This window comes from Myxocyprinus asiaticus, chromosome 39, assembly GCF_019703515.2.
Source record: "Myxocyprinus asiaticus isolate MX2 ecotype Aquarium Trade chromosome 39, UBuf_Myxa_2, whole genome shotgun sequence".
NCBI classification, from domain to species: Eukaryota; Metazoa; Chordata; class Actinopteri; order Cypriniformes; family Catostomidae; genus Myxocyprinus; species Myxocyprinus asiaticus.
In genome coordinates, this window is record NC_059382.1 from 31,532,266 (window position 1) to 31,604,354 (window position 72,089).

Sequence of the window (72,089 nt, forward strand, 5' to 3'; positions counted from 1 at the left end):
GGTGCCACACCATGTCATGGCCGTGCTGAGTCTAGGGACATCGAAGCACTTACCTGGGTCCTTGTGACCACCCCCGGAACAGCCTGGGACGGGGGAGGAAGAGGCCTGTTCTCATGACCCGTGGAGACTGTCACATCGGGGGTGGATTTGTGCCACAGCTGGGCGCTCAGCCAATCAAATGCAAAAGGTAACAAAAAGATTCTCCTCCCGGCCTTCAACCGGGGGATGGAGAGATCTGCTTACCAGTTCCAGAGCAGCGGGTTCATCGTCCCTGGGTCGCTCGTCTCAAGGGCGCTTTGAAGCCTTTCACAGGTTCTTGGTGGCTGCGAGATGGGTGGCGTCTGCTTCCTGTGGTGGGCTCCACCCTGGGGTCGGGCCGAAGGGGTGGGCTGTGGTGGAGCCAGTGCAGTCACCGCAGGGGGACACCCTTGGCGACGAGCAGACGGGGTGCGGAATCTTGAGCTGCAGCAGGGCAGGATATACCAGATAGCCTCCGTCTGCTGCTCCACTGTTGAGAACTGCTGGACAAAGTCCTTGATGGTGTCGCCGAATAGGCCAGCCTAGGAGATGGGGGCAGCAAGGAACCATGTCCTGTCGGCCTCACCCATCTCGACCAGGTTGAGCCAATGTGGACATTGTCCACCCGAGAGACCGTGTCGTGACCTCCATCGCTTGGAGAGCGCAGTTCCTGCATCAATCCCGGGGCGGAACTACCCTCGTGCAGTTTCTTTAGCGCCTTGGCAGACTTGCAGGAGAGCCATGGCGTGCAGGGCGGAGGTGGCTTGTCCAGCTGCATCGTAGGCCTTGGCCGTCAGAGATGACGTAAACCTACAGGCCTTGGATGGGGGCTTCGGGCACCCATGCCAGGTGGCAGCGCTCTGCAGGCATAGGTGCACCACGAGCGCCTTTATCCACTGGGGGATTGCCGAATAGCCCTTGGCCGCCCCACCATCGAGGGTAATAAGGGCGGAGAAGCTGAAAAGATCGGGACCGGGTAGTAAAAAAGTGCCTCCCACGACCTTGTCAGCTGTTCATGCACTTCCGGGAAGAAAGGAACGGGGGCGGGGCGTAGCTTTGAGCGGCGCCGCGAGCCCAGGAGCCAATCATCGAGCCGCGAGGGTTCAGGGAAGAGCGGAAGGTTCCACTCTATCCGACGCTCGCGACTGCCTGGGAAAGCATGTCGTCATCTCTGTGTCAGCCTGTGACTGGGCAATCGTCCCTGAAGGGAGGAGCCCAGCTGAGGCTTCCGCGTCCGACTGGATGAGCCCGCTCTCCGATGCTGCGCTCGAGAGCTCATCACTTTCGCGGGCTCCGAATAAGAGGTCGAACTCACCATGAGACGAGCCGGCGGACTCATCCGGAAGCCCGATCTGGGCAGACGAGCATGCTGGGAAATGGGAGGTCCGCGGGGGGATACCCGGCAGAGGCAGACCCATTGGGGTCCCCAAATCGCCCCCAGTGCTAGCCGTGCTGGCCTCATACCTGTGGGTAAAAGGACTTTTGAAAATATGACTGATCATGCAAAAAAACGGTCTTTTATTTAAGGATAGTAATCATATGAAGCCATTTATTATCACATAGTTGTTTGGCTCTTTTTTAAATCATAATGATAACAGAAATCACCCAAATGCCCTGATCAAAAGTTTACATACCCTTGAATGTTTGGCCTTGTTACAGACACACAAGGTGACACACACAGTTTCAAATTGTAATTAAAGGTTAATTTCCCACACCTGTGGCTTTTTAAATTGCAATTAGTGTCTGTGTATAAATAGTCAATGAGTTTGTTAGCTCTCACGTGGATGCACTGAGCAGGCTAGATACTGAGCCATGGGGAGCAGAAAAGAACTGTCAAAAGACCTGCGTAACAAGGTAATGGAACTTTATAAAGATGGAAAAGGATATAAAAAGATATCCAAAGCCTTGAAAATGCCAGTCAGTACTGTTCAATCACTTATTTAGAAGTGGAAAATTCTGGGATATCAAGCCAAGGTCAGGTAGACCAAGAAAGATTTCAGCCCCAACTGCCAGAAGAATTGTTCAGGATACAAAGAAAAACAGGTAACCTCAGGAGAAATACAGGCTGCTCTGGAAAAAGACGGTGTGGTTGTTTCAAGGAGCACAATACGACGATACTTGAACAAAAATGAGCTGCATGGTCAAGTTGCCAGAAAGAAGCCAATGCCACAAAAAAGCCCGGTTACAATATGCCCGGCAACACCTTGACACGCCTCACAGCTTCTGGCACACTGTAATTTGGAGTGACGAGACCAAAATAGAGCTTTATGGTCACAAACATAAGCACAATGTTTGGAGAGGGGTCAACAAGGCCTATAATGAAAAGAATACCATCCCCACTGTGAAGCATGGTGGTGGCTCACTGATGTTTTGGGGGTGTGTGAGCTCTAAAGGCACGGGGAATCTTGTGAAAATTGATGGCAAGATGAATGCAGCATGTTATTAGAAAATACTGGCAGACAATTTGCATTCTTCTGCACAAAAGCTGCGCATGGGACGCTCTTCGACTTTCCAGCACGACAATGATCCTAAGCACAAGGCCAAGTTGTCCCTTCAGTGGTTACAGCAGAAAAAGGTGAAGGTTCTGGAGTGGCCATCACAGTCTCCTGACCTTATTATCATCAAGCCACTCTGGGGAGATCTCAAATGTGCTGTTCATGCAAGACGACCAAAGACTTTGCATGACCTGGAGGCATTTTGCCAAGACGAATGGGCAGCTATACCACCTGCAAGAATTTGGGGCCTCATAGACAACTATTACAAAAGACTGCACGCTGTCATTGATGCTAAAGGGGGCAAAACACAGTATTAAGAACTAAGGGTATGCAGACTTTTGAACAGGGGTCATTTCATTTTTTTCTTTGTTGCCATGTTTTGTTTTATGATTGTGCCATTCTGTTATAACCTACAGTTGAATATGAATCCCATAAGAAATATATATATATCGTCTTATTGTGTATTCTATATATACTTTATTTTCTATTCATTTTTTTTTTTTTTTTTAATTTGTAATTATTTTTTATTATTATCTATGTCTTGTTGCTGTTTTGTTTTGTTGTGCACTGGAAGCTGCTGTCACCAAGACAAATTCCTTGTATGTGTAAACATATATGGAAATAAAGCTGATAAAGCTGATTCTGATTTTCTCTGTAAAAATATATATTTTTACACTGGAAGAAATCTTTTTTTTTTTTTTTTACAGACATGTTTTTAAAGACATCTCAGGTTAAAATTACATTTTCACATATGAAAAACATGACGTTTACCTTCATATAAGGAGAATGCCTGTTTGTTTTTTTTCAGTAACACATATAATCAGTTAAGTAACAGGGAAAATGTCAATTTGGTGTGAATAAATGTATTTTAGGGGAATTTCACACTTTTATTGAAAAATGGGGAATGAATGTTAAATTAAACTGTATTTTCTCTGTAAAAATACATGTATTTTTTTACAGTGTACTTATTCATGCGATTATCGAATCAGTCAATTCGTGTGGCAGCAGTGCAATGCATAAAATCAGGCAGATACGGGTCAGGGGCTACAGTTAATATTCACATCAACCATCAGAATGAGAAAAAAAAAATTATCTCCGGGATTTCGAAGGTGGCATGATTTTTGGTGCCAGACGGGCTGGTTTGAGTATTTCTGTAACTGCTGATCTCCTGGGACAACAGTCTCTAGAGTTTACTCAGAAATGTGCCAAAAACATAAAGTGAGCGGCCAATCTGCGGATGGAAACGCCTTGTTGATGACAGAGGTCAACGGAGAATGGCCAGACTGGTTCGAGCTGTCAGAAAGGCCATGGTACCTCAGATAATCCCTCTGTATAATTGTAGCATCTCAGAATGCACAACACATCAAACCTTGAGGCGGATGGGCTACAACAGCAGACCACGTCGGGTTCAACTTCTGTCAGCCAAGAACAGAAAGCTGAGGCTTTTATGCAATGATAATTTTATGCACTGCACTGCTGCCACACGATTGTCTGATTAGATAATCGCATGAATAAGTAGGTGTACAGGTGTTCCTAATAAAGTGATCACTGAGTGTGTATAGATAGATAGATAGATAGATGTGTGTGAACCCTTTGGAATAAGCTGGTTTTCTGCATAAATTGGTCATAAAATGTGATATCATCTTCATCAAAGTCACAAGACAAACACGATGGTGCCTGAAGGGATTGTTCACCCAAAAATGAAAATTCTCTCATCATTTATTCACCCTCATGCCATCCCAGATGTGTATGACTTTCTTCTGCTGAACACAAACAAACATTTTTATAAGATTATTTCAGCTCTGTAGGTCCATACAATGCAAGTGGATGGGTTCCAAAATGTTGAAACTCCAAAATGCACATAACCACAGAATAAAAGTAATCCATAAGATTTTAGTGGTTAAATCCATATCTTCTGAAGTGATATGATAGGTGTGGGTGAGGAAAAAGTTCAATATTTAAGTCCTCTAGTGGGTTGCCCTTTTCACACCATACGTACAGTAGTGCTGCGTGTTCTTCCCAAACAATTCAACTGTGTTTCATCAGTCCACAAAACATTTTCCCAGTAGTGTTGTGGAGTGTCTTTGGTAAACTTCAGGTACACAGCAAAGTGTTAGAAAGCAGCGGCTTCCTTCGCGGTGTCTTGCCATGGACACCACGCCTTTTAATGTGTTTCAATAACTACGTTTCCATCCAATGATTTTTTGCTAAATATGTTTTAGCGCATCAAAATAAAGCTGATGGAAATGCAAATTATCGCTAGAATTTCACAAGTGTTGACATAATATTTTTACGTTTAACTCTAGCGCATAGAGCTTCTGTCGATACTTCAAATGTTGCGAAAAACTGGTTTGGAAACACTTTTTGTCGAGAAAATGGTCATTAACGCAAAAATATAGTGTCACATGACAGAATTTACCCCAATTTTTAGCCTGTGTTAATCATGATGGCAGTATACATCCTTGAAAGCCAATTTACTGTACGTGATTATTGATTGATCTTAATGCCATATAAATCCGATCACTGCAAACATGACACTTCCAGGACAGTGGCGATTTTAGGGGGTGGCCTGTGGTGGCCTGGGCCACCCCTGAAATCTCATTGGCCACCCTGTGGCCACCCCAGAACTGATTGGTAGTTCATCATGTTCATCAACACAAGAACGAAGAACCAATAGAAACACCTGTCAATCAAAGATGACATCTCAGGTCATTTGTTGATTTAGAGCCACACTGACCCAGGGTCAGTTTTATATTTCTGACCATTATAGTAGTGGTGAAACTGAAGCTGTGTGAGCTGATCTTTGATCTGTGGGGGGAGGGGCAGGCCGCGGATAGCCAGCCAGGTGCCGCAGGTCGCGGGTGCAGCGGGCGCCAGGTCTGGAGTATAATAGTCGGTCAGAAGCACGAAGCTGACACGAGCTAACGTCTACCTCCAACTTCCAATGAGTTGATAACGTCGATTGGCGGTCAAAAAGAAAGCTGTTATTTGAGAGGCATGTTCATCTAATCTAACGTTTAATTTATCCCGAATTTCCATGTGAATGTGAAAATATTTTTTCATTGTTACAGTAGCTAGGTTAAAGAGTAAGCTAGACCCTACACCACATTCAGCATGTTATCTTTATATTGACATGAAATATGAAATGCCATGTTTTCTGATTTAATGATGGAGGTGTGTAAAGCGTTTTACAGATGTATATGTTCAATAGCTAAAGTTATATATATGCTAACCTGTGTGTGAAATGGAAGGGGTTTCCAGACAGACACCTATAAGCCCTCGTAGCCAATTTCACACACTGATTTGTACCCAATTTAACAATATTTCTGCTGGACAGTGCAGTTATAGCTAATAAATGAATGAATAATTGATTGAATGATTGATTGAATTGCGTCTCAATCAGTTATCACCTGTACTTGTATCTTTTTATGATTATACACTATACCTGATGTTGTACGCAGATTAATTCTCTACAATGAGAATAGCTCTTAAAAATGTGTAACTGACTTTTCCTAAACAATTACTGATTTAATAATGGATGTTATGTTAAAATAACCAGAGATTCCCAGAAACTGTAATAGGTTGAAATAGAACAGGAATAGAAAACTGTCAAATGTCAAAACAACAGTCTGATATTGAATACAAACAATTCAGTGAATGCTAACATGAGTTTAAGAATTCATTTATTCTACATGTGTAGATGTTGAAGCAAAGCAATGCGATATTTACACATTTTGATCATGTGCCATTCATAAAGGTTCTCCCGGTAGCCACCCCACACTAGGTCTGTGCCCCATCTTGGCCACCCCAGTAAAAATGTCCTGGATACGCCACTGTTCCAGGAGTGCCATCACAAATATCTCGTATCATGCACATCGACAAGTGCATAGAGAACAAATTAATGGCTACTGTTTGCGATTAATCACGGTAGCCATCCATTTATTTATTGTAATTGCTTTTCCACATCATTCAACATAATAGACGGCAGTCAAGGAATTAGCCCATAATACAAATAAATATCGAATTTCTATGCACAAAGATGTTTTAAATTAAAAATAAATACACAATACTAGGAGAAAAGCTTCAGTGTGCTTTTTTGGAACACTAATATACAGCCCAATTCTATAAAATTATTGTTTAGCTTATTTTTGAAAAAATGCCGGCAAAATTCCCTGTATTAAATTAATTAGCCTACCAAATGAAAAAAATAATATTGTTAAGCCTATATAATTGCCTTTTCTTTACACAAACTTAAATTAGCCTTACCCTGTTCTGTAGACGAAAAAAGTCGGCTGAATGACATTTTCAAAATGTTCTGCTTTTTTCAAGACTATAAACTATCAGAACTATTTGTCCAATGCTGAGATCACTTTCAGAAAATGAGCTTTTGAACATCTTAAAACTTTTCAATATTTTAAATCTGACCCTCTTTAGGCTACCTCTGATCGCATTTGCTGAGCTTCTTCAGAAAATGTCAATTGCATTATGACGCTAAAATAATTTTTAGATGACAATCAAGTTCAGTTGGTCATTAAAAGTTGCTGGACAAATATGCAGGACATAATGCAGTTGTGATGGCAATGCTTTAGATTATATGATTGTTCAAAATAGCCTATTGAATATCAGGAATGTATAATATGTAAACACTGATTTTTCTTTAATAGCTGTGCACACAGCATATTCACATCGATGGATGGGCCTTATACGAAGACCAAAAGTTTCCCCCACTACTTGGTGCAGGTTGCCAGCTTGAAATGGGCCATGACGATTCGCTTTCGGGATGGAACCGGTGGCAACCTGAAATAGGCGCAACATCAGGACCAATATTACAGTCCTTTCAGAAGGGCAACTGCTCCCTTTTGATTGCATTTATGTGTGAATTTAAAATGACAGTAAGCTGTCTAATTTCAACAAATTGTCTCAGTACTCTCCCCATTTTACCAATACATCAGTGGAAAAAAAATGAGGGACATCTGGGAGGTGAAAGGTACACAATTAGCAATAAACACATATTTCTGTATGGAAACGGCTTAAGGGCAGATTTCTTTTGCGATAAACCAAAACGTATGCGACAAAGTGTTTTTTTTTAGGCATGACGTCATCACGCACAACATTTTATATCAATAAAAGGTCATTTGAATGGAAACATGCGGAAGACGGCAAATTTCGCCGAAAAAGATTTTATTTTATTTTATGCATTTTCACTTTGTCGATAATAAAATAGCGTGAAAAGTGGATGGAAACTAGGCTAATGTTTCCTTGAAGTCTTTAGCTTTCACTCTAGGGTTCCGTTTTACCTCATTGAGCATTCTGCGGTGTGCCTTTCGAGTCATCTTGGCTAGACGGCCACTTTTAGGGAGAGTAGCCACAGTTCTAAATCATCTCAATTTATAGACAGTTTGTCTAACTGTGGACAGGTGAATATCTAAGCTCTTCGAGAACTTTGTAACCCTTTCCTTTTACGTTATTAGCCTAAGGGTTCACAAACATTTTCCAACCTATACTGTGAATGTTTAAATTATGTATTCAATATGTACAAGAACAATACAATAATTTGTGTGTTATTAGTTAAACAGATTGTGTTTGCTCATTATTGTAACTTAGCTGAACATCAAACCAGATTTTAAGACAAATTTATACATAAATGCAGGTAACTCCAAAGGGTTCTCATACTTTTACTTGCCACTGTAGCTCACAGGTTACTTGGCTTAGAATACTGCCCAAAATTGAAAGTTCATACAAGTCTTTCCCCCAAAAAGTAATTGCAACATGCTACAAATACAACATTTCATTTGTATAAGGGTTGACATACAATATACATCATATACAGTATAAGGAATATCACAGCTGCACTGCAAATAAATATTTGCCTTGAAACTTGAAACACTTACACAGAAAAGAAAAAAATATGGTTCTTCATTCACTCTCTCTCTATATATATATCTGTTTTTTTTTTCTTTTTCTTTTTTTCCACCTCAAAAATTATATCAGTTACACTCTTTTTGACCATCTTGACCAGTGTGGAAAACCAAAATATTAATTTAGCTGCATTTACTTAAACTGATTTCATAAAGAACCTACTAAATAAGTTTACATTACATTTTTTTTGGAAAGCAAATCATTGAATAATCAGAGTAACACACAAAATCAAGAATATGCCTTGTCTTCAATCAAACAACACACTAAGGATATTTGTAATACACACTCAGTGTTACAGTACAACAACAGCAGTCTGGGTATTTAATGGCACAAATAAATGTTATGAGAGTAAAGAATAAATTCAATTCATAAATATAGTATAAATACAATGGTAAAAACAAAATGTCAGAAATTGCTTTTTGACTGACTGCATAGCCATAGGGCAACATAAATATATAGGGCAGTTATTAAATTGCACTTTAAAAAGAACCTTTACTTCAGAAAAGACAGCGCTAACTAACATTTAGTCTTTTTACAAGGATAAGTGCAAGAGAACTTAGAACGAAACAAATGTTTTTTTTTTTTTTTTTTTTTTCTTGTTTTCCAGTATAAGTATCTAAACATCCAAAGCAATTTACCTTGAATTTACCTAAGTTAATTTGGTAAGACTCATTTCAGATAATCTTTTAAATAAGTGTTTTTTTTTGTTGTGTGGCACTGGCAGATTTTTCACTTGACAGTGCACCAAGGCAAAATACACGTATATTCAAGATACAGTCTTGTGCAGTCTTATCAGATTAATTTATCTTGTTTTAAGGACTTTTAAATGTGTTTTTTAAGAACAAAGTTACTTTGTCAAAGAATATGATTTGTTTGACAAAATATGACAAAATTGTGAAACACTAGCATTACAGACCACTGTTTTTCTTATTTGAACTTGAACATAATTTTGTGTGGGTGTTCGAATAACCAAACTGTTAAAGAGTAAAACATCTTGCCTGATCATTATGTATAAGTATAGTACAATTAAGGGTCTCTCTCTCTCTCTCATAACTCATTATTGACATTTCTACTTTTAATCAGGCTTAACTTAACTTCTATTAAAGTGGGCAATAAAGGGCAATGTGAATAGGACAATAACAGACACACTTAGATTACATCTAGCATTCAACCCACAAGAGTCAAATCTGCTTAGTAAGCTCAAGACAGCAGCATCCTCTTTCTCAGCGTGATTTCAGTGGAGCTGTTCTGCTTTGCTTCCTATCATTGCATATAACTACAAAAAAAGAGTTGAACATCAACACTATACAGTATCTAATATGGACATGTTTATGAGTCCACACAAATAGGCTACACATGCTCTTAATGTAACGGTAGCAGCAGCTGCAGCTCTATGAGTAAATCTTCTTTAAGAATAACGAACAAACCAGAGGTTATGAAAACAGGTCTAGGTGGAGTAAATGTTTATCAAATGAGAAAGATGAACAGTTTAAATCCTGACCCCATATCAAGTGCCCTGAAGCAACAGAACTATAAAGGTGATAATGTAGAAAACTCAAAGACGAAGGCAAAACTGAGATGGTTTCTTGAAACAAGTAATAGAAATAAAACGAAAGCCTTGCGATTAATTCTCTCTCATCGAGATACATTCGGTTGTGTTCTAAAAGAAAATTATCATGTCAAAATGTGCCATTTATAAACTACTAAAATGAAAAACAAGCGGTCATGTTTACTTGAATATTTCTTTCTTGGTTTGAAAGCCATAAAGTGATTATGCTTTAAATTATTTCACAGTGATAAAACAACATTCACAGGACAGTTTACTGACCGGCCTTTGGGGCTGATTTTAAATGAGATGCCCATGAGGACAACAAACTTCCCACTAGAACTAAAATAAAGCTATTCTGATCTGCAAATCAGGTTGTTCTTGTCAGGTTCTAGAAACTCTTCGACTAGAGCAGTGGTCACTTTTCTTAACTCTTCCTCCAGACTAGAGATATCTCTGCAAAAATACAAAAAAATTAAGAAATAAAATAAAATGAATTAAAAGAAAAGTCAAGTCAAGAGCCAAAAGCCAATCATAAAAGTGGGCGTATACTGTCAGGTCTTAAAGGAGAAGCAGCACCCATTTCTGACAAAGGGTCAGTATGAGTGTGGAAAATTATAATGGTTTACAAATATAAAACTGTTTTTTGTGCAAATACTGTAAGTGAACCTCAAAAAGGCATATTACAAAAAGGTATATCATGACCCCTTTAAGTCATAAAATTGTATTATTGCATTGCAAAAAAATATCAAACATAGACGCTAAAACATTTTCTCAGAACTTTAGTGGATGGATGAATTCAGTTCCCCTTTAGTTCACACACTACACAGTATCCAAAGGTGTAATTCAGCACACTAACTATGGACATGTTCCGCTAATGTTTGCCAACCAGAAGGTGTGCTTGTGCTAACCTTTAAAATAAATGCAACTTTTTTTATTTGTTGGTAAATAATGCAAATAAATTCATACATTTTAAAGCGTGGCTTAAATAACTGTTGGGGGACTATATTTTAGGCTTATTTATATCCAGTATATATAAGATATATCTAGCGCATATATACCGATCAGCCACAAAAACCACCTGCCTAATATTGTGTAGGTCCCCCTCATGCTGACAAAACAGCGCCAATCCGCATCTGAGAATGGCATTCTGAGATGATATTCTTCTCACCACAATTGTACAGAGTGGTTATCTGAGTTACAGTAGACTTTGTCAGTTCGAACCAGTCTGGCCATTCTCTGTTGACCTCTTTCATCCACAAGGCATTTTCATCCACAGAACTGCCGCTCAGTGGATGTTTTTTGTTTTTGGCACCATTCTGAGTAAATTCTAGAGACTTGTGTGTGAAAATCCCAGGAGATCAGCAGTTACAGAAATACTCAAACCAGCCCATCTCACACCAACAATCATGCCACGGTCCAAATCACCGAGATCATATTTTTTCCCCATTCTGATGGTTGATGTGAACATTAACTGAAGCTCCTGACCCATATCTGCATGGTTTTATGCACTGCACTGTTGCCACATGATTGGCAGATTAGTTAATCGCATGGAAGATTGTTGGTGCCAGACGTGCTGGTTCGAGTATTTCTGCAACTGCTGATCTCCTGGAATTTTCACGCACAACAGTCCCTTGAATTTACTCCGAATGGTGCCAAAAACAAAAAACATCCAGTGAGCGGCAGTTCTGTGGTAGGAAACGCCTTGTTGATGAGAGATGTCAACCAAGAATGGCCAGACTAATATATATATATATATATATATATATATACACATACATACACACACACACACACAGTTGAAGTCAGAAGTTTGCATACACTTAGGTTGAAGTAATTAAAACACATTTTTTAACTACTTCACAGATTTCATATAAGCAAACTATAGTTTTAGAAGTCGTTTAGGACATCTACTTTGTGCATGACACAAGCGATTTTCCAACAATCGTTTACAGACAGATTGTTTCACTTTTAATTGACTATAATCACAATTCCAGTGGGTCAGAAGTTTACATACACTAAGTTAACTGTGCCTTTAAGCAGCTGGAAAATTCCAGAAAATTATGCCAAGGCTTTAGGCAACTAGCCAATCAGATTCTGATAGGCTAATTGGAGTCAGTTGGAGGTGTACCTCTGGATGTATTTTAAGGCCTACCTTGAAACTCAGTGCCTCTTTGCTTGACATCATGGAAAAATCCAAAGAAATCAGCCAAGACCTCAGAAAAAAACGTGTGGACCTCCACAAGTCTGGTTCATCACTGGGAGCAATGTGCAAACGCTTGAAGGTACCACGTTCATCTGTACAAACAATAGTATGCAAGTATAAACACCATGGGACCACGCAGCCATCATACTGCTCAGGAAGGAGATGCATTCTGTCTCCTAGATATGAACACAGTTTTGTGAAAAAAGTGCAAATCAATCCCAGAACAACAGCAAAGGACCTTGGAGGATGCTGGAGGAAACAGGTAGACAAGTATCTATATCCACAGTAAAACGAGTCCTATATCGACATAACCTGAAAGGCTGCTCAGCAAGGAAGAAGCCACTGCTCCAAAACCACCATAAAAAAGCCAGACTACAGTTTGCAAGTGCACATGGGGACAAAGATCTTACTTTCTGGAGAAATGTCCTCTGGTCTGATGAAACAAAAATTGAACGGTTTGGCCATAATGACCATCATTTTGTTTGGAGGAAAAAAGGGTGAGGCTTGCAAGCCAAAGAACACCATCCCAACTGTGAAGCATGGGGGTGGCAGCATCATGTTGTGGAGGTGCTTTGGTGCTGGAGGGACTGGTGCACTTCACAAAATTGATGGCATCTTGAGGAAGGAAAATTATGTGGACATATTGAAGCAACATTTCAAGACATAAGCCAGGAAATTAAAGCTCGGTCGCAAATGGGTCTTCCAAATGGACAATGACCCCAAGCATACCTCCAAAGTTGTGGCAAAATGGCTTAAGGACAACAAAGTCAAGGTACTGGAGTGGTCATCACAAAGCCCTGACCTCAATCTGACAGAAAATTTGTGGGCAAAACTGAAAAAGCTTTTGCGAGCAAGGAGGCCTACAAACCTGACTCAGCTGCACCAGTTCTGTCTAGAGGAATGGGCCAAAATTCCAGCAACTTATTGTGAGAATCTTGTGGAAGGCTACCCAAAATGTTTGACCCAAGTTACACAATTTAAAGGCAATGCTACCGAATACTAACAAAGTGTATGTAAACTTCTGACCCACTGGGAATGTGACAAAAGAAATAAAAGCTGAAATAAATAATTCTCTCTATTATTATGACATTTCAGATTCTTAAAATAGTGATCTAATTGACCTAAAACAGGGAATGTTTTCTAAGATTAAATGTCAGGAATTGTGAAAAACTGAGTTTAAATGTATTTGGCCAAGGTGTATGTAAACTTCTGACTTCAACTGTATATTATTGTTGTTTAGTCCCAACAATATCATCCATATCAATTACTTTTAATATAATACAAGATACAAACCGTTCTCCTGGTGATGCACAGAATTCGGTGTAATACTTGATCTTTGGCTCAGTCCCGCTGGTCCTCAGAGTAGCAACAATGCCATTCTGAAATGTGAATGTGACCATTTGGCTGTTTTTGGACAGGGGAAGGACCTGTAGAATATATTGAAGATCTAATTTATTGTAGGTCAAACTTTGTTTTTCATTAACCTAAATAAAAAAATAATAAAAAAAATTTAAAATTAAAAACGGATTTCACATACACATTTTTTGTCAGGCTGACTGCTGTCATAACCAGTGGTCACATCTCTGATGTGTGTGATGCAGTAACCACCACATAACCCTGGGTATACACCCTGACCTCCGAAGTTGCGCAGATGGCTAAATATTCTATTGATAGTGGGAGGGTCATGGCAAATGACATAGGAGGTTCTGGAAATGTGATAGCCATATCTGGGGTGAAACAATGGGGTGAAAAAAGATGCATATCAAGATAATATAAAAAAGGTAAAACAATGGTACAGTTTAGCACTTTAAGACTTCATTTTGATTTAAACCTTTGACATTTTTAACATCGATTCTCATTAGTTTAACTAAAAATACAAAAGAAAACAAAACAATAATGGGTACACAAGTAGTAAAGGCTTATTCACACCAAGCCTGAATTTTTGGTGCGAATATTCATTGTGAATGAGCTTTTCAATAGAAACAATGGATTCCTATGGAACTACTGTGAAGAAAACAGACTGACCAATGAGATAAGAGCTTTTTGTCATGTTTCCAGAGTCGCTGCTGTTGCACAATTCAGTGCGTTGTACAAATCACCAGCCAAAGATCTAGAAACGCCTATACTGGACATGTAGCTGCTTATGAGTTTTCACACCCAATTCAATTTAGAGTCACACAAACACCCTACACAAACATCTACCACTAAACTTAACCTGCCAAAAAATTAACCATGGTTTTACAACAGTAACCATAGTATCACCATGTGTGATGACCATGTGTGATGAGTGAAGACAAACAAATTGCCGAACCACACTACTTTTTTAAATGCCAGTATAATATAACACAAGTATTCCTGTAACGGTGCTCTTTTGCTCGTCATGCAAAGAAACCCTGGATTCAATACAAATATGCAATAATTAAATAAAGAAAATACACTGAACCGTGTATTATTTTATATAATGTATATTTTTAATGTTCTGATGCATCATAATTTATACTATACCTGTTTTACTTAATGGACATTATTCCATGTGCATGTATATCGCTGTACCTTGTGTTATATTATCCAGGCTTTAAAAATAAAAGAGCTGGGTTCAGGAGTTCATTTAGAATATACTCATAGCAAAATACATATGCACATATAAAGACATGAGACGTGGACTAATGCAACAGTGCTCTTTACTTATCTCACTCAAAATGCATCAAAAACAAGGAAAGAATATAATGAACCTAATGCCAAAACAGCATTAAATATATTAATCTTGTGCACTGAAAGCTGAATGCTAAAACATCCATGCGGTAAATCAGAATAGCACCACATACTGTACAGGTTTGAAATTGCTTTTCTTTGTATTAGTTTCGGCCTTGATGTGAATAGAGCTTTTGTCGGCAGCCCGTCTCGCAAATTTGTCACAGATTTGGTGTGAACTGGCCTTAAAACAAAAAAAAAATAGCAGAGGGAGGAAATATTACATTAGATTGGTGCTCACATTTCATAGATGTTACATAGTTGTTGGGTCAAGGAAAGGTTTTTGGTGTGTAGATAAGCAGCCATCTCAGCCACAACCACTGCTGTACTGACTCCATCCTTATCAAGAACCATGTTTCCACACAGAAAGCCTGAATAAAAGAGAAAGCCAAAATAAAGGAGTAGGTAATACTTAACTGACCCTTGACGGAGATATATGCTTTTTATTAGGCATAGTTCACACAAAAATTTCAATTTTGTCATTGTTTACTCACGGTGTTCAAAATGTGCATAACTTGCATTCTTCTGTGGAACACAAATAGAGTTGTGAAATGTTTGCTTCAGTCACCATTCACTTTCATTGCATCTTCATACAATAAAAGTGAATGATGACTGAGGCTAACATTATGCTTTACATCTCCTTTTGTCTTCCACAGAAGAAAGCCTTAAGGGTTTAGAACAAGAAGGTGGTCAGTAAATATTGACACAAATTTTCACTGTAGGTGTACTTTCCCTTTAATATAGTTTTACAAAATAAATATTACAACCTGCTGCCATGTCAAAAGAATGAAATGGACTTTGTGTGTCTGGAAGGGACGTGCAAAACAAAAAGAATTCTAAATTAAATAGTCAGTGGGTTATCTGAACGACATGTCTACCACACTCCAATCGGGCACATTATTTAGGGGGTGTTCATGTAGGTTGCATTCAAAACAGCAGGACAGATTGCAACAATGTAACAAAATGCAGGGCACTCCAGATGCATTTTTATAAGCTTTTTTTTAATAAGTTATAACTATTTTTAACATGACTTATCTTCAAAATGCAACATTCATAGAATAAAAAAAATAAATAAAAAAAACAGCAGGAAAAGTCTTAAAATCCAACCTCTTAAAAGCATTGCCACTAAAAATATTAAAGATAAATAATAGTGATAATCTAGATAAATGTACTATTAAACCACACTAATCAACTTGTCAGTTGTTGCACGACTATACAATGATAGTGACCCATCCCTAATGTCTGGATTTATAACTATACCTACCAATGGATTCTTCAAAGGAAAAAATGACCTCCTTTCCTGTTTTTGTTAACTCATGGATTCTATTTCCAATCCACTTGAAGCCTGGCAATGTTTCCTGAGATAAAGGAAAGAAACAAAAATACAAAAGTCAGCGAGTAAAATTAATAAACAAAATAGAAAACCAATGCTCATCATGTAAAATCTATGCATTGATCTATTTAGACACAGTCTATTTTTAAAGCTACACTATGTAACTTTTGGCCTTCTAGAGGTTGAAGCATAAAACTGCAAGTTACTTGCGGAGGAACACTTTACGTCAGTTGTGATTCGGCAATGCTCTTGTGGCAGATGAATCTCAGGGTTTGAGCGAGGACTCGGAGTCATGACAAGCTATTTTCATATTGATATGTTATTCGCTTAAACATTTATAACCGATATATTACTTTGAGGAAGATAAACAACACTCTTAATTATATTTTTAATATGACTATTAGTGTTTTATCCACTACACAATGCACATTAGGGTTTTTATTGTACTACACATATCAATTTAAGAGGTGAAACTTGTGAAATGGCTGATATGAGTTCAATTGAAGACACTGTATTTTTATATTACAATCTAGTCTCAGTGAAAAATGTGAGTGAACCGTAATACTACAATAGTAGGTCTATGCACTGCAAACAATAACACTAATATAAAACACAAAACGAGGATTTAATAATGATGATATGCTCTACTGAACATAAAAATAATTCACAGAAATATGTAATATCACAATTACAATAAAAAACATGTTTAATCGCTTATCTGGAAGTAAAGTTACAACAGAGAGATGGTTACACGCTAAACAAATGAATATACAGTCCATTACTGTGCTATGAAATCCGTACTTTATAAACAACTTGAGATAAGCATACATTCATGGGGATCTGTTTAAAGGAAAACACTAGCAAGTGTCTGTACACTGATTTATTGCTCCAAAAATACTTTATTGGCTTACACTTGCTTGCAACGTTTAGAACATTAGATCTTCGTCAGGCAATAAATAAATAAATAATCTTTCAACTTGTGCAATTCTGTGACAAGGTAAAAAAAAAAAAAAAAGCCTAAGAAAACTGCAGCACACACTTTGGGAATATCGAAAATATCGGAATATCGCAGCAATACTCAGAAATCATGAATATTAGTAAACAAGTAACAGAAACTTCACCGGAAAAAACGAAACTTATAAACACATTGCGATCGGTATACATTTGATTAATTAAATCATAACAACCCTACCACCAGAAAACATACCCACGCATTACAGCAGGTAAACAACTTCACCAAAAAAAATCCACGAGGAGAGTGTTTTCATGCCACTGAACAGGTGTTGCACTCGCTTCCTGCTTCTCTTGACACTCGTGTGAGATGCGCCACAGCCGGACCTTTTTTCTGAGTTTATGGACATGATGTAAACACGCAAGGACGAATGACGTATTTCATGCCAAGTCTGTCCCAACAGCTCTAAATAAAATTCCCTATTGTAGACTTACCATAGTGAATTGGGGTGAGGCAAAAGCATGGTTTGGAAGACGGTTGTTGGTGTACTCGCTCATTAATGAAATGTTGTTCATTTCTAACAAAAATCTTACATAGTGTAGCTTTATGAATTAATAAACACAGATAATTTCAGTCTTCGTTCAACTTGTACTAACCTCAAAATGGAAACCCTCTATGCGTGCAAAAGCCTCAAGTATTTTGGATGAAACAGTGGTGGCCAGCATGTATACTCTCTCAGTGTCTGCTGGGTCTGGGTGTGCTTCCTTCCAGTTAAATAACATCCACCAACCAAGCAATGCAGCTAACTCATTTCCCGTGAACACTTTCCAACCGCAACTGCCAATAAAAACAGTGGACACTAAATACAAGACACTAAACACTTTAAACAAATACTGTTAATTATGACAGACACTGCTATATGTTACAGCAAAATCTGAATGCTGCCACAATGTACATAATAATCCAATGCAAAGTCCAAGTAGAAGAGAGCAGGATAATCTACTTGTCATTCTGCTCTGCAACAGCAAGGCGATCAGCATCAGGGTCTGTGGCCACCACAATGCGGGCCCCTTCTCTCTCAGCTAAATGAAGGGACAATTTCTAGAAGACAGATATTGCAACACCATGATATCACTAAAAGTACTCCACAGTGTATTCTTTAAAAACTACAGCTGGTGAAAGATACATCTGAGTGGTATTTGTGCTAGCAAGTACTTATTACAGCAGCTCTCAATTCTTGAATACTTTGATGTTAAATTAATTGTTCACCCAAAAATTTTAAATTCTGTCATTATTTACTCACCTTAATGTCACTTCAAACCTATATGACTTACTTTCTTCCATAGAACATAAAAGGTGATTTTTTTTTTTTTAAGTCTTCACAGGGTTTATTTGCTAATGTGGAAAGCGACTAAGGTATGACAAGATCGGAAAAGGAGAAAAAAAACATGATAAAACCACAGTAAAAGTAATCCAATACGACTCGTCTTCCAAACCGATATGTTTATGATCACTTTAATGGTTAGTTAACCCAAAAATGGAAAGTCTCTTATCATTTACTCACCCTCATGTCATCCCAGGTGTATGACTTTCTTTCTTCAGCGGAACACAAACGAAGATTTTAGAAGAATATCTCAGCTCTGTAGGTCCATACAATGCAAGTGAATGGTGATCAGACCTTTGTAGCTCCAAAAATCACATAAAGGAAACCTGAAAGTAATCCAGAAGACTCCAGTGTTTTAATCCATATCTTCAGAAGCAATATGATAGGTGTAGGTGAGAAACAGAAAAATATTTAATTATATTTTTTACTCTAAATCTCCACTTTAAATTTCACTTTCAGATGTAAAAGTGAAAGTAAAAGGAGATTTAGTGTATATAAAAAAAAAAAAAAAAAAAAAAAAGTACTTAAATTTTGATCTGTTTCTTACCCTCACCTATTATATCGCTTCTGAAGACATGGATTAAACCACTGGAGTTTTATGGATTACTTCTTTTCTCTCATTCTCTTACATTATGGCAACTAAACTCTGAGAAGACATTTTAAAAACTCACATTTTCTTCTCCACAGAGAAAAGAAGGTCATACAGGTTAGGAGCGCCATAAGGGGAGTTAATAATAACATAATTTTTATATTTGAGTGAACTATTCATTTAACTCTAACAGTAATCATTAATTTGTCCAATAATAATAATAATTATTATAATAATAATAATAATAATAATAATTATTATTATTCTATTTTATTTTCACTGTGCCATATTTAAGGGTCAGCCATGTTTAGTGACAGTGAACTTCTTAAATTGCCCACTTAGCCTACAAAAAGACCTTTTTGCTTCTAAACTGATGGCCCCAAATAAATATTTTTTTTAATTTTTTTTTTTTAATTGTATAATAATTTTTGTAACACTTTTTTTGTCCATATTGTACGTCTACATGTAGTCCATTAGTATTACTCAGTAATTACCTATGTTAATACACACTATATATATATATATATATATATATATATATATATATATATATATATATATATATATAGACATTATATATTATTATTATTATTAATATAATAATTTTTTGAAATTCAAAGTGATGTAAACATTAAAATCCTGTGAGGTTTTCTGTGTAAGTTATCTTACCAAGACTGATTGTCCTTCCTCTGGATTAGGACAACTGACAGTGGAAAAATCTGGATCAGGATCTTTCTGCTCTGGAACAGGGATAGGAGGTGGGAAGCCAAATTGCTGAAAAGCTCTCTGGACATAGTTGTGACCAACACCATGGAAAGATGAATGGACAAACTTCAGCGGAGACTTTGCATTAAGTTCTCTGCAATGAGAAAAACTTGAGACTTGTGGAAGAACTTCTTTAAAAAGACATTTCTGATCAAATTCTAACTACCCTCGACATGTTACAACAAATAATAAAAAATTAATACAGTTCCATTTAGTCAATCAGAAATGTCCTAAGCATTATAGATCATCGTTTATTTAAATGAAAGGTTGTTGTTGTTGTTTTTTTAAGTCAGTGTCATTACTCGTTATCAAGACATACATAAGTACAGAGTATTGCTGTGGAAACTGGTAGTGAACCCCAATTAGTAATTATTTAAAAAAACTTAACCTGTTGATGTGCATGACCCCCCCCAACTGATGTCACTTTGCTTAAATTAGTTCACATTTACTATATAGTCTAGTCAAAAAAAGTTAATAATGTTGACAAATGAACAATTTTGAACAGCACACTATATAGTAAATGTGAACTCATTTAAGCAAAGTAAAGTCAGGCCCATGGGTGGAGTCAATGAGCATCAACAGGTTTTAAAACACCCTTATATGGGGGGTGGGTACAGTCACATGGGGTAACCTCCTCGTGGTCGCTATAATGTGTGGTTCTCGCTCTTGGTGAGGTGCGTGGGGAGTTGTGCATGGATGCTGCGAAGAATAGCGTGGGCCTCCACATGCGCTACGTCTCTGCAGTAACGTGCTCAACAAGCCACGTGACAAAATGCGCGGATTGACGTCTCAGACTTGGAGGCAACTGAAGTTCGTCCTCCGCCACCCGGATTGAGGCGAGTCACTACGCCACCACAAGGACTAAGAGTGCATTGGGAATTGGGCATTCCAAATTGGAGAGAAAATCAAAAAAACTTATATGCAGCTGTAAAAGACAAACAGCACTGTTGTAGGTGAGATATAGCACCTGTGGAAGCAGACAGTGCTTAGCTCTTCCATGTACCAGCGGCAGACATCCTCTAGAGGGTCTTTCCTTAGTGGGCTGCTCTCAACTAGGTCCTCATTCCAGGACTCAACCCAGGGCTCAGTACTCTCCTCAATGCAACACAAGATCTCCTTATCATGTGGCGAGGAGATCTGCGCTCCATTGTGCCAGTAAACCTACAGAAAAATCAAGGTTGATTCAGACATTTGGACACTCAAACTTTCCTTTTTAAAAATACCATCTGAGGTATACCCAGTTAAAGGGACTGTTCACCCAAAAATGAAAATTCTCTCACGACTCCAGTGGTTTATTTCAAATCTTCAGAAACTATATGATTGGTGTGGGTAAGAAACAAATCAATATTTAAGTACTTTTTTTACTATAAATCTCCACTTTCACATTCTTCTTCTATTGTTTTTATCTATTCATATTATTTGTGCATACCGCCACCTACTGGGCAAGGAGGAGAGTTTATCTTAAAAAATGACCTAAATATTGATCTGATTCTCACACACACCTATCATATCGGTTCAGATGAAAGTTATTAAACCACTGGAATTGTATGGATTACTTTTATGCTGTCTTTGTGCTTTTGGAGCTTCAAAGTTCTGGACACCATTCACTTGCATTGAATGGACCAACAGAGCTGAGATATCCTTCTAAAAATCTTTGTGTTCAGCAAAGGAAAGAAAGTCATACACATCTGGGATGGCATGAAGGCGAGAAATTGAGAGAATTTTCATATTTGGGTGAACTATCCCTTTAAGGACAGTACCAATTTCAAAAGATTTTGTATTTAAGGACGTGCTCAATGTACAATAACAAACTACCTTAAACCAGGGGTTGGTGACATTTTTGACACCAAGATATTATCAGATTTAGAAAAAAAGAAAAGAAAAAAAGCATCAACACTGCAGTGCTGTCACAAGTGCAAGTGGGATTATGTGACCCAATGGACACTGAGAAGTGGATCAAATTGTGGCCTATGCTAGTCAAATTAATCTACACTACATGGGCGTTTGTGCAACACTATCAGTGTGTATTCAAGTAAACAGATCCACTCTATGAAAATCCAGTGGGTTTCATGGATAATTGCCCCACACTACATGTCTCCAATTGGGTAGACATTTCGTCCCACTTCTTGCCTTCCCGTAAAGCTCATAAATAAATAGAACAGGATGCGTAATGACAATGAAGAATTAGTTTGGTTTGCAGATGCGAGGGACTTCTAAAATAGACAAATACATACAAAAATACACAAAATACTGCTCTCAATTATCGCTTATCATATCTAATCGGATTGGATAAGCGGCATTCCAAGAGTGCTGATATTTAGTATAACAACACTGTGCCACTTTGCTGTTTGTATTACTCTTTTTGTCTGCGTTTGTGGTATTCCAGACAGGCTGTTGGTCAGTGCGTTTCTCAGTGACATGCAACGAATGATCCTGCTTTTGGCTTATTTTGGAACTCATCTTGTTAGCGGCGCAAAAACTGTCAAAACAACAGGCCATATTGTGTCTAAAATCTAAGTTACTCAATATTAACTTGCTTACAGGACTGTTGTATAAAAGCAATATTACATAAGCAAGAGTGCTGTTGTACTAAATATCAGCATGACTGATTTGGCCTTCAACACTTAACTATTAACTGGTTCACAACAAATCTGGAGGAGAAAAAGCTCACCTTATATCCATTGTCCTCTTTTCTGTTATGAGAAGCAGTGATCATGACTCCAGCTGCAGCTCCATACTTCATCACAGCGTACGGCTTAAGGACCACAGGACAATTCACAAGGTTCAAGATAACATCTAACTCTAATGACTTTCTTTATTATTATAGCTTCTCATCATCACTTTATGTAACATTCCCAAGCCAGACAAAATAACGTTAGGGTGTTTTAGTTCTTCTACTGTAATTTAAATGCACATGGAAGGCAATAACTAAAGTTATAGTATAGATAACTATTTTATATTTTCTACATACACGACTGCCTGGTATACTTAACCCTCTATGGCATAGTGTTGCCCTCAGGCAACAAACTACCTTTTTGGACCTCACACCGCCCCTTTAATTTTTTTTTATAAAAAGAAAATATATAATATCACCTGACATGTCTGTGTTCAATGAAATGAGGGGCTGAAGTGGGTCTGGCCTTTTGTCTGGGGTTGGAGCAGTCCTTTCAGGAAGAAAAGCCGCATGGGACACAGTGCCTCCAACTGGTAAGATAAATATTACTTTTTAACATGTTTAAATTGAAATAACTTTATATATGCATGAGCATGTAAAGAAGTATGTTTGATTGTTTAAAGATTTATTTTGTTTTTATTTATATACTAAAACTGTGTTTTTGGTTTGTTGCCTCAGGGCAACTGTGCAGTTAGACCACTTTTGTTCAGGCAATATCATGCTAAAGTGTGGAGATGTGCTCGGATGCATAATTAGGACCATATCACCTGGCTGCTCTACGGAAGAGATTGTGAAGGCACTGGCATGAGAAAGAAGGAACATATGAAGCTGTATACCATCAAGTCATACATCGCTGAAGGCCTATGCAACACACACACACACACACACACACACACACACACACACACGAGAGTCATTTGGATGTTGGTCTATATGTTTATATGAAATGTGAGAAACATTTATACATGAGGTGTTAGTTGTAATTAGTAGGGATTTGTTTATTTGATTGTTTGATGTTTGTGATTGGTTGGAACCATTTGTGGTTGATGTTTGTCAAAATAAAAGTTTTTCTAATGCATACATTGCTTGTTTTCCTTATTCCACTTATCATATGTACTATAGAAATCCTTGGTGTTTCAGTACCCTCGTAGCACATTGTTGCCCTGAGGCAACAAACCAATATCTGGTTGGGGGGGATTGGACGGACACATTTTATGATGGATATATTATCAGGGTCCCCCAAGCTCCCAAAAAAATGGGGTGAAATCATTTTTTCCCTCCAAAATAAAAATTCATGCCATAGAGGGTTAATTCTGATTGGTCAATCATGGCATTTAGCAGTCAAATATTTTATGTATATTGACCTCTAACTGTCTAATTGACCATTGTCCCAGGAAACTGATTTTTTTACATATTGGTGCTTCGGGTCTCTTTCACTCCACAGTCTCTCTCAAGCCAGACAAATGTAGTAAAAATGGCATTGGAACTTAAGTATTAAGTTTAAAACTTTTGCATAAAACTTTAGGAAGATGGAAATATATAAACATTTCCATAAATATAAGATGGATAGGAGCACCTAAACTATTTTTAGGTGAAGATTTAAAGGAATTTTCTGGGTTCAATACAAGTTATGCTCAATCGACAGCATTTGTGGCATAATGTTGATTATTAATTTTGACTCGTTCCTCCTTTTCTTTAAAAAAAAATAGCCGAAATCGAGGTTACAGTGAGGCACTTACAATGGAAGTGAATAGGGCCAATTTTTGAAGGGTTTAAACACAGAAATGTGAAGCTTATAATTTTATAAAAGCACTTGCATTAATTCTTCTGTTAAAACTTGTGTATTATTTGAGCTGTAAAATCGTTTAAATTGTCATTTACAGTCGTCTTAGAGTTTGTTGACTTTACATCGTAATGGTAATGAAGTTGTAAAATTGGCTCGAATTTTACACAGAAAAGGTTAGTAAGCGATTTTATCACACTAAAATCATGTTTACACGCATATTCTTTATGACTTGTGGCTTTTGAATTGCGGCATTTTAACGTTAAAAAATGTGCCCCAATTCACTTCCATTGTAAGTGCCTCACTGTAACCTCGATTTTTGCTTCTTTTTTTTGTAAAGGAAGAATGAGTTGTGGTAATCAATATTATGCAACAAATGCTGTCGATTGACCTTAACTTGTATTGAACCCGGAACAGTCCTTTAAGATCTACAAGTAAAAAATAAAACAACTCGATGAATATTTAATGTTCATGTATTTACTTATTTATTTGTTAATAACCTCATATTAAGCAGAACAATGTACAGTTTGCCAGTCATAATTGCAAACAAACCCCTTCAGGGATGATTCAAGACCCCTTCGCTTCATTTGTGGGGTCCAGATCATCCTGCTGAGGTTTATTTTGCAATAATGAGGGGCTAACTGTATATTATCCCAGACATAATGTTTATAGACATCTATAAATAACATTGTCTTACCACAAATGGGGTAGGCACATATGTAGAGAACAGATAACAAGGGATATCTTTACAAAGAAAAACAGCTGCAGTCAACCTTGCAAGTCTGCAGATAAAGCAAAGGGGAAATAAAATAAGGTTGGTTACACTGCTGCAAGATTTCAAATAAAAAAAATAAAATAAAATGAAAAATGGATAAAGAGCTTTTATTTTATGCTATTGCAACACTACACAAACATTAGAAAACAGAAGAAAAATTCTGCCAAGTCGTCACACTGTTGCTCCCAAACAAACCTTTTTCTCAAACGTGACATTTCGAGCGTGACGTCACAAGTTTGGGAGCAACAGTGTGCCGACATTGTGGTGTTTTCATGAGATATACTTTTCTAGTCATTTACTTGTATTAGTTTGTGGGATGTGCGTGCTTCTTGCTATTTTTTAAAACATAATAAAATCGACTATTAATAGACTATCACTTAGGATCAGGACATGTCCTAGATCGGACTCAAACTTGGGTCCCAGTGAGTGAAGAGCTCTTATACGTACTGAGCATCTGTGCAACCCACTGCGCCACAGTTCTGATGATGGCATATTTCTACTAAGCTTAGCAGACTTGTAGTTTTGCTCCAGATCATAGGCAAAAAAAAATGTCACTTTTACACCCCTCTATAAAATAATGGATTACTCACTAAATATTCATCCATGGCATTTAATATTTTGGTTTAGGTCATCATCATTTAAGCATTTCTTTCACAAAAAAAAAACAAAAACAATTTAAATGGGAAACTCTGATTGAGTTGACACGGAATAACCCTATTGTTCTACTGACTCTAGACATGTTCACTAGATCGTTCTCCAGATCGTGAATAGGCTCAGCATGTGCACTATTGTTCCATGCAGGAAGCCAGAATGTTTTCTGTACTTTTCTCTCTCATCCCAGAACAGACATACAGCTTTTGCTGATTGATATTGCAGTGAATATTACTGGAAAAAAATTGACTTCTAGCACTGCAGTCTACACACACACGGCATTACTGTCTAAGACCCTGATTTATTAAGATCCCAAATAACGGGTACTGATATGTTTGTGCAATCTATCAAATTGTGTGTGTGTGTGTGCATCATGGGTGTACTGCAGGTGATTTACTAAGGAAAACTGTGCAAATAGCTACACTTGCAAATATCTGTGTGGTAATTGCACCAAATGCACTTACAGTACAGCTCTAATATAATATGGAATTTATTATTGTTATACAACATCATCAAAATATCTGCTATTTAGCAAGTGTAAGAGTAGTTGATGAGAATACTTGTGTATCAAATGTTTAACTTATCTTGTAATGTTTCACAGCAACATGATCACATGCAAAGTCGGCATGTACAGGTGCATCTCAATAAATTAGAATGTCGTGGAAAAGTTCATTTATTTCAGTAATTCAACTCAAATTGTGAAACTCGTGTATTAAATAAATTCGATGCACACAGACTGAAGTAGTTTAAGTCTTTGGTTCTTTTAATTGTGTTGATTTTGGCTCACATTTAACAAAAACCCACCAATTCACTATCTCAAAAAATTAGAATATGGTGACATGCCAATCAGCTAATCAACTCAAAACACCTGCAAAGGTTTCCTGAGCCTTCAAAATGGTCTCTCAGTTTGGTTCACTAGGCTACACATTCATGGGGAAGACTGCTGATCTGACAGTTGTCCAGAAGACAATCATTGACACCCTTCACAAGGAGGGTAAGCCACAAACATTCATTGCCAAAGAAGCTGGCTGTTCACAGAGTGCTGTATCCAAGCATGTTAACAGAAAGTTGAGTGGAAGGAAAAAGTGTGGAAGAAAAAGATGCACAACCAACCAAGAGAACCGCAGCCTTATGATTGTCAAGCAAAATCGATTCAAGAATTTGGGTGAACTTCACAAAGAATGGACTGAAGCTGGGTCAAGGCATCAAGAGCCACCACACACAGACATGTCAAGGAATTTGGCTACAGTTGTCATATTCCTCTTGTTAAGCCACTCCTGAACCACAGACAACGTCAGAGGCGTCTTACGTGGGCTAAGGAGAAGAAGAACTGGACTGTTGCCCAGTGGTCCAAAGTCCTCTTTTCAGATGAGAGCAAGTTTTGTATTTCATTTGGAAACCAAGGTCCTAGAGTCTGGAGGAAGGGTGGAGAAGCTCATAGCCCAAGTTGCTTGAAGTCCAGTGTTAAGTTTCCACAGTCTGTGATGATTTGGGGTGCAATGTCATCTGCTGGTGTTGGTCCATTGTGTTTTTTGAAAACCAAAGTCACTGTACCCGTTTAACAAGAAATTTTGGAGCACTTCATGCTTCCTTCTGCTGACCAGCTTTTTAAAGATGCTGATTTCATTTTCCAGCAGGATTTGGCACCTGCCCACACTGCCAAAAGCACCAAAAGTTGGTTAAATGACCATGGTGTTGGTGTGCTTGACTGGCCAGCAAACTCACCAGACCTGAACCCCATGGAGAATCTATGGGGTATTGTCAAGAGGAAAATGAGAAACAAGAGACCAAAAAATGCAGATGAGCTGAAGGCCACTGTCAAAGAAACCTGGGCTTCCATACCACCTCAGCAGTGCCACAAACTGATCACCTCCATGCCACGCCAAATTGAGGCAGTAATTAAAGCAAAAGGAGCCCCTACCAAGTATTGAGTACATATACAGTAAATGAACATACTTTCCAGAAGGCCAACAATTCACAAAAATCTTTTTTTTTTTTATTGGTCTTATGATGTATTTTAATTTTTTGAGATAGTGAATTGGTGGGTTTTTGTTAAATGTGAGCCAAAATCATCACAATTAAAAGAACCAAAGACTTAAACTACTTCAGTCTGTGTGCACTGAATTTATTTAATGCACGAGTTTCACAATTTGAGTTGAATTACTGAAATAAATGAACTTTTCCTCGACATTCTAATTTATTGAGATGCACCTGTAGTATACGAGAGTTCCGGTACACTAGGATCAGCCATATAATGCCAAATTACCAACAAGCGCCATCTCCCATCATAGATCGGACATCTTTGCATCAGCTCCAGCGTGTTTACCTTCCTCTGTGGTGTCACCGGAAGCCATTGCATCAGCAGAGTAGAAGATCTGGTTTCGGATCCTGGGTTAAAACCAGGAAGTATTCGCATTCGCATAATTTACTCCACTGATGGTTAGGTTTAAGTTTGGGGTTTGGGTTAGGGGTACAGTTTATTAAATATACATTTGTCTTTACTGTATTACAGCCTGTACAGCTGAAAACAACTCTCTTTTGGCACCCCTCTGTGGACATTTTACCCAGAAAATGGAGCACACATTTGCCCAACACCACTTACCACTTTGGCTACTGGAGTCAGCATTTCGCATTTTGATAAGCACACACCAATTTCAGCAAAAGAAAAATCATACTACTGTTTCTGATTTCACTGTGAGACCAAGACACTTATTCGGCATACTGGAGCGTACTGTCCCACCCACTTCGATTAAGCACTGGAGGGAACCACCACTTATATTTTGCCAGTTAAAAACAATGTTTAAAACATTGAAATACTTCAGGCATAAATTGTTAGTAGGCTGTTTTTATCTTAGAGTTATAGGAGTTTAATGATAATCAGTATGTTATCAGTTATGATTTTGGGTTCTAAAATAACCAAATAAAGAATTTTTTTCTTGAGAAATAATTTAATATACCATTAATGCGTGTCATCAATGGGTGTTCTATGTACAGTATTCTCTGTTCTCAAAGTCTCTGTTTTGCCCCAATGACATCATTTTGCACAGCGCAAATCAGTTTCTGTTTGTGAAATGACTTTCAGGCTTGATACATCACTTTGCTACACCACTCTTTTATTTTGCACATCTGGAGGCACGGCTCTAAATGACATATTAATTTATCAGCCCTTTTTTGTGTGCTTTTAAGTTTGCACGTGTTTTATACATGCAAACCTTTAGTAAACAGGGCCTAAATGTTTTATTGCAACTAAATGAATTCTGCTCTTCAATGCAAAAAATATAGCAGACTGATGGCAAGAGATAACAGAAAAAATATGATTCTAAATCCCAAATTTAAGAATCCTAACAATAACAATTAGCAATTCATGTTTTTATGGAACATACGACAAAACAAAATATTTCTGTCTTTTAGATGCTGGACACTTTGAGAGAGTATTTTTGCATTTTGCAGACAGAGTTCTCATAGCAGAGAGGACAATCTTACCGTTCACTGGTGCAGCCACTGCTTGCTTGGGCACGAGTGTCATATCCAACTACCAGTCCTCTTGTGTTTAGGTCAGGGAAATATTTGGCTAAGTATTTGTACATCCCCTACAAGGACAATGAGGGACAGGCTATGTTATTGACATAACAGAACTGGACACTTTAAAAAAATAAAATATCTAGAGTATTCATAGATTTGGCCAAATACTTGTCATATTCTATTAAGTCTAAAGTCACAAAGGAGCAAGACTTGAATCATAATGCAAGTTGTATAAATCAGTATATTTTGGCTTTAATCTGGTGAGTAGATGTTTGATGGAATGGGGCTCTCCATTCATTAATAAGTTTGTACTGGTTATAGTCGAGTAGGTGGCACTGCCTGGTTTGTTCCATTCATTTACTACACTGATAAGTGCTGGACTAGTGATCATAAATATTATAATGCATTGTTATTTACCAAGACTACTGTAAACAATGAGAGAGATATGGGGCTCTATTTTCATGACCGCACTAGGTGAAGCACTACGTGCAATGACCATGTGCTACATCTTATCCAACTTTCATGACAGCGCTAATTCTAAGCGCGAATGTTGTGCCAGCGCAAAGTCCAAGTGGGTGTGGATGGGAGGAGTTATGCTATCTGAGGGTGTATGCGTACAAACTGTGGGTGTATTGTATGTTAATGCAGTGCCACAAAGCGCAAATTGCTATTTTCCTGAGAAATGGGTCATTGCACTAAAAGTTTGTGAACCACGTCTATTCTCAGTGCAAAGTATAAACTCAGTTCCAGCATTCGCTGTTTGGGAATTCCACCAGCAGATAATATCAAAGAGCTATTGATTACTGTTTTTACTAGCCATGATTTGTGTGTCAGTAGATCAATATGAATAATAATGTTTATTTTTTTATAGCTCCTTTCCAAAACTCAAGGATGCTGTACAGAAATTAAACATTAAAGATATAACAAGAAAACAGAACAAATATACAATAAGAAAACAATCAACAATGGGAGAGAAGCAAAGCATATTTCAAGCAGGTGAGACACAGGGGAGCAGGACAAGAGCCAATAGTCACAAAGAGGCAGATAGAGAACATATACAATATACAACACATCCAACACATACATCATGATCCGGAGCAGCACAGGTGACAATAGTAACAGAGCAGGGGATCCATTGCATACGGCCCATTTTCACTACCAAATTCTTATAAATTTTTCATTTGTATCAGTATCTTCCATTGACAGGAAATGGAACATATAACAAGATGCAGATGGTGCAATAACTGGAGAAGAACCTCAGAATTGCATTGCACTTGACCCAGCCCATTAGCACGTTGCACGCTAACCCACTTGTGCCTAGACTTAGCGCATGTTCGCACAAAAATATGAAAACTTCATGGCCATGCACACTGACTTTACGCATATGACGTATCACATAGCACTGCGCTTAAGGCATAGCGCTCTTAAAATAGGGCCCATCATCTGTATATGGGAACACATATTTAAGCAATATACTTGATAGATATGATGATAAATCTACAACAAGGAATTGTGAGATAAAGTTAAGCATGGAGTGCCACAGGGCTCAGTATGAGGTCCTCTGCTTTTCTCCTTTTATATGGTTCCCTTGTGAGACATTATCATGAAGGAGTTTATTTTTGGACCGCAACGCTTTTATTTGTTGTGCATTTCTCGGTTGTTTGGGCCTGGTTGATATATTTGATCAAATTAATAGTAATCCTACTTATTAATGATTTTATATTACACTGTCATAATAATTATGTTGCGAGGGATGTGTATATTTAATCTTTGAGAAGTGAAAGACTTTTCATTTAGTCTGGATTCATCATGAGATAGATATGCACTGATGTAATACTCTTTATATTCCCAAGTTTATTAATCATTGATTTCATCTAATTTATTTCATCTTAATATTATTGTGTATTTTATAAACTTTTTTGTAGCACATTCATACAAGCAGTGTAAGATATTTAAGTGTTTGTGTGTCTTGTGAGCCATGTGGGTAAAAAGAAGGCCATGCTATAATGTTCAGTGACTGTAAGATAACTTTCATAGAAAGCCCCTGAAACATTATTGTTAATCTGTTTAACACTTTCTAGCTCCTTTAATCACTGTGAATCACTCTATATTATACAGTATGTTTGATTTACATATAGATTTAATTATAAGTGGAAGCTTTAGATAGAATTTGGTTCTGTTCTGTTTCTCTATGTTTTCCACGTCTCATTGCAGGACATGCATTCCAGATAGGTCTGGGTGCCATGTTGCCTTTGATAAATGTTAGTATAAATAAGACCTGTTTGTTCTGTCTAACAATCACTTCCTTCATGGGCATGTGACTATGTTTTTGTTAATAGGGTGCCTTATAGCCAATCAGCTTCCAAAAAAAGTGATATTTCATGGACATCATGAGAAAAGAGGCCCCACAACTCATAAAACCCAACCAAGTGCTAGATTTAGTTATGGTAATTATAATGAATATTATGTCTTAATTAGAACTGTTGTCATGCAGTCGGATGAATACCATGTCTGGAGAATGTTAGAAAATCTGTGACGTAAACTAATTTAGCATCTGCCTATTAAATCTTAGTATTTCTGTATTTTACTGTAAGTTAGCTCGCTCCCTGAACTCATCTGTAAAATTTCTTGCTGACTTTTGCCATTAGAATTGTGGAGAATGGAAAACACTTTGTCTTCAGTAAACTCTGTCAATTCAATTCATTGTAACCTTGACCCTGGATTTTTACTCATAACAGTCTCTTTTCTGGGTTAAGCTGTATTCCCCAACAATCAGGAATCATGGAATTAGTTTTCAGTTATGCTGATGATACTTAGCTTTATATTTCCTTGAGACCTGGTGAAATTTCCCAATTCTCCAAGTTAGTGGAGTAAAAAAAACTGTATCAGCACTACATTGGCTGCCTGTTAGGTTTTGTTTGTACACCGAATTTTGCATGGTCTAGCCCCTCAGTACTGAAGTGACCTCTGATCGTGCTATAATCCATCAGGTTAACTACAATAGCAAAATTCTGTCCTGTTGATTGTACCTAGAATATCAAAACACATAAAAGGAGAGAGATCATTTTCCTATTCGGCAACCAAACTCTGGAACAGCCTTCCTAGCATGGTTCGGGACTCAGACACAATCTCTCAGTTTAAGTCTACACTAAAGACTCATCTCTTCAGCCAGGCATACACCTCATTTGTCCCTCAACCTATAGTTATGCTGCATTAGTCAGTTCTGCCGGAACCGAAAACACTTCATTTATTCTAGAACTCTGCTTTAAAATTAAGTGAATAGAATCTACGTGAATTGTATTTCATTTGATTCCCTGTTAAGTGCAAATAGAATTAAAGGGATAGTTCACCCAAAAGTGAAAATTCTCTCATCATTTACTCTGGCCATCCAAGATGTGAATGACTTTCTTTCTTCTGCAGAACACAAACAAAGATTTTTAGAAGAAAAATTCAGCTCTGTAGGTCTATTCAGTACAAGTGAATGGTGGCCAGGCCTTTGAAGCTCAGATCAATTTAGCATAAACATAATCCATCAAACTCCAGTGATTTAATCAATATCTTCTGAAGTGATCCGGCTGGTTTTGGTTGAGAACAGGCCAATATATATAACTCCTTTCCCATTGCAGTCTCCTTGGTGATCATGATTTCAAGATGGATTACACTTCCCAGTGCTTGATACATGCACAGAACATTATAGGAATTGTAATCAAGCTTGAAATCATGATCTCCACGGAGACTGCTGTCAAGGTGTACAGTGAAAAAGGAGTTACAAAACCAACTGGATCACTTCAGAAGACATTGATTTAACCACTGGAGTTTGATGTATTAGGTTTATGCTGACTTGATCAGCTTTTTGGCGCTTTAAAAGCCTGGCCTGCATTCACTTAAATTAATGGACCTACAGATCTGAGATATTCTTCTAAAAATCTTCGTTTGTGTTCTGCAGAAGAAAGAAAGTCATAAACATCTGGGATGGCATGAGGGTGAGTAAATGATGAGAGAACTTTCATTTTTAGGTGAACATACCCTTTAATTGCAATTAACTGCATACCAATATTTACTGCGAAAGGCCCCCAAAGGTGTTTTTACAATAATTAAAATAATTATAAATATAATATATAGTCCTAATAAATATTATAATTCAGATAATTCAAATACAATACATAATATTGTGGCAACAGACAAGTAAATCATTTAGATAATACAAAATGTGGCTTTAAAAGTGAAAATATTGATTGTTTTATAACCCTATAATTGGCCAATGGATTACTTTTGTGTTTACGATTGTCTGTGCTTTTTGGAGCTTTAAAGTGCTGATCACCATACACATATGGAGATATTCTTCTAAAAATCTGTGTTTGTGTTCAGCAGAAAAAAGAAAGTCATACACATCTGGGATGGCATGAGGCTGAGAAAATGATGAGAGAATTTAAATTTTTGGGTGAACTCTCCCTTTAAGGAAAGCAGGTTTGAACATTGATCGATATTACTTTACACAACAGCCTCTTCTAAATATTTGCCAGTGGTAACAGTCAATCATCAAATGTTGGACAATGCCTCACTAAGGTTGTGGGATTTCTGCAAGCTATAGCAGTGGATGGGACTTCTCTTTTCTCTGTACTGTTACCTGTGTCTAGTGTTAATCTCGTCAAATGAAATGACTGACGGAAAATCTTTTGTCACTATTTGGTTAAAGTTTGGCCAATAACAGTTTTATACATGTTTTTGTAATTATGCATATAATCATAAACTTATTGTGCTATTTTTGACAACAAAAATGTTATAACATTTTAGTCAGAGTAAAAGACAAAAATTATGACTAAAAATTAAAAACTATGAAAATTAATGCTGCCTGAGTCCAGCGCACCTGCCTGCATCCACTCAGGTGTTCAAGGGGAATATACTTCTTGGTCTGAACTGAATCAAATGCTTCTACCTTTATTCTCACATTTTCATGTTGAGGAGTAATTATTGACATCTCATCTGCATGCTATTACCTGGGCTTACCTGGGTAGACTGAATGATAGTCAGGTCGTTGATGCGAGCAAATCCCGCCCCCATGGCGGCTCTTAGGCCAGCTGTTCCAAACGTCATCCTGGAGCACAACCTCCTCTTCAGCTCCACCACACGGCCCTCTCGCACCAGAGTCTCAATCTGCTCCCGTGTTTGACGATTCTAATGACAAAAACACACCACAGTTTACATGTGTAGTAAATGGTGGATGTTTAAAATGTTTGGAACACCAAACATATTAAATCCTACAATTTCTGCAGTATAACATATGGGTGGGGTAAAAATTAATTAAATAAATTACACATTTAGCTAAATATGCTAATAATAGATATTGGAAGCTATATTTGTGTTGGGTTCCACACGATCTGGTTTTCTCACCAAGAAGTTTTGTCTTCTTTGATTCTTTACGTTTAGTCCATTAATGCAAGGGGTAAATGGCTAAACTGCTACAGCCATCAAAGCACCGCTGTTGTGCACAAACTGACACCTCATTCAATTATACATTTCAAGACAGTTGCAGTCGGACGTCAAATCCTACACTGTGGGTAATGTTCCTGTTATTATGCATAATAGGGTTTGTGTGGAGAGTAATATTCAGTAATCATTCTGCAGATTCTGTTTGACACTACCTTAACAAAATATTGCAAAAAAAAGGCTCATCAAACTGTTGGATGCCGTGAACTACAAGTTGCATTCCTGCAGTATTAATATACTTTAACACTGAAGCACTTTTAAAAGCAGAGCGAGGATCGTCATGTGACTTAAAGCACTCCTGCTACACTAAAGTGAGTCGTTCTGTGTCCGGAATGCACACTGTGCCGCTCTGTATTGGAGCCTTTCTTGTTTCTTACCTTGATAGTTTTGTGCAATCAGAGATTTTTTAACATTTATTTTTAAATATCTGTTAATTACCCTGTGTTTAGCATCTATTTATCCCTATGAAATGTGTCTGGTCGGGGTCACATGGACATAATGCAGCCATATATGGGTTTTATTAATACTGACTAGTCGACTAATAGCTCAGAGAATGCTAGTTGTTTATGAAACATTGTAGTTTTCCACATCCCTACATTTTACCTGCAAATTCTGTATTCCAGACAGACAAATAATGACAGACACTGTTCTTCAATGAAAAACAATTATTTCTAAAAATATATATTGTAACATCAATTTACAGTACTTACAGATCGATTCTACCATTAAATATTGGTGTTAGGCTATATTGAATTGGGAGGTCCGTGGCAATTCCCAGTCCTAGTATATGGTATATATAATGTACACATTATGGACATTTTCTTTATGAACCTACTACATTTGCTAAAATGTGCAGAATACAACAGTATACTCAGTATGCACTGTATCCAAAAATGCATTGTGCTTGACATGACTGTCTATTTCCACTGTGATGAATGAACTGGAAAAAAATAAAATAAAATAAAAAAATGTATTACTTTATTCAAACAGTCAGCCAAAAGTAAAGACATTTTTACATTAAAATGTAAAATAAAATAAAATAAAAAACAGCCCAACCATTTTTATCTTCAAAAATGATAACTGGACGCAACTCGCTGAATTCCACAAACAACTTGATGAGTTCATGTGATAACAATTTACATGCTACTGCTAGAAACATTTGCATTGTGGAACAATGTCTACTTTTTCACTCAATACTCTGCAGTATTGACAATGTAATAAGCAAATATTCTATTCTGGATATGGCCAAAATCATATTTGGAGGGACTTCTAAGTTCAAACAGTATTCTGGGATGCAGTGTGCAAAGCAAATGTGGAGTTATTGATCAGATACAAATATCAATACAAGCCCTGACATAGAAAAAGTCACCTAAAGAGGGCATCACTGGGCACTCTTCCTGCCATCTGCTTTAGTATGCCAAGATCTGCTGAGTCGGTGGTAATGCATCTAACCATAGCCTAGATTTTTTTCAATAGTCAGGATGAAAAACAAATAATTATTTTTTTTCTGTTGGTGAGAGCTTATCTCTGTGGCCTAGATACAACAGACTTCAGATTAATCCCAATATTTAAGCTATCAGAGCCACTCAAATATGTGAACAAAGTATGTCGAAATAGCATTACATATACAATCACAAAAAGTATATCAACTTGACCACACCAGCAAGGGTAAAGTGCCACTTTCCACTGCCAGTCTGACAGCTGGTTGATCTGTAGTGCAATACTATATACGACCGTCTTTCAGTGCTGGCTGAATTTGACATTTACTGGAGGAGGTCAGCCAGATCTTTGAAGGGCTGCAAACAGTAGAGGCAAAATGTAAAAAAAAAAAACAGCACCTTACATAATCTTACTATACACAAAATGGTTTGTAAATTGAAAGCACCAAAATTAGCTAGATCAACACGATCCCACAGGAAGTCAGCACGTTGTTTCCAAACGTTCCAGCACTCTTGGATTGGACACACTATACTGACTTACTGACAAGCAACATCTCCCATCAGGCATTTTTGCATCAGCTCAAGCATGTTTACCTTCCTTTGTTGTGGTGCGACCAGAAGCACGTTGTGTCAGCAGCCTGGGAGACCCGGTTCGGATCCCACGATGAAACTAGGAAGTACTCGCGTTTGCATAACCAGTGACAAGCACGATTAGTAGGTTGCATTTGTCCCTCTAATGTTATATTTTTCCTCCACTGAAGGTTAGGTTTAGGTTTGAGGTTTGGGGGGGTTCAGTATATAAAATATGCATTCCTCTTCACTGTAATACATCCTGTACAGCTGAAAACAACTTGCTTCACAACTCGCTTTTGGCACCCCACCGTGAATATTTCACCCGGAAAAAGAGCTCACATGTGGCCATTAAAAGAAAGTTGACCTACTGTATCTGATTTCGCTGTGGATCACTCGGAGATGACATGGCCTACCACTTATCTAATATTAAAAGCATATGCCTCTTTTGACATTTTAAGTCTCTCTCTACAGTTCTTCAGCACTTCTGACCCATAGAGAGAGGGGCTGGTCACCCTAGCAATGCTCTTTGGCTGCCTTCAGGTATCAGAATATGACACGTTAGCTTACTTATTTACATCAGGAAAATGTGTTTTCTTGGACATGCACCATTGGCAATACCATGTTTTTGGACAGTCTGCACTATATCAGTAGTACCATAGTTTCTTTGAAGTATCCTAGAGTACCAAGTAAATACCATGGTACATGAATATGATAATTATTCAGCAGCACTCAACAATAAGAATGAACAAAGGCACAGGGCCAGCATGAGAGTGTTTTGGGCAACTGACAGAATGGTCATTTGCCAATGGTCAACTTATCAAGGTAATGTTATCTAGCTGGCTAATATAATTCAAAATTGTAAACAAATCAGTTTTGGACAGTATGTAGGGGTGTAACGATATATCGCGATGCAAAAATGTTACGATATGTATCATATACAACGTAGTTTTGCTTCAACGTGGTCTCAGTCAAGTGCAAAAGCTCAAGAAATAACCAGGTGCATCGGAGTTTTTAAATCGCAAAAGACATGAGACCATTCTCTGTTGTCGACAATGTTGGATTTCGCAAATTGTTTAAGGTACTGGAGCCCAGGTACCATATTCCGTCACGCCCGCACTTCAGTCAGGAGGTAATTCCAGCCCTGTACAACGAAGTTAAAGCAAATGTGATAGATGGTCTGAAAAAGGCAGAGAGTGTGGTGATAACAACTGACGGGTGGACTTCGAGGGCTGTTCAGAGCTACATTACAGTCACGGCACATGTTATCACCACAGAGTGGGAAATTAAAAGTTTTGTGCTTCAGACTCGCCCGCTTTTTGAGTCACACACTGGTACAAACATAGCCGAAGTTTTAAAAGCGGCTATACAAAAGTGGGAGCTTGAAAGGGCTGCTCATAGCATTGGTGTCGTTACAGACAATGCACGCAACATGGAGGTGGCAGTGAGAGAAGCCGGGTTGTCACCTCATATTAAGTGTTTTGCGCACACATTGAATCTTGCTTCACAAGCAGGATTGCATGTTCCCCACGTCAGTCGCTTGCTTGGTCACATGAGAAAAGTCGTGGCTTTCTTTCACCGCAGTGCCACAGCAACAGCTGTGCATGCGGCAATGCAAATTATGCTTGAGATCCCATCACATAAGCTTATCATGGATGATGTTACACGATGGAACAGCTCAATGGAAATGCTAGAACGCTATCTCGAGCAACAAGCGGCTATAACGGCAGCCCTCGAGCACAGAGGTGCGCAAAAATGCCCGTCAACTCGATACTCTGGATAGCGCCAACATCAGTGATGCCGAAGAAATAGTAAACCTTCTTAAACCGCTAACAAAAGCCACCACTGTCCTGTCTGATGAAAAGAGCGCCACCATGTCACTCACTGTGCCCTTGAAATCCATGATCGAACAGCGCATGTCACTGGATGAGAAAGACTCTACAACTATAGCTAGCATGAAGACAGCCATCCTGCAAAACCTCTCAAGCAGATACACAGAGGAACAGGATTATCTGCTAGAGAGTACTGCCTTGGACCCCAGATTTCAATCGTAGCCCCACTTACTCCCTGAACAACATGAAGAGGTTTTCCACTGGTTGAAGAACAAATCAAACCAGTTACAGCAGGTATGTCTGCATTAATAATTGTGTGAGAATCTGTGTATTTGCATTTGTGTGTTTGTTTGTCACTCCATTTGCATGTTTGTGTACTTTGTGCAGACCTTTATGTGTGTGTAACAAACTATACTATACCTTAATTATTTATTTTATTATTTTTTTAAGGCTGGCACTGTGGAGAAAACAGAAAAGAGGGAGGGAGGTGCCAGTGATGGAGATCCCACTGATGCAGCAGATCAGAGAGATACAGCACACAGAGTTGAGCAAGAACAGCCACCTAGCAAAAAGACAGCACTGGAAGATCTCCTTGGTGCAACTTTTGCTGAACCAGCAGTCACCCAGTCCAAAAGTAGGATCGAAGTAGAGATTGACATGTACAAAAAGGACACTTCTATTCCCCTCACTAGCTGTCCACTGAAATGGTGGAAAGAAAATGCTTAAATGTACCCACTTCTTTCCCCTCTTGCCAAGGCTTACCTCACAGTTCCAGCAACTTCTGCTCCCAGTGAACATGTTTTTTCTACAACAGGGGATACTGTAAATGCACAAAGATCCCAGCTTCTGCCTGAAAATGTAGATATGCTGTTTTTTTGGCAAAAAAAAACCTGTAAGTAACCTAAACAAACTCAAAAGCTGTTTGTGTTGCGTTGAACTTACTTGAACAAAACACTATTTATTTTAATGTTTTTTTTTTTTTTTTTTTCTTTTCACTTTTACTGCTTTATGAATTTATCTCTTAGGTTTCAGCTATCTTAATTCTAATTTCATGTTAAAATTCAGTTTTATTGTTCAGTGACACACCTCACTGTGAATTGTTAATTTACATACAGAAGGTTAAATAAAATCTTGAAATATTGTAAATTCTTTAAGTTGTATGTACAACAAAGAGAGTTATTGAAAATTGTTAATGTTTTGGAAATAAATCTGTTATTTGAATTTCAGTTTCATTTTTTAATTTTGTTCAAAATATCGTGATATGTATCGTATCGTATCGTGAACCCAGTATCGTGATACGTATCGAATCGTGAGCTGAGTGTATTGTTACACCCCTAACAGCATGCCATCATTTTCCACCAAAAGTGTGCGTATAAATTTTCCTTGTGCCCCGCCAGAAACCGCTGATGCCCCCCCACCCGACGGTGAAACGTTTAAAGGGGATCCCAGGGCTTCAGACTGCAACAAAATGGTTGCACTGTCTTTAATTCTGTGCTGCTGTTTTCTGTTGTGTATGAGAAACATCAAATTTTAAATGGCCCAAAAGCAAAAGAAAACAGCACTATTCGATACCTTGACCAATTATCAGTATGGCTCAATGGACAGAGCATCGCAAAGCAGGTGTGTTTACTCACAGACCAGTTTCAACAGCGCAGCACTGCGAGAACCTGTTTATATTTGGTACAGAATTACCTGATGTGAAACCCCTATGAAAACCCCAAATGTCCCAGCAATTAAACTATTTTAAAACTGTATTTATTAGCCCGTCATTCTAAACAGCACTAACAAGGAAAACTGGAGAAAATGTGCACACAGATATGGACCCTTTTCACACTTTCGGGTTTTGAAATGCAGAAGTAAAAGATTGCAGGGTAAACCTCGATAACGCTGAAGGGGAGTGAATGGGAAAGTGGCCGGCGCTGGAGGGTTCTACATTCTGAACTCCTTGTTTCTACAGTACAACTGCGCCCTCTAGATGTTAAATACAAAACAATGATTCCACATGGAGTTTGTTGTGCAAAGTAACTAGGCTATTTATAGAGATGGACGTTTCAAACATCGACAAAAGCCTAGGTATGTCTACAATACACGTTATTATTATTGTCATGGTATGATAAATCAGTCATTCATGACAGCCAAAGGTGGTTTTTAATGAATTTGTTTTATAACTAATCGCTGCACTGGAGAATTGCGATGCCGACAAGGTGGAGAGGATGCGAAAATGGACATTGTTCTAACCATTCGAACAGCTAATGTTAAGTCAAGGATGGAAACTGCTTACCGTTCCACATAATACCAGGGTTGAGGGCGTCCAATTTGTTCCAGTGAGATTATAAACATGAGTGCTCTTAAGAAGTAATGTTTGTAAGTGAATTTATAAGTTAATTATCATTAGTAAATCCATCATTAATTCCAACCTTATAGTTTTTGTTTTTGCTTGGGCGTTCGTCTGCTTCAGAAGTCCAAGCGCAAGCACACCTTGTGTGAATGCATGCAGACAGGAACAGTTTTATAGTTTTCCATTTGATAGTTTTTTGACTACAAAGTTTCCCAAACTTTTCTCCCTTCTGACAAAACGAAATTCAGTCCAAACTTCCTAATTGTATGATATAGTTATGTACAAAAAAACTTAAGAGCACGGCCAAATATATCCATCTGAAATAATTGTTATGTAATACAATGTGTTCAAGTGAGGGCACATTTACTACAGACAATGACATTCTAAAATTACCTTTAAAAAGACAAGACTTGAGATTATTTTATTTCTATCCCCTTTTTCTTGTACATCATTTATAGATTTAATATGAAAATAAAATAATATAATAAATATCGTCAGTAGTGATGAAGCATTCAGTCGCTACTTGGCTTTGTAAGACAATGTTTACTGCTTAACTACAAACACATTTGACCTGCAATATTTTCATTAATATTTTCATTAATATTTTCATTCATTTCAGATGGCAAAGGCATTGAAAAGGGTACCAGTGTGGGAGACATTTCTTAAAGTATCACCATGGAAAGCAATACTTACTGAAGTTCAGCACTATTTTACATTGAGTGGAAAGTTTTCATTCATATTATACATTTTTAAAACCAACGGCCGATTAATCGGCTATCAGTCTGTTTTCCCACCTTAATTATCATATCAGCAAGACCTTCTATTGGCCGACCTCTACTAAATAATTAAAAAATTGCAAATATAAAAAGGTTTGCTAGATTTAGGCCGCTAAATAAGGCAGAAACGTGTCATCACAGGACTGTGAAAAGGGTCCATTCGGTACATTAGAAGGCTTTTCAATCCACACATCACCACCTATACTTCAGCAGCACTAACTGCAGAAATGTGATACATTCATCCTAAATATTATTGTATTATTTAAATACTTCTATTAAATATAACAATAATGGGATTGATGGAATATAATTAGCTTTTGTTACAACTATGGTAGTTTCAAAGTTTTTATATTTTGTATTTATAGTTTCTAAATGTATATATTTTCATAACAAAAATGCCATAGTTCAGAAATTCCAAGAGATCACAGTACTTAATCATTTGGAGTCCCAACTTTGTTGCAGTCAGAATATTTAAATTTAGCCCTATATAAATTAGATGTACGTAAATAAACTTTTAACAGATGATTCTATTCTTATTAAGTTTACATATGCTTCCCAACTCAACATCAAGGTTTTAAGTGCCTTGAAATGCACAGCTTACTTTACACTGTTGATGCATTTCCTACTGAAACATGAAGTTGGGGCGGGACTTTTTGAACAGCTCATGCCATTTTCTAAAAAAGCCAATAAGCACAGTCCCACACACACATTCCTCTGTCCACCATGCTGCTGTTAGAGAGTGAAAATGTACAGAAACTGAGCGATCTCAACCTAGTCCAGCAATGATCAAACTGACCATTACTATCCAGTATAACCAGCCCACAAACAAAGACAGCTCATCGTGGACTTCACTTATGATGAGGCAGGAGCTGTTGTGCAAGTCATGATGATGAATCAGAAACAAGCGAACAAAACATTACAACATATCACACTACACTAAACAGAAAGAGCAAAGAAAACATACTCGTGATGTACATCCTAAAAAACCTCTGAAAAACGGCTGCATTTAATATAAACTCCAGACCTTTCATTGTGTCTAATTCACGTGAATGCGTTCCAATCAGAAGAGATAGTCCCTCTGCCCTATTCCCTTCAAAGACAATTATCCTCGACTCTGAGGGCTTCAGGGGGCTGAACTTCTACAGTGATTATTATTGGAAATTATGTTTGGAAAGACCCCCGCAACATGGATTGCGCTCCCTTTGAAGTGCCCTGCGAAGGAACCATCAGCGCAGTGTGAGAACACAGCCATGTGCGGCAAGCAGATTAAGGGTGTGGGTGCCTCCTTGTTCTAGAATGCATTTGATTAAACAAAGTTTCTCTAGTGCAGTTTGACGTCATGATTTGACTGTGTCTTTCTAGCAGGAAGAGTGAGACTGCAGAACTTAAATGCTTATATCTTTAGAAGTTCACTGGCATATAGATGACCCTAAAGCTAATAGATATGGACTAAAAGCAGCAAAACTTTCATGTTGATTTCACAGGGTCTTTAATGCCGAAGGGTCAATATCACCTTGTAGCTCTAGACTTGTTACCCACTGAAGCCAAGCATGGTTGAGCCTGGTCAGTGCCTGGATGGGAGACCTCTCCTGGGAAAAACTAAGGTTGCTGCTGGAAGAGGTGTTAGGGAGGCCAGCAGAGCGTGCTCACCCTGTGGTCTGTGTGGGTCCTAACACCCCAGTATAGTGTCAGGGACACTATACTGTAAAAAGGCACCGTCCTTCGGATGAGATGTTAAACCGAGGTCCTGACCCTCTATAGTCAATAAAATCCCCGGCACTTCTCGTAAGACTAAGGGTGTAACCCTGGTATCCTGGCCAAATTCCCCCACTGGCCCTTTTCAATCATGGCCTCCTAATAATCCCCATCCTTGAATTGGCTCTATTGCTCTACTCTCTCCTCTCCACCAACAGCTGGTGTGTGGTGAGCGTTCTGGCTAGGGATGTGCACGGATAGTCGACGTTCGGTTAACCATTCGACGAGCCACTTTTTGAATAGCAAAATCACTATTCGGTTACACGTGCAATACAGGTTTGCAACCTGACCCGATCTTGACGAGCTCCGACAAACCGTCATGTTTTCCGGATGGGTTTGGGTCCATTTTTCAAGTATAGGATGAGTTAGGGCTGATCAATCATGCTTTTATGTGCATCTGCGCGGTTTCTCTATCATAGAAAAGTGATCCTGACACATGCACTGAGCAATGTTTCAGCGACTGATAAATAGTGTTTTTTCCCTTTTGCTCTGGTGTGCATATTTAGTACAATGATTAGACAAATTCAATGTAATTTTCTTTTAAACCATTTAAAAATCAAAGCACCCAGAAGAGGCTATTTAACAGCAGCAGTGTAACTCCACGCACATGAGAAGAGTTGCATTCGCTGCCTCACGGATGCGTGAACCTGCCCGTGCATAGCGCATTTACTGGCAGTGACGGTTTGATTATTTTTGTTTGGCTTTGATGCAAGATTTTATAATTTGAAGATGTATGTATTGTGCTATTTAGACTCATAGCTCACTATGCACTTTATTTGCTGCTATTTTGAGTAGTGGTTAAGGAAATTCCATTACAATAAACATTCTTTATTCCCATGTCCCGACTCCAGACGAAAAAACGATTAACCATTCATGAAACCTCGTGGTTAACCGAACGTTAAATATGGTAACCGTGCACATTCCTAGCTGTGGTGCATTATGGCTGCCGTCGCATCATCCAGGTGGATGCTGCACACTGGTGGTGGTTGAGGAGAGTCACCTGTTCACTATGTAAAGCACTTTAAGTGTAGTATCAGAAAAGCGCTATATACAGTTGAAGTCAGAAGTTTACATACACCTTAGCCAAATACATTTAACTCAGTTTTTCACAATTCCCAACATTTAATCATAGAAAACATTCCCTGTCTTGGGTCAGTTAGGATCCCTACATTATTTTAAGAATGTGAAATGTCAGAATAATAGTAGAGAGAATTATTTATTTCAGCTTTTATTTCTTTCATCACAGTCCCAGTGGGTCAGAAGTTTACATACACTTTGTTAGTATTTGGTATCATTGCCTTTAAATTGGGTCAAACGTTTTGGGTAGCCTTCCATAAGTTTCTCACAATAAGTTGCTGTAATTTTTGCCCATTCCTCAAGAAAGAACTGGTGCAACTGAGTCAGGTTTGTAGGCCTCCTTCGCTTTTTCAGTTCTGCCCACAAATTTTCTATCGGATTGAGGTCAGGGCTTTGTGATGGCCACTCCAATCCCTTGAATTTGTTGTCCTTAAGCCATTTTGCCACAATTTTGGAGGTATGTGTGGGGTCATTGTCCATTTGGAAGACCCATTTGCGACCAAGCTTTAACTTCCAGGCTGATGTCTTGAGATGTTGCTTCAATATATCCGCATAATTTTCCTTCCTCATGATGCCTTCTGTTTTGTGAAGTGCACCAGTTCCTCCTGCAGCAAAGCACCCCCACAACATGATGCTGCCACCCCCATGCTTCACGGTTGGGATGGGGTTCTTCGGCTTGCAAGCCTCACCCTTTTTCCTCCAAACATAACAATGGTCATTATGGCCAAACAGTTCAATTTTTGTTTCATTAGACCAGAGGACATTTTTCCAAAAGATCTTTGCCCCCATTGTGCACTTGCAAACAGTAGTCTGGCTTTTTTTATGCTGGTTTTGGAGCAGTGGCTTCTTCCTTGCTGAGCAGCCTTTCAGGTTATGTCGATATAGGACTCGTTTTACTGTGGATATTATAGTTTCCTTCCTGTTTTCTCCAGCATCTTCACAAGGTCCTTTGCTGTTGTTCTGGGACTGATTCACATTTTTCGCACCAAACTACGTTCATCTCTAGGAGACAGAATGTGTCTCCTTCCTGAGTGGTATGATGACTGCGTGGTCCCATGGTGTTTATACTTGCATACTATTGTTTGTACAAATGAACGTGGTACCTTCAGGCATTTGGAAATTTTTTCTGAGGTCTTGGCTGATTTCTTTTGATTTTCCCATGATGTCAAGCAAAAAGACACTGAGTTTGAAGGTAGGCCTTAAAATACATCCATGGGTACACCTCCAGTTCAGTACAGCTCCTATCAGAAGCTAATTGGCTAATTGTCTAAAGGACTGACATAATTTTCTGGAATTTTCCAAGATGCTTAAAGGCACAGTTAACTTCTGACTCACTGGAATTGTGATGTAGTCAATTAAAAGTGAAACAATCTGCCTGTAAACAATTGTTGGAAAAATTACTTGTGTCAAGCACAAAGTAGATGCCCTAAACGACTTGCCAAAACTATAGTTTTCTAATATTAAATCTGTTGAGTGGTTAAAAAATTTGTTTTAATGAATGAAATTTTGACCTTAACTGTAAGTGCAACGTTCATTTTATGCATTCATTCATTTCACAGCAAACTGCAAATCAAATATCAAATCAACAGACTGCAAGTAAAAAGTACTTTTACTCTCCCAGTAGGGAAAGATCCAACATTTTAATGACTCGAAGTGGCACTGCAATGCAGTAAAATGCAATTTAATGTTGTTAAATGGCTTAAGATGGTCGAGCTTTTTTTATTATTAATAATATGACAGTATAAGCGCATGCACATTATTTCTAAGCTAGTGCCCTTTTTAAAAACGTATGAGCACAGGCAGGTTGTGACAAAAATATCTTTGCAAAATGACGTAAACACAATGGAAATTCACAGAGACATTACGCAAAACAGCTGACAGTGCTTGGTAACCATGATCACCTCAGTCATCCCTGTCACTGTGAGCTTTTAAATGTTAAAAACATATTGCATTCTCACCTTATCCCAGGTAATCCACTGACTGACCGCTTTGTCCAGGATCGGGTCCCCAGTGCTGCCGAGACACTCGGAGTTTGCGTTGAGGTCTCCGTTAGACCCCATTCTAGCGGTAGTTCCCAGACAGGCACCTTTGGATGGAAACTTCCTCAATTCCGGCTGCTTCTAACCGGTGCGACTGAATGTTGTTGTGCGCAGCATGCTCGGAAAAATTAATGAGTAGCCGAGTGACGTCACGGGTTGGCCCATTCAAATGGGTCAAAGACGAAAAGCAAGCGGTCAGACTGACTCAGATCCACAGTCTTCATAGATTCAACCCATTGCAATGCGTGCGTGTTAAAATATTGCTTCGCGTCAATTTATCCTTGTCCATAAGCCAAATCGAAGGAAATACGAATACGCTGTAGCTGCCTAATATTGTGTTTAGTTCACTATAGATCTAACCACACTTCCTCACCAAAAGCAGCTGGTGAGCCTCATGCAGTTAGCATTGGCTGTGGATTTGGCTGATGTGCAAAGTGCGTTTGACGGTGACCGGAGACAGTTCCGTTATAATCATACGTCACGTCATAAACACGTCTGCGATGGGAAAGTTTTTTGGCACTGAAACAAGGAATTTCGGTGCGAACTGCCTTAACCATCAAACTCGTATCTAAACAACAAGGACAACTCAGGAATGGGTTGGGCATTAGATGAGGGATTCTGGGAAACTGAGTTGTTTTTTTACACACAGGGTCCACAATGTACACAGTTCCTTAATTACTCAGTAGTGGATATTTGTGGTGGTTCATCTCTCTTTAAACAGAAAATCGGTCATCTTCATGCAACACACATTAGGGGGTTCGAGTATGATGACATAATGAACTTGTTTAAATAAAAATCAGCCTAAATACACACGATGATCGTACTTTCACGTATAGGGCGATATAGCTGAAGAAGCCCCGTTAAAGATTAATGTGCATTTACTTTTCAATTTTAACACATTTAGATACATGTTTAGCATGCACATGATGATGATGATGCATCATCCAGTATGTTATCATGGGGAAAATAGATCCCATGAAACATTTGCTAATTTAGCTGTATAACACAACATTTAAAAATAAGAAAAGGGTCCATCTTACCTCACTACTATGGTAAGATGGCCACCTACCTGGAGCAGCGTTCCAGGATAAACCTGTCCCAGGTATCATCTGATTTTTACAAAATGTTTAAAATACATCTGATATCATTCTTGATCATTTAAAAATTTTATGTAAAATACCAAATCAAATATTCTATGTAATTAACTGAATAATGGCATTATATATTATGCATATATGTATATACATATATATATATATATATATATATATATATATATATATATATATATATATATATATATATGCCGGGGTTCCCTGGCCTGAAGCAAAGGAGGGAGGAGTGTGACGAGGAGGAGGGCGGGGCCGGCCTCCAATTGGGCTAATCAGCCGAGGAGAGGGATAAAGGCAGCCGGATGTGGCAGTTCGAGAGAGAGAGTCACACTGCCGTGTGTGTGTTTGTGTTTTGTGTCTCTATGTTTTAATTTTACATTAAATATTACTTTGACTGTTCAGCCGGTTCCCACCTCCTCCTTGCATCCTTATACTGTTACAATAAGCTAATAAAATAATTTTAACTCAAATCAGTGTTTCAAGTGCATTTGTTTATTTATTTGGCAAGGAGTCTTGTAATAAGATGCATAATGAGCAGTCAGACCTTCATTAATTCCAAAATAAACACCAACAGGACTCTTCTATTCAGCGATTTTTTTCTTGTCACATAATTACATAATTGCAACACAAATCAATATTTTATGTCCATTAGTAGCCATGTAATAAGTGGGATAAAGTACAGATAGCCGGTTGTTATTGCAATTTAAACCCCTTCAGGAGTTCTGCGGTCTAGCCTGCCAGGTGGACTTTAATGAGGTTGCCCTCAAAGACTGTTTCAGATTTGGACTGAATGAGTCCATTTCTTTTTTGATGCCTGGCGGTCGCAGTTCCCTCAGCCTGGCTCAAGATATCGACCTCGCCCTACGGAACATTGGTTCCACGTTCACTGTGGGGGAGGCGGATGCCGAGCCAGAGTTCCACGTCACGGCCGCCGCCGAGCCAGAGTTCCACGTCACAGCAACGCCTCAGCCTGCTCCATGCCACGTCACAGCAACGCCTCAGCCTGCTCCATGCCACATCACAGCCACACCTGAGCAGTGGAACCTGGAGATGGTTCCCACCCTTATACCCACCCTTAGTTCTCCTGAGCAGGCAAGGGGAACTTTCAGCCCTTCGATCCCGCCTGTACCCTCTGAGCCCTGGACTTTGCCTTGGCCTGTCGGTCCCTCGACATTGCCTCAGCTCGGCGTTCCCTCGGCTCCATTACGGTCCTTCAGCCTGTCGGCTGTGCCGGGGTCCCTCGTCCCTCCGGCTCCTCCTTGGTGTTGGTCACCTGGCTCCGCTTTGACTCTCCGATCCTCTGGCTGCGCCTCATCCCTCCGATCTGTCAGCTTCACCGGGGACCTCCTTCCCTACGGCTCCACCTTGGTCCTCAGTCCCACCGGCTCCACCTCAGTCTTCCGATCCCTCAGCTCCGCCTTGCTCCTCCGAGCCTCCAGCACCGCCTTGGTCCTCCCTGCCATCGGCTCCACCCTGGCCCTTCGAGTCTTCGGCTACTTTCCGGGCACCATGTTCCATGGCTCCACCCCTCGAGCCTCTCAAGGCTCCAACTTCCATGGCTCCGTCCCTTGAGCCTCTCATGGCTTCACCCCCCACGGACTTTGCCCTGGTCCCATGCCCCTCGCCCTTTCTCGCCACCCCACGCCTCAAAACACCCCCCCCCCCAATCGCTCCCTACAGAACTTTAAATTTATGTCATGTTTTACGTGTTTTGTTTATGTGTTGGGGTGTCAGGAGCCACCCCTTAGTGGGGGGGATATGTCATGTGTATTCTGTTGATTCATGTCTTTTATTTTGAAATGTTTAGTTCTTGTTTCCCTTGTCATGTGATTCCTGTTTTCCCTCCATGTTCATGTGTCATGTTTTCATTGGTTTATTGTTTAATTATCTTGTTATCGGTTCTGTTTGTTCATTGGTTTATGTTCCCCCCATGTCCATGTATTTAAGCCTCATGTTTTCCATTGTGTAGTTGTCTAGTATTGAATGGGTATGTGCATAGTCAAGTCAGGTTATAGTCAAGTTCATGTCTATGTTTTATGTTTAACGTTTCTAGTTAGGGTTTTTTGGTTCATGTTTGTAAATAAACTGCACTTGGGTTCTTCATCTTCACATCTTCGTCATTGCCATCATTGTCAGCAGTTCCAGCATACGTTACAGTTGGGCACTTATTGGCTGCTTTTCTTTATTTATTATTTGGTCCAAGTCATCAATTAAAAAATGTTTTTTTTTATTACATTTTAGTTTTATAATGAAATAAATTAATATGGTGGCACAATTATATTTTTGTCTACAAAACTAATTTCAAACATTTAAGCATACGCCTTCAGATCAAAAGATTTTTAAGATCATGAGAAACATTTCAGTTAAGTGTTTCAAAACTTTTGACCAGTAGTGTGTGTGTGTGTGTGTGTGTGTGTGTGTGTGTGTTTAAATTGGGTTATAGCATGTCTTCTACAGTATAAAGGAAATAATGACTGAACTGTAGGTTAGACAGATGGCACATTGGATTCTACTCAGTACTTTTTAGTGCACATAAATTTGCAATTTTGTAAATTACAATTAAGTAGAGAAGAATGACTTCAATTTAACAGGCTCCAACTTCACCAGAGGTAAGACTAATAATCACCCTAATGGTGACGTCACACTAATTACAACTATCAATCAGCTACAACAAAACAACAACAATAGTCATAAGAATTAAAACTATTCTCATTTTCTAATAAGAATAATTATACTGTATTTCTCCATAAGTTCTCGTCTTGACAAAACATAATTTATTCAAGCACAAGGGCTTATAGGTATTCCACACAAAGTTTTGTAGTTGATAATTTTGAGTTAGTAGTACTCAAAGCCAAAGTTTAAAAAAACGTGAATATTTGAGTTATGATTCCTAAATGTGACATTTCAGCTCAAGTACTGTTTAATTAGGACCACTTGATTGTTTTTATTAATGATAACTTCAGGGTTTAGACAGTAACTGAGACTTAATAACAACTAGTAAGAATAGTAAAAATAAAGCTAAACTTTTTAACTTTTTTATTTTATCAGAAAAGTATTAGTATTTACAGTATACTTTTTACATTTAGCTGAAAAGCTATAACAGGCTTTTTAATGCAGGTGTAGATTTAAAGAGAGACCTAGAATTGGTTTTGGTGGTTGTGAAGGAGGGGGGAACCTGCTGGTTGAGCAAGTTGTCACCAAAGGTCAATGTATGTTCAATTAACTGTTTCCTGGGATATAACGCCAAACATATTTAATGCTTTTTACAACCAAGACTCTACGGTATGTGGTACATTTAGCTAAAAAATAGCTAAAAAGGCTGACTAGAAAATGCATTCTGTACCTCGTATGTGTTTCAGAGTCGCCATTGCTGGCTCTTGAAGAGCTGCCACATGGTCTTTGATGACACTCAAATTCACAGGAATCACTGAAAGTTAGAGGCTCTCTGCCATGATGCATCTCATTATCCTTGTTTATCATTTCCTTCACTTTTGCAGTGACTAAATTGATGATAAAAGAAGGTTAGGTTTAGGAAAACAGGTAAGAGCCAATCCTACAAAAGAGACAAACGATTTCAACATATCTTGTCTCACATGACACTTCAGTGCCTCTCAGGTTGAACATAGGACGCAGGAGGGCGTAAATGTTTTTGTTTTTTGAATGTCCCGTCTTACTCAGTTCATTAATTTGATCGCTGAATTCCATTATGATCTAAATAAGAGCAAAATAATTTTGAAATGTCATATTATTTATTCCTAAAAAGATGTAATGTGTTTTATTCTCAGAGCTCTTACCTCACTGAGAAAAGGTCCCATCAATTCCTCTTCCAGAGGAGGACCCTGCGCATAGTTTTTAAGCTCTCTTTGCTCATTGAGTAGCCTAGTCTGAATCTGCTCAGTCAAGTATGGTAGTGTCCACAAGAAATACAGATTTGATATATCAGCTGACTAATTTAACTCATTGTTAAAAACAGAGCTGTCAATGTAATGTGTTCATTATGTACAGTAAAATATTAAAAGAAAAGAATGTTATAAAAATTATGCATTTAATCATGCCCCCTGACTGCAAAACCACATTAAACTGAGTGCAGACAGCACAGAATGATTAAAAAGCCATTCACACAGTACAGTATTTCTTGCATTTAAAACCATTATAACTCAACCACAAATATTTTTTTAAAGAAGTACTTTTAACTGGACTCGGCATCTTAAAATCAGCGGTCATGGCATGACATGCTGGAAAAAAGGTGAAAAGATGTCCGTCTGACACATGTACAGTATGTAGACCAACATTTAAAATTATAGCAGATAAACGTGGGAATGCAACCCCAAAATGACATTTCACGCTTGAAATTGTTAACCCATGGTCATTTTTAACCCTGTGCAAACAAAATCCTGGTATAACAAAGTTCTTAGTTTTTGTGGAAAAGGAGGAAGCGGGAGATGGCGAGATCCAACTCAAAAGGAGCTTTATTTCTCAGACTTCCACAGACTCAAAAATCACATTTTTTAGTGTATACATTCAATAATGTTTTTCAGCACAACAGAAATATTGCATGCTGGAATATTCTGCTCCGTGCAACTCTCTCCCCCTCACTGGCACCTGGCTCGCTCTTATAAGCCCATTTCCACTCTCACTGCAATGACAAACAGCTGTTAGACAATCACTGACAGGTGATGATCCTTACTGTTCTCATCTCCTGATCTCCCTCTCCATTCACAAACCGTCACTCAAACATGCCCCCACTACCACGTACCCCTATCGCCCAACTCAGGCCGGGGAGTTGTCTAGCCTGCCCAGTACTCGCCCCCCCAATTTCTGGAGAGAAAGTCCGTGACAACCATCTGTGGCCCCAGTCTGTGGACCACCCCAAACTTAAAAGGCTGAAGAGTCAGATACCAACGGGTGATCCATGCATTAGTATCCTTCATGCGATGGAGCCAGTGGAGCAGGGCGTGGTCTGAACAAATGGTGAAAGCCCATCACAGGAGGTAGTACCAAAGGGTGAGGACCACCCACTTGATGGCCAGACACTCCTCAATGGTGCTGTACCTCGCCTCTCTTGCCGAAAGCTTATGGCTGATGTGCAGCACCGGGCGCTCCTCCCCCTCGACCACCTGGGACAACACGGCTCCCAACCTCCTGTCTGATGCGTCAGTCTGTACAACAAAAGGGAGAGAAAAACCAGGAGCATGTGACAATGGCCCACCACATAGCGCAGCTTTCATCTGCATAAAAGCCTGTTGGCATGGCACTGGACCGGTTCCGGGGCTCTGTTTTTAGTGAGATCCATCAGGGGGCTGGTGACATCCAAATAATTAGGCACAAACCTCCTATAATAGCCAGCCAGCCCCAGGAACTGTCTCACCTCCTTTTTGGTCTTGGGTCTCAGGCAGGCCGTAACCGCTGTTGTCTTATCAATTTGGGGGCACACCTGCCCATGACCCAAGTGGAACCCCAGATTCCGCACCTCTACCCGTCCAGTTGTGCACTTCTTAGGGTTTGCCATGAGTCCCGCCCGTTGCAGCGACCACAGAACCGCCCCCAGATGCTGCATTTGCCGCTGCCAATCATTACTGTATATAATTATGTCATCCAGATAGGCAGCGGTGTACACAGTGTGTGGTCTGAGGTCCATAAGGTGCTGAAACGTAGACGGGGTCCCAAACAAACTGAACGGAAGGGTCACAAATTGGTACAAGCCAAACGGTGTGGAGAAGGCCGTTTTCTCACGGGACATTGGTGTTAAAGGGATCTGCCAATAACCCTTAATCCAGTGTCGAATAAAAGCGAGCCGCGCCTAACCAATCTAGCAGTTTGTCAATACGAGGCATTGGATATGCGTCAAATTTAGACACCGCATTGATTTTTCTATAATCCACACAGAATCGCTCTTCGGAACCAGCACCACCGGGCTGGCCCAGTCACTGTGGGATTCTTCTATTACCCCCATATCGAGCATGGCCTTTAATTCTTCTCAAACCACTTTTTTTTTTTTTTTGTGCTCGGGTAATCGGTAGGGACGACTGTGCACCACTACCCCTGGGGTTGTTTCGATATGGTGTTTTATGAGGTTCGTACGACTGGGAAGGGGCGAGAACACATCTGAAAATTCTCTTTGCAACCAGGCCACATCCGCTATTTGCAACGGTGAGAGGTGGTCTCTGCAAGTGACTGGGGTGCCGTGATTGGCTTTTAAGTTCACCTATGGCCCGAGCTCCTCCTCCTCCAGTACCACCATCGCCAAAGCCATGGGAACCACTTCCCTCCAAGGTTTAAGAGGTTGAGGTGGTATATTTGCCATGCTCCACCCCTATCCGTTCGTTTAACCTCTTTAATCGACTTACCCAACTCGCCATGTGCTCTAGCCACTTTGCGAGTAATTTAGAGCTTGTTGTGGGTAGTAATACAAGGACTATATCTCCCTGTGTAAATTCCCGTAGCCGAGCTCCCCTGTTATACAGCTGGGTATGACATTCTTGAGCCTGTACCAAATTCTCCAGTGATAGCTGCCCCAATGTGTGGAGTTTTGCTCTAAGGTCAAGAAAGTATTGAATTTCGTTTTTGCTGTTTGAAGGTCCCTTCTCCCAATTTTCCCTCACGACATCTAAGACACCGCAAGGCTTACGCCCATACAATAATTCAAATGGGGAGAACCCTGAGGAGGCTTGCTGGAACTCTCGAACAGCGAATAACAGGGGTTCAAGCCACTTATCCCAATTCCAAGCATCTTCGTGCACGAACTTACGAATCATGTTTTTCAGGGTTTTATTAAACAGTTCGACCAAGCTCGTGTAGTGTACGTGACATAAAAGTAGTGCCTTGATCAGTGAGGATTTCTTTTGGAATCCCCACTCTGGAGATAATTCTGAAGAGTGCCTCCGCAACACTATGTGCTGAAATGTTGTGCAAAGGCACTGCTTCCGGATATCGTGTTGCGTAGTCCACCAGAACCAACACAAAGCAATACCTGCATGCCATCCGCTCTAATGGCCCAACAAGGTCCATACAAATTCTTTCGAAGGAGACCTCGATCAATGGAAGTGGGCGCAAAGGCCCTCTTGGGGTGGCCGGCGGATTCACCAGCTGACATTGACGGCATGCTGCACACCATCTGCAATCATCCCCGCCAATGCCCGGCCAGTAGAAACGGGCCATTAGACGGTTCAGTGTCTTTTCCTGCCCTAAGCGACCCGCCATCAGATTATAATGAGCCGTCTGGAATAACATTTCCCGACGGCTCTTCGGTATCAATAACTGGGTTGTATCTTCCTTTGTCTGAGCATTCTGCGTCACTTGATACAACATTATTATTGCCCTACTGTATTTTCCTGTATTTATCTGTTGTATCTGATTTTTATTCTTATTTCACTGTTTACGTATATATGTATATATATATACAGGTGCATCTCAATAAATTAGAATGTCGTGGAAAAGTTCATTTATTTCAGTAATTCAACTCAAATTGTGAAACTCGTGTATTAAATAAATTCAATGCACACAGACTGAAGTAGTTTAAGTCTTTGGTTCTTTTAATTGTGATGATTTTGGCTCACATTTAACAAAAACCCACCAATTCACTATCTCAAAAAATTGGAATACATCATAAGACCAATAAAAAAAACATTTTTAGTGAATTGTTGGCCTTCTAGAAAGTATGTTAATTTACTGTATATGTACTCAATACTTGGTAGGGGCTCCTTTTGCTTTAATTACTGCCTCAATTTGGCATGGCATGGAAGTGATCAGTTTGTGGCACTGCCGAGGTGGTATGGAAGCCCAGGTTTCTTTGACAGTGGCCTTCAGCTCATCTGCATTTTTTGGTCTCTTGTTTCTCATTTTCCTCTTGACAATACCCCATAGATTCTCTATGGGGTTCAGGTCTGGTGAGTTTGCTGGCCAGTCAAGCACACCAACACCATGGTCATTTAACCAACTTTTGGTGCTTTTGGCAGTGTGGGCAGGTGCCAAATCCTGCTGGAAAATGAAATCAGCATCTTTAAAAAGCTGGTCAGCAGAAGGAAGCATGAAGTGCTCCAATATTTCTTGGTAAACGGGTGCAGTGACTTTGGTTTTCAAAAAACACAATGGACCAACACCAGCAGATGACATTGCACCCCAAATCATCACAGACTGTGGAAACTTAACACTGGACTTCAAGCAACTTGGGCTATGAGCTTCTCCACCCTTCCTCCAGACTCTAGGACCTTGGTTTCCAAATGAAATACAAAACTTGCTCTCATCTGAAAAGAGGACTTTGGACCACTGGGCAACAGTCCAGTTCTTCTTCTCCTTAGCCCAGGTAAGACGCCTCTGACGTTGTCTGTGGTTCAGGAGTGGCTTAACAAGAGGAATACGACAACTGTAGCCAAATTCCTTGGCACGTCTGTGTGTGGTGGCTCTTGATGCCTTGACCCCAGCCTCAATCCATTCCTTGTGAAGTTCACCCAAATTCTTGAATCGATTTTGCTTGACAATCCTCATAAGGCTGTGGTTCTCTCGGTTGGTTGTGCATCTTTTTCTTCCACACTTTTTCCTTCCACTCAACTTTCTGTTAACATGCTTGGATACAGCACTCTGTGTACAGCCAGCTTCTTTGGCAATGAATGTTTGTGGCTTACCCTCCTTGTGAAGAGTGTCAATTATTGTCTTCTGGACAACTGTCAGATCAGCAGTCTTCCCCATGATTGTGTAGCCTAGTGAACCAAACTGAGAGACCATTTTGAAGGCTCAGGAAACCTTTGCAGGTGTTTTGAGTTGATTAGCTGATTGGCATGTCACCATATTCTAATTTTTTGAGATAGTGAATTGGTGGGTTTTTGTTAAATGTGAGCCAAAATCATCACAATTAAAATAACCAATGACTTAAACTACTTCAGTCTGTGTGCACTGAATTTATTTAATACACGAGTTTCACAATCTGAGTTGAATTACTGAAATAAATGAACTTTTCCACGACATTCTAATTTATTGAGATGCACCTGTATATATATTTTTTTTTTTTTTTTTTTTGTTGTTGTTTTTCAAATGTTTGTATGTATATGTTGCAAATGTTTTTTGTTTTTTGTTTTTTTTTATTCTCTTTGCACTGGAAGCTTCTGTCACCATGACAAATTCCTTGTGTAAGCATACTTGGCAATAAAGCTCATTCTGATAGCTTTTCAGCTAAATATATAAAAGTAAAACAGAAATGGACAAGTTATATAAAAATATATAAACATTGTTTTGGCCAGTATGCTTATATCTCTCAACAATGCCAATCTAACTTCAGCAGCAGATCTCTCTCTTTCAACCTAGATAACAATATAATGAATTTATAGGGCTCTATTTTTGTGTCTACGCAAAGCACAGCGCAACTCGCAATGACCATGTGCTACATCAAATGGTCCATATTTCTATTCTTCTAATGCATTACATACAGCCCATTTACACAGCTGAATTCTTATAAATAGGCTGTCTTCATTTATACTGACGTTGCTTATAAGAGAATGTAATATATAATAGGAAGCAAATGGTGCAATAACTGGAGGAAAGCCTCCAAATTTAATTGTACATGATTAGTGCTTTATGTGTGCAATATCATTAAGGGTTTAGGGTAGGGGTAGGGTTTCTTCAGGACTCCAAATAAACACAGTGTGTGAACGTTGCATGCAGCTTTAATGAGACTTTATGTAACTGGTGATTACGTTCTAGACATGACCCGATTTCGCCAACCCACTTGCGCCTAGGCTGTGACACTGCATCCTGTTCCTATTGCTTCTGGCGCCTCACTCGAGTTTGTGTTTGTAGTCTCATAGTCTGTTCAGCATTTTCTATTCTAAGCATTGCTCTTTAATCTCAGCTATTTTTCCACATGCATCCTTTTTTCCACCTTTCTACTTTTTCACCGCATATATACAGCATGCATCCATTTTTATCTCTGCGTTCTGACACTGATTATTGCATCGATCTAAAACCCAGCTGAGGTGTTTCGCATTGCATGGAAGGATAGTCTCCAGCTACAAACAGGCTCTAAAAGCTCCCAGTTATGCATATGAGCAAACTCATAGAAAATAACCACAACAATCCTAGGTGTTTATTCAGTATGGTGGCTAAATTGACAAGTAACAAAGCTTCGACTGAACCAGACATTCCCTCACAGCACAGTAGTAATGACTATGAATTTCTTTACAAATAAAATCGAGACCATCAGAAAGAAAATTGGCATTATGCAACCACCTGCAACAAAACCTCATGAGACAGCGTCTCATAGTATTCCCTATGAGAAACTTTAGTCCTTCCCGGTTATAGGTCAAGAAGAGCTAGCAAAACTTGTATAAGCATCAAAACCAACAACATGTATGCTAGACCCTATATGTCAAGAAGCGTACACACCGATGAAGATGAACACAATGCTGGGACTTTTATTGAAGATATTGCAGATGAATAATAAACAATGCAATGGTGTAGCAGATAAGAGCAGTGAAGAACAAACACTTAGAGATATATAATAACACACTCAATGAGGATCTTGAATGGATAATCTTTAGAAGACAGAACATTGCAGGAGAACAGCACAGTCTTAGCAGTCCTTGTTGAGACTAAACACTGAAGGTAAGTACCAGGTGAGTATATATGGAGACTGTGATTGCCTAGTTGATTGTGACCAGGTGTGTGTGATTAAAACTTTGGTGAGAGGGAGTGAAGAGAGGAATGAGGCTGAGAGTCTGATGGAGGCATGACACTATAACAACTAAGCTGCTGAGAAAGGTATTTCCTGTAATCTCAGAACCTATTGTCAAAATAATTAACTCCTCGCTATCTTTATGTACATGTACTTTTAAGCTGGCAGTTATTAAGCCACTTATCAAGAAAGTGCAGCTTGATCCTGGAGAGTTGACTAAATATAGACCGATCTCAAATCTCCTGTTTATGTCTAAAATACTAGTAAGTCAGGATTTAGGCCCCATCATTATACAAAGACTGCACTTATCAGAGTTACAAATGACTTGTTCTTATCATCTGATCATGGCTGCATTTCTTTTATAGTGCTTTTAGATCTTAGCGCTGGTTTAATGCCTAGTGAACACTACAGGACTCAAGCTCATCTCCTTTGATGTTTTGAGTTGGCAAATGGTTTGCAACGTGAAGTCTTAGATCTCACGATGAACGGTCTTGTTTTGTGCGCACTTCTGCAACATGCTGAGACAAGTTCCAGACACTACGAAATTTTCAAAACAGCTTGACACCTAGATGTCTTGTCATCAGGTGTGTGCACTCTCCCGATGAGTGAGAGGCCGTTATGAGCCAAAACCAATGAAATATAGAAAGAGTGCGAGAGAAAGGTATTAGGAAGCAGAAGAAATGAAAATGAAATAAAATTTCACCCACATCTCCCTACTGACTGTCTTTATTATTTTCAGCTGTTTTTATATATTTTTTCCTTTGCAAATAAGCGTAAAAACGTGCACAAGCCATTCTTTCATGTTTGTTGAAACATAAAAGCAAGGTATTGGGTAACAGGAGACAAAATAATTAGAAAATAAAATAAAACCTCATCCACATCCCCCTTCTCGCTGTTTTTATTATTTGAAGCTGTTTTTTTAAATAATTTTTTCCCTTTGTAAATAGTGCCAATAAGCACAAAAACGGGAGAGAGACGTTCTTTCATGTTTGTTGGCATGTTATTAAGAATAAACTGCTTGAGTTTTTGAATGTATTTCATTATCTTTAAGATTAACATTTTTATTGATTCAAAGAAAACAAAGAAAAACAAAACATATATACAACGAATCAACATTTAACTCCCTCTACTTCCCCTCCCCAATCAACAACCCCACCTCAGCCCCCAATGAACAACCCAGTGGTCTCACATAAGTACACACACACAATAAATAATATATATATATATATATATATATATATATATATATATATATATATATATATATATATTCTCCACAGTCCCTCTCCGAGAGTCCCCCAAAAACGTCAAAGAACTACACCATTTCCCATGAAATGAATCCCAGATCCCCAGCCTTCTACACAACACCTACTCGAAAGCTGCCACCCTCCCCATCTCTTCGCAGCATTCCTGAATTGAGGGTGCTCCAGCCCTGCACTGGTCAGGACCCAACTTTTTATGCATTTAACTCCAATGTCGATGACCGACCCATCACCAAAAATATAGAGTCTGGGGCAAAACGAAACCTGAGTGCCCATCACTTCACACACAAAAATCTGAACTTTCAACCAAAATTCCTGGATCTCAGCACACCACCAAAAAACATGGGCCATGTCTCCATCCTCTGATTGGCAACGCCAGCAGGTGGGTGTGTCTTTAAGACCAAGCCTATACAATCTAGAGGGGGTCCAATAGAATCTATGTAAAATCTTGAATTGCATAAGGTGCACCCTTGCATCTCTAGATACAGACTTGAATCCGTTCTTTTGAATCCTAGCCCGCACTCCCTCCTCCAATACCAAAATTAAAATCTTTCTCCCATAATCTCTTGATAGAAATTAAAGCTCCGTCCCCCAGACTCTGAACTAGCAGGGAGTAATACATTGATGCCTCATGACCTTTTCCAAAAGCAGTAATCACCACTCCCAGAATGTCTGCCACTTTAGGGGGGTGTATACTACTCCCAGAAATAGTACAGAGCAGGTGGCGCAACTGTAAATACCTAAAAAACTGTGATCTGGGACTCCCAAAATTTAAAGTTTTGGGCCTTTAACACACCCACTGGGCACTTTGAATATCTTATGTCTTTCGGCCTTTCCAATGCTCCGGCCGTCTTCCAAGCACTCGTCAAAGACGTACTCTGTGACATGGTCAATCAATGCATTTTTTTATCTTGACAATATTTAGATTTTTTGACGGAGTTTGAATGGCCAGTTCAAGATTCTCACAAGGCGGTCCAGCGGTTTCTGGGGTTTGCCAATTTCTACTGCCGGTTCATTCTGTTGTGTGCTACGTTCAGGAGCGGGTTTGGCTATTAGCAATAATTAATAATTGTCAAAGATAATTATTAATGATTAAAATCAGTAGAACATTGATTAGAATCAGTCTTAGCTTTTTAATCCTTTAAATCAATAATCATCAAAGATAAACATCAATTATCAAATTCAATAGAATATTAATTATTAACAAAGATAATCATTAATTATTAAAATCAGTGGAACTTTGATTAGAATTAACACTAGCTTTTTGATTCTTCAAATCAACAATCATCAAAGATAATTATCAATTATCAAAATCAATAGAATATCAATAAGGATTAATATCGCCGGGGCACCACCCTGGAATCAGGGACTAACATTATGTCCCCATAATTCAAATCGCTTAAAAAAACATACTAAATGATGTTTTATTGAAAATGTAAAAATACAGAAAGTTTTTTGTGTCGGTTAGGTTTAGGGGTAGGGTTAGGGGATAGAATCTATAGTTTGTACAGTATAAAAATCATTATGTCTATGGAGAGTCCTCATAATGATAGCTGCACCACCATGTGTGTATGTGTGTGTGTGTATGTGCGTGTGTGTGTAAGGAGTGACGTGCACAAAATGGCGGACCTGGCTCTCACGGAGGGTACGTCACGCGAGGTTTCCGGCCAGAGAATGTGGTTGCGAATGTGGGCGGAGAGTGGCTGGTTAATGGCGTCTGCCCATTTAGCGTGTCTCCGCTTGTATGATAACTTAGGGACAAAGCTGAGCTTTATCGGCAAGTTATCTACTAGCCAAATGTGCGTGCGGGTATGTTTGTGAGGGGTCACGTGTGTGTGCAGTTAATACGAGAGAGAGAGAACAGAGTGATGGCACCGAAGCTGGTTTTATCGTGGGAGAGATAGCAGCTGTTAGTTTATCACTCAGAGATGCTGTGAATGGCTTGTAAAACGTCCTATGGTCTTTGGTTCTTTAATGGATAAACTCAGTGTGCCGGTCTCACCCGCGATGGCGAAAATACACAACAGTCCAACGTGGTTGGACTACAACACAGCAAATCTCATTTGTGGTAACAGTACGTTACAGTAATGCCTTGATTATTATTAGCAGCAGTGAGCGGACTCGGCAGTCCATAAACTGTACAAGCAATAACCTTGATACACAAGAATAACACACTATAATAATCTATCTCTGCCCAGACATAAAACCTCTTACTTGAATCACGTGATGACGTGGGTAGAATGTGTGTTCGTCCGTCGTTTGACTCCGACTCAGTTCCTCGAAGCTCGGGTGATTACGGGAGGCCGTTTCCTCGATCTGTCGGTGGGCGATACGGCTGCTGAATCTTGGCAGGCTAGCAGAGAAATCAGCGAAGTCGACTCGGTTGAAGAGGGAATAGAAATCTTCTTCCTTCACTTCTGCAGGCAAACGGGTGAAGACGCGGATTGCTTGGTGGTCTCCTTTGGATCTGTTAGAGTGTTCGGTGGAACATGAGAAATCTTGACTCGTCCAGTGAGATGAAGTTTGTATGGCCACAGTTTCAAGTCGTACGTTACTTCCTTGTGGAATGAGGCTACACCTGAGAGCAGCAGAGCTACATCTAGGCATGGCACACAATGTTGCTGGAAGGATATCAGAGGTTTTTCTACTCCCAATGATGTCATGGTTGAGGGAGCGTTCTGTCGTGCACCTCATCCAACAGGAGTTGAGAGTTCGATCCATCAGAATTTCACACAAAGGTGTAAAATGAGCGAGGCTTCATGGGATTTGTAGTCTGTTTTGGACTCCCTTTGTTTGATTTTGGCGCGGTTGTTATCAGTAAGGTTTTATGACTGTATGAAGGCCTCAGTCAGGCTTTACGACTGTATGTAGGCCTGCCTTTGTCTTATATCTGAATACATGAGGCCCAACAATTCATAACTTCAGTCAAGTCACTGCACCTCTAACGAGTTTAACCTCCACCAAAACGCATTTCGATTGGTCTTCGCAAGCTCAGGCTGCATTTCAAAAACTTAAAAGCTGCTTCATTTCAGCTCCCATTCTGATTAATCCTGACCCGTCTTGCCAGTTTGTGGTGGAGGTTGGTGCATCGGAGGTCGGAGTTGGGGCTATTTTGTCCCAAACGTCTCCATCAGACGAGAGTCTGCATCCTTGCTCATACTTTTCTCATTGCTTGACTCCAGCGGAACGGAATTACGACATCGGCAACAGAGAATTGCTGGCTGTCTGGTTGGACTTGGGTGAGTGGCATCACTTGTTAGAGAGGTTGGGGTCCCTTTTTTGGTCGGGACTGATCACAAGAACTTAGAATACATTCGGACCGCCATACGCCTTATTTCCCGACAGGCACATTAGGCTCTTTTTTTGGCAGATTCGTTTTTTCTATCTCGTATCGCCCCAGTTCTAAGAATGGCAAGCCCGGCGCATTGTCTCGCTCCTTGGAAACCAAGAGCACCTTTATTTCTCCAGATATGTTCTACCACCTAATGTGGTGTTAGCAGCGGAGTCTTGGAAAGTTGAGTCTAAAGTCCACTCAACCTTGCATAAAATTCCTATTCCCACGGCATGCCCAGTGAATCCCCCATCCAATGGCAATACAGTCATTTTGATTGTGGTGGACAGGTTCTCAAAGGCAGCTCATTTTATTCCCCACCCCAAATTTCCTTCAGCGGAGGAGACAGCGGCTACTGTCATTGATCACTTCTTTTGCATTCATGACCTCCTGATGGACTGATGGATGTATTTCTGACAGGGGACCCCAGTTTGTCTCTTAAGTTTTGGACAGAAATCTGTTGACAACTGGGTGCGACTTTATCCTTTGGGATTCATCCCCAGACCAACGGGCAGGCCGAGTGAGTGATCTATGATTTGGAGAGGGTCCTGCGCTGTGTTGTCTACTGGGAACTGTTGACTTGGAGTTCAAAACTTATCTGGGTCAAGTATGCACATAATTCCTTGCCAGTGTTGTCTATGGTTATGTCACCCTTCCAGTGCTGTTTAGGCTACCAGCCTCCTCTGTTCCCCTCCCAAGAACCAGACACTGTTGTTCCAACTGCACACCTCTTCCTCCAGAGATGCCTTCACACCTGGAGGATTTCCAGAAAAATCCTTCTGCGGACTGGCAATTGGAACAATGCATCAGTGGACTGTCACTGTTCTAAGCCCCCAGTTTACGCGTGTAGTCAGAAGGTCTGGATATCCTCTCAAGACCTGCCGCTTAGGCTGCCCTCACGTAAACTGGGACCTAAATTTATTGGACCGTTCACCATCAGTAAGGTGCTTAGTTGAAAAAATGCATCCGGTTTTTCATGTGTCGAAAATCAAACCTGTTGTTTGTTCCCCTCTTCACCCTGATACTCCTGTTCCTCCGCCTGATTGAGGGGGCTCCAGCCTTCTCTGTTAGACGTCTCCTAGATGTGAGGCAGAGGAGCAGGGGTTTTCAGTACCTGATAGACTGGGAGGGCTACTGTCCAGAGGAGAGAACCTGAGTTCCGGCTTGCGAAATCCTGGATCCCCCCTCATTCATGAGTTCCATTGGCGTGATGGTGGACCTTCAAGGGAAGTCTTGGGGGGGGGGGGGGGGGGGTGATTACTGTCATGGATCCGGTGGGTCTGCCTGTCTTTTCCTGTGTGTCTGCATGAGGTGGTTTTTCCCTTGTGGACTGTCTATTGGAATTACTTACCTTTGGCTTACTTACTCTGTCAGCTTGGGGTGTCCCAAGTTGGTCGTCACTGTTGTTGGGCCTCATGTATTCAGACAGAAGACAAAGGCAGGCCTAACACAGTCATAAAAACCTAACTCAAGCCCCCACATACCAGGTCATAAATTATACTGATAAAAATCGCGCCAAAATCAAACAAAGGGAGTCCAAAACTGACTACAAATCCCATGAAGCCTTGCTCACTAAAGGATCGAACTCTCAACTCCTATTGGATGAGGCACACAACAGAACGTCCCTCAAACCATGACATCATCAGGAGTAGAAATACCACTGAAATGCTTCCAGCAACTTTGTTCGCCCTGTATAGACGTAGCTTATCGCTGCTCTCAGGTGCAACCTCGTGGCACAAGGAAGTAACGTCCGACTTGAAACTGTGGCCATACAATCTCCATCTCACTGGACGAGTTGAGATTACTCTGTGTCCAACCGAACACTCTAACGGAACCGAAGGAGACCGCCGAGCAATCCGTATCTTCATCCGTTTGCCTGCAGAAGTGAGGAGATTAAAGATTTCTCTTCCATCTTCAATCAAGTCGACATTTCTGAAGTTCTCCGCCAGCCCGCCGAGAATCAACAGCTGTGCCGCCAACAGAGCGAGGAAACGGCCTCCCGTCATCACACAAGCCTCAAGGAACCAGGTCGGAGTTAAAGGACGGAGGGACACACATTCTACCTGTGTCCTCACGCGATTCAAGTAAAAGGTTTACGTCTGGGCAGAGATAGAATATTATAGTGTGTTATTCTTGTGTTTCAAGGTTTTTGCTTGTACAGTTTACGGACCACCATGTCCGCTCATTATTAATACTCAGGGTATTAATTATCACGAATTTGTTTTTCTGTATTGTGGTCCAACCAAATTGGACTGTTGTGCCTTTTCGCCATCGCGGGTGAGACCGGCAAACTGTTTTAATCCATTAAGAGTCAAAGAACGCGGGACTGTTTACGAGCCGTCCACCGCGTCTCTGAGTGATAAACTAACAGCTGCTTTCTCTCCCACGATCGTGAAATCGGCTTTAGGGCCGTCACTTTATTCTCTCTCTCTCTCTCTCTCTCTCGTACTAACCACACACACACACACACACACACACACACACACACACACACACACACCTTTTATAGGATGTTATAGGATTATTTTAGTTTCCATATCTAATCATATCATTATTTAGTTTGTAGATGTAAGTCGAAAGTTTATTGACTGCATTGTATTAATTATTAATTGATATTACTGCATAAATAAACTTTGTTATGTTACAAAGAGAAGTGTTTTAGTTTGTTTTGCATACACCTGTGTCATGCTGACAGATGTCAGTGCTCGGATTCAAGCCTTCATTCATTGTTTTTTCCCAAAAATCGATATTCTTCGGATGTCGATTTTCCTAAGAAAACAATCTAATATTGAGACTGTAATACTATCTGGTTATTAGTCCCTGATTCCAGGGTGGTGCCCCGTCAATGTTAATCCTTTTTAATATTCTATTGATTTTTGATAATTGATAATTATCTTTGATGATTGTTGAATTTGAATGATCAATAAGCTAGTGTTAATTTTAATTAATGTTTCATTGATGTTAACAATTGACGATTATCTTTGATAATTGTTGATTTAAAGGATTAAAAAAAGCTAACATTGATTCTCATCAATTTTCTATTGATTTTAATAATTAATAATTATCTTCGATAATTATTAATTATTGCTAATAACCAAACCCGCTCCTAAACATAGAGCACTACATTTACTGGAGCCCATATGAAGTTTTAATGAGTTAGATTCAATTAATTAATTTAAATATTAATTAATAACTAAAGAAATAATTATTAATTATTTCTGATTGTAACACTGATCTAAACAACCGGTAAAGCCCTACACTGTCATCATCCTCACCTCTGCATATTGTCTCCAGTTACCTGCAACCCTAGCCGTAACTCTTTACTGTTTACAATAAACTGTTATTTGTTTCTCTGCATCCCTGGGTCCTCCACTCATTGCGTGACATTGACAGACAACAATGAATGAAATTAGTGAAGTAGGCAAGCATTTAATTAAATGCAGAAAATAGATAGGTTAACAGTAAATGGCATTTGAATGCATTTGAGGTACAGACTCACTGACTGACATTCTTTCTATCGCTTTCCTCAATATATAATTATTCCTAAATGTGAGGTTAACTATAGGCTAAATGTTACTGATTTGATACAGATTTGACTCATAAAAACGAAAAGAAAATGATTTGTAAGTTTAACCCCGAGCTTTTCTGTTTATTGGCTACAACTGAAACGGCAGTGTCTCCACTAAACTGTATGGTAAGAAATTAATCTAACGTTAGCCTGGTTAAGGTTAATTGAATGGTTTATTGAATGTTTAATCTATTTTTTTATGTCTGTCAATACATTTCTGATTTTAAAAACCCTAGATTGTGTTGGAGTCATGAAAAATAAGGCACAGTTTTTAGTGTTGAAGCACAGAATACAATAGAAAGTGCACGTATATGCAGTGTCCTTTGTTATTTGACTGATGAAGTCTTTAGTTGGCATTAATTTATTTTATATGTGTTCCATTTTAGGAGAATATAGTCCATCCTACGACCAAGATGATGCAGGCAGAGGTCAGTGAGGTGTGGCTTGCAGTCCGCCTGGAAGCTTGTGGCAGTTAATTTCTGGTGAAGTCCATCCTAAGTCTGAGGTGCAGGGAGTGGCCAGTAAAGTCTTTCTTATTGTATGGTTGGAGTTGGCTAATTCATATGATATCGTACGACTGAGATAAGGTTTAGATAAGGGGTTTGGATAAAGGCATAATATTAATATGCATGTCCTTAACGCCTTGTGCGCAAAACTCGCGCTTACTCCACATTAGATATCCGGGCATTTGCACGTGATGAAATTGTACAAATTTATATGAACCAACTCATACAAAATCATACGAAATAGCCAACTAGTAAAATATGTACGAATTTTCATGAGACTGGGTTGAATATATCCTATATGCACTGAAAGTCATTTTGGAGAAAAGTGTCTGCCAAATGTGTAAATGTAACCCAATGTAACTGGTTTATTCAGTAATTTTTAATTCATTTTTTGGTGACTAGAATAAAACATTTTTATATAGGCATTACCACATAAAGTACATTTTGGGTTAACAGACAGAACTTTTTTTTAAGTGTTTACAACCATAACTATGAATTCACTGTCCTTGTCCATCAGCTACAGACTAAAAACAAATTTGCCCTCTTTATTAATATACATTTTAGTCTGATTATGAATTATTAAACTGTGCACATTATTCCAAAGAAAAAAAAATTACTGTTTGGTTTAACAATATTGTTTGGTTTAACAATATAGATGTGCAATGTATTTTTTTATTATTACTTAGGCCTGACATAAAATGTATTAAGAGCTCTGCTGTCTTAGAGTCTGATGCTGATCAGATCTCGAGCTTGGGTGAGACGGTCAAGACGATGCTTTAGATTAGCTCTCATGCGACCTCTTTCTGAATCCTCACTCAGTAGTTTGACCACATCTGCCCCGTTCCTCAGTTCCATCATCTGATGCCGCAAGGTATTGGCTGCATCCTTCAGCATGAAGAGAATTATCAGCATGGGCACATAGTCTGTCAGGCGTTGATAGACTATCTGCATGGAGACAGAATGTGAATTACTACAGCCTTGTGACTTGACTTGAATGCCATTTTAATTGCAATTGTAAATTTAGCAAAACAAATTTTAAAGTTCAAACTTTAACAGCATTCTGCATCAACAGAAACTGCACATAATAAAGACTGCATTTTAAGCATTCAATACATCAGCAAACACAAAATGTGAAAACTATTTAAAGACACCTTAATTGAGGAATTCCTGGAATGTCAAATGAAAAGACCACTTAATGTTAAAAAATTTCTGTCACTAGAATTAAAAAATGATCATATATACACGTTACTGCATGAAGTACATTTTTTAGGTTAACAGACAAAACATTTTTACATAATGTTAATGAGTATAAATTAATAACTATGAATTCACTGTCCATTTCTGTGAGCTACTGTCACATATAAGAAAAAAATTACTCTATGTACTTTCTTAATACACATTTCTGGTCTTATTGTGCATGATTGAGTGGTGCATAGTATTTTTTTAAAGGAAAAAAAAAAACAATGTTATTTTAAAAATGCCTTCATAATCTTTCATCAAAAAGTAATAACTTGTTCTGAATTTCCTTTTCAGCTGATGTAAATATATTCAAATTATAAGATTTAATGCATAACTTTGGCAGCCCAAAAATACTGCAACTAAAATAAAAACTAACTAAACTGAAAATAAAAAATAAAACACTGAAAAACAAAACTAAATCTAACAATCATATTGTGAAAGTTAATGGAAAAGAAACTAAATTGAAATTGATAATAAAATAAAAATAAAAACTACATTAAAATAATAAAACTATAATAACCCTGGATACAATCATTACGCAATGGATAAAATCAACATCAACATTTTTTTTTCTTGTTGAATATTCTTTTTCAATATGAAATATGTCACAGTGTTTGTATTTTAAACATCAGTAAACTGGTTGCAAATACCATTTCATAATCACTTTTTTTAAAACCGTTGCATTTTCATCATAATATTTCTACAGTATATGAGTCACCTCATCACCCTTAGTCCATGTAATTCAAAAGTTATGGTAGCCTATGCATTTTACCTCACCTCATGGTACAGAGCAAGTTTGTCTGGAGTTAGATTTCTAGCATCCAACAAGGCACAGCCTTTGGAATTAAAAATCTTGTCATCATCATCATAGAGGTTCTCTTCACTAGAGTCCACTCCAGCCTCCTGAGGTATGTCAGAGTGGTTAAGTTTCTGTTGTAACACCTTGTCTTGAGTAAAGATCAGTTGCTCCATATTAATAAATTCCCTGATTCTTTTCTCCCCTTTGGACTCTTGTTTTGACTGAATGTCATTAACCATATTCTGAGGAGTACAACACATTATTATTATTATTATTATTAGTAGTAGTAGTAGTAGTAGTAGTAGTAGTAGTAGTAGTAGTAGTAGTAGTAGTAGTAGTAGTATCGATGTTTTACTTACAGAGACAATGTATCTAAGTTGAGGGTACTGTTCAAAAGATGAACAACATAACTCCTGGAACTCATTCTGAACAATATCTGAAAATGTGAACAAACTTAAATTTTATTTTGTAAGGTATGACAAGTTTGCCTTAAAGCTAAAATGATAAAACATAACATATACAGTCAGAGTTGGAGATATGATGAAACTTTGGTTGTTTATTTGTGTCTTTAAAAAGGATGAACGGATCTCTCTTTTCTGTGTACAGTAGTTTTAATTTGGGCAGAACAAAAATACTTTGTATTAGAGCACTAAAAAGATAACAGTACTTTAGAGTTATACATACTGTATTTGCTCTATTTTTAATTATTTATTCCTTTATTTTTATTGCTAAAATTGCTGACTATACCTTTAGAAAATTAATTAAAATGCATACTGTACCTCGTATATGCTTCAGGATTGCCAAAGCTGGGTCTTGAAGGGCTGCCACATGGTCTTTGATGACACACTCAAATTTACAGAAATCACTGAAAGTTAGCAGCTCTCTGCCACGATGCATCTCATTATACTTGTCTATCATTTCCTTCACTTTTGCAGTGACTAAATTGATGATAAAAGAAGGTTAGGTTAAGGAAAACAGGTAAGAGCACAACCTACAAATGACACAAATTAATTCAACATATCTTGTCTCACATGACACTTCAGTGCCTCTCAGGTAGACATCCCATTTCTTGAACACAGGACGTAGAAGGGCGTAAATATTTTTGTTTTTTGAACGCCCTGTCCTGCTCAATTCATGAATTTGATTGCTGAACTTCATTATGATCTAAATACGAAGAAAACAAATTTAAAGAGCATTATAACCAGGTATCTAGTAGCCATGTGCACTTTTGGCATTTCAAAGAGACAATTTAGGTTCTTTGATTGCAGTGGTGGAGTGGAGCTGTACAGTCCCAGTAAAGAACACCAGATCATGGTAGTCTGCTGCATCCTCCACAACCAAGCACTCAAACCAGCCTGCAAGCTGGGAAACTGCAGCTTGCAAATTAGATTCAGCATAGATTTTTGGGGCATCTTTGTGTCTTCACCTGATTTACATAATTATTTTAGTGAATCGAGGACAGAAACAACACAGGTAGTATGTGCAAATAAACTCTGTTATCAGCAAGCTCAATTTTATTTTTTTATTTTTTTGTAAATTAAATTAAGTAACTTTAATGTATTTTATTCTCAGAGCTCTTACCTCACTAAGAAAAGGTCCCATCAATTCCTCTTCCAGAGGAGGACCCTGCTCATAGGATTTAAGCTCTCTTTGCACATTGAGTAGCCTAGTCTGAATCTGCTCAGTCAAGTATGGTAGTGATTTCTGTGTCCACAAGAAATATAGATTGTATATATTAGCGGACAAATCGAACTGATTATTTTAAGGTGTTATTCTGTATCATCATTTATTGCGTGCCTTGATATGATCAACCAGTTCTTTTGTCAGCTTGTCTGCCAGGCATTGAGTAGATGCTTTTCTATCATTAAGTAGAGAGCTGTAAAGAAGAAAAATAAATAAACAGGATTATTACTAAAACCATTCATACATTTTCTGTTATGCTTAAAGGTGCACTCACCTAAAGAACTCAATAGTACTTTTAAGAATGAACTATACTTATACTGTAAATAACAGCAATTATAATAGTACAAGTACTTTCCCAGTTTAATCTTTTGTTTTTTTCAGAGACACAGGATGGTTTGAGGACCATGAATGAAGTGTTTCCCAATTGTGAGCTTGTTGTGAAAATAAATTGCATAATTTTTTTTGGTTGAGCACCTGTATCAAGAATTATTTTTTGGATGTGTGTGTGTTTTACATTTTGATTTAGGTTTATTTACCTGACAAGTTTTTTGACTGTGGGGGAAACAGGTGCACCCGGGCTAAACCTGCACTAAACCCACGCCAACACGGAGAGAACATGCAAACTCCACACAGAACGGCACAGGGTCAGCTGGGACTCAAACGGAGAAACTTTTTGCTATGAGGCAGCAGTGCTAACCACTGGGCCACTGTCCTAGGGGGACATGTGACACAATATATTTTTAGTGACCATTTTGAAGGAAAATGTCCTCAAAGTCCGATTCAGCCTTCTTAAGTGTAGAACTGGATACATCCCTCTTTACAGCCATAAAATAGCAGCTTTAAAAATCATCACAGAACCTGCCTGGGAGGAACTCCTCTAATTCTACTCTTGTGGAGAAGGGACTGAATTTTCTGCACCAAAATCGGAGATTCTTGCAATGGAACAATGTGGGAGATAATGCCACTAAAACAAGGAGGTCTCCAAGTAAACTGAAGCACATAACCCTGAGTTACAGTTCAAGCAACCCACTTCACTTTCCCAAAAAATCAATGCGAAGCATCTGCACAGTGGAAAAACGGAGCAAGCAGAGAGTATGTATACCCTCGCCTTAAAAGGGCCGTATGCCAGTGAAGGTAGCATAAACCTAAAAATTATAGAGTACACCTTTAAAATTACATAAGGTATTACCTGAAATAATGGTGGTTCCTAAAGAATTTCATTTCCATCTGCATGGCTTTATCAAGAGGGA

General features: G+C 38.9%; 2 protein-coding genes across 3 annotated transcripts in view; both read right to left on the minus strand.

Moving 5' to 3' along the window:
- Positions 1 to 8,160: 8,160 nt before the first annotated feature.
- LOC127430329 (glucose 1,6-bisphosphate synthase-like) lies at positions 8,161 to 47,268 on the minus strand. Of its 2 annotated transcripts, XM_051680062.1 has the most exons (14): positions 46,596 to 47,268; positions 34,371 to 34,538; positions 29,325 to 29,431; positions 25,113 to 25,197; positions 22,630 to 22,713; positions 20,926 to 21,119; positions 19,863 to 20,052; positions 18,224 to 18,321; positions 17,877 to 18,057; positions 16,200 to 16,293; positions 15,177 to 15,306; positions 13,722 to 13,911; positions 13,478 to 13,611; positions 8,161 to 10,434 (listed from the first exon to the last, which is right to left on the minus strand). In XM_051680062.1, the coding sequence occupies exons 1-14, from the start codon at positions 46,695 to 46,697 to the stop codon at positions 10,332 to 10,334; spliced, it is 1,860 nt and encodes a 619-aa protein (XP_051536022.1). In that variant the 5' UTR covers positions 46,698 to 47,268; the 3' UTR covers positions 8,161 to 10,331. The 2 variants fall into 2 exon arrangements, with proteins under 2 accessions (XP_051536022.1, XP_051536023.1); XM_051680063.1 differs by lacking the exon at positions 46,596 to 47,268 and having other exon boundaries at positions 34,361 to 34,494.
- A 20,442-nt stretch (positions 47,269 to 67,710) lies between these two features.
- mxf (myxovirus (influenza virus) resistance F) overlaps positions 67,711 to 72,089 on the minus strand; it is a 9,868-nt gene continuing 5,489 nt past the window's right edge. Inside the window, exons 6-13 of the mRNA XM_051680061.1 lie at positions 72,029 to 72,089; positions 70,954 to 71,032; positions 70,738 to 70,860; positions 70,188 to 70,320; positions 69,936 to 70,094; positions 69,516 to 69,592; positions 69,135 to 69,398; positions 67,711 to 68,063 (exon numbers count right to left, since the gene is read on the minus strand). The exon at positions 72,029 to 72,089 is cut by the window's right edge and continues 138 nt beyond it. Of these exons, the coding sequence (XP_051536021.1) occupies positions 67,839 to 68,063; positions 69,135 to 69,398; positions 69,516 to 69,592; positions 69,936 to 70,094; positions 70,188 to 70,320; positions 70,738 to 70,860; positions 70,954 to 71,032; positions 72,029 to 72,089 (1,121 nt within the window). The 3' untranslated portion in view covers positions 67,711 to 67,838. The remainder of the gene's footprint in view (positions 68,064 to 69,134; positions 69,399 to 69,515; positions 69,593 to 69,935; positions 70,095 to 70,187; positions 70,321 to 70,737; positions 70,861 to 70,953; positions 71,033 to 72,028) is intronic.

Bases quoted from the DNA above. Each gene is read 5' to 3' on its own strand.
- LOC127430329 (XM_051680062.1), bottom strand. From the start codon at position 46,697: ATGGGGTCTAACGGAGACCTCAACGCAAACTCCGAGTGTCTCGGCAGC. The intron at 34,539-46,595 runs GTGAGAATGCAA...TTTTGTCATTAG, and splicing joins AGTGGATTACCTGGGATAAG to AATCGTCAAACACGGGAGCA. The intron at 13,612-13,721 runs GTATGTGAAATC...TATATTCTACAG, and splicing joins GTCAGCCTGACAAAAAATGT to GTCCTTCCCCTGTCCAAAAA.